Below are 72,089 nucleotides of genomic sequence, written 5' to 3'. Positions count from 1 at the left end.
GCAAATGTGTATGGTTTGCCGATTAGAAATTGCATAGAGATATAATTGGATATTCTTAAGTATCTTTATCTAATTGGTTAATTAAAAAAAAACAGTTCATAAAATGACTTCAATTTTGATCCTAAAAAAAAAAAAAAAAAAAAGACTTCTATTTTGATGGGTAAGTGGAGATTAAGTCGTACAAAGAAATTCGTTCTCTCTCTCTCTACTCATGAAAAAAGTATTTATTTTTCTCATTACAAATACTAATTTTGATGTGTATAGCCAAGAAGATCAAGAGAGAGAAACCTAATCCTATAAAGAAGTTTCATTAGTCAAAGAGTGGAACTTGTGAAAACTAACGAAATGGATTCAAGTAAGTCTTATACTTAATTATGTATTTGTGAAGATTTGAAATTGACATAGTTGTTAATGAAATAATAACTTAACAAACAATTTACATAAGTCATCTTAAAATTGGAGTCCAAATCTTTTGTCCCACTTTTCTTACGCTACTTTATACTCCACCAATAAAAACTTACCACATGTTCACCTAATTAATTAAATACTATCATTATTGACTTATTAATACTGTTATTATTAATTAATAATAATATTTAATTAATTAAGTGAACACCTGATAAATTTTTATTAATAGAGTATATAGTGAAGTAGGAAAAGTGAGACGATTGAACTCCTAAAATTGTATCCATGTGGGCATCATGGCAGTTCACATAGGTTAATGAATGAAACATTATGGTAGTTCATAGAGAGTGCAGGGACGCTATGCCAAACGCCTACTTCCTCCCTAATGGCCAAAGGTCAAATGTGATGGGAACATTCAATGCGAAAAGATGTGACTGTAAATGACCCTACCGCACTGAACGTACCATTGACAGTCAGGGGAATAGTGTATTATCGTTAGGGAATTAATGCAGTTTACTAAGGCTAATACACCTTGTTAATTTCAGCCTTACAAGTGTAGGCACTATTTCAAAGGTTAAGTTCATAACATGTCAAAGATGTTCAAATCAAAGGTGTACTCCTGTTACAACTGTAAAGGACATAGGAGGAGGGAACATATATGCATGCCTCGGAATGTTGACCTATGATGCCCCGAACACTACCAGTTGTCCTTAAAAGGGTAACAGCGAAGTCCTAGAAAGCTATACCTTGTATCCTTCTTAGTATTCATCAAATAAAATCCTTCTCGGAGTAGGGACAATCAGTCCTTGCACCACCATGGTTTTTCTTCCCATTTTCTTTGTGGTTTTTCACGTAAATCTGCTCTTATCTTTATTTGCACCTTATTACCCAACCCCTCAGTAGTAAAATATCATTTTTATACTTTGATAATAGTATTTTAAGATGTACAAAAGTTATAGTTTAAAGATTACAAATTTTTGTCCTTAAAAATCTTATTTGCATACAAAGTTCTGTAACATATTCACAAACAATACAAACTACAAATCATGTGTCTCAAAATATACATATGTATATTCTCAAACTCAAAATAAATCAACACAAAGTCACAGTTCTCACTAGGATATGCAACCTCAACAAAAAATCCAGGTCTACCACACCCAAGGCTTACTGTGCCAAGTGCTTTGAACCTTGAACCAAATTAAAGGTGAACGTGTTAGCGTTCTAATCATCCTAACCTTACAAATTCAATTAGATAAATTACCATAAAAGTTTAACTACTACATTCACTTAAACTTTTTCTATTAACATCATCACATATTCAAGTGTTACTCTAACTCATGCATTAGTGTTAAAAACATATTAATAACAAGAAATGAAACTCATAATCTCATATAAACAATTACCGCAACCATATCATTAAAACAAATTCATGGTTAATACTACCCTCACACCCATATATGCCATAGTCATTTCAAGATGCAAGGAAATCCTCTTTCAGTAAATTAACCCCTCTTCCACATAAATAAAAAACCCATATATGATTGCGCAAGAAACCCGATTCACATGGCCATCAAACAATACATCGATTTCACGTCTTCAAATTTAAAACCTCTTATCAAGTCTCAAATGCCCCAAAAAGCTCAATAATGTTACTCCCAAAACAAAACCCACAACATCAAAGAGCAATTCAAACAAGATAGGATACATATCCATAGATATTAGAAAGTGAGTCATGAAGATTTTACCTTAGATTATTATTGGGAATGAGCACAAATCATAGAAGAGAGTATATTGTGGCTAGAGGGATGATCTAGTAGTAGTTGACTTTGAGAGATGAAAATGGAAGAGGGATTTGGGTGAGAGAGACAGTGTGGTGGAGAGGGGCTGGTGACACAAGAGAAAGATAAAGAGGGAGAGAGAGAGAGAGAACTAAAAGCTATGAAAATTTAGAATTATATTATTTGTTGAGATCTATAAATTTTATGCATCTCTTTGAATGGGGGGTGCCTTAGGTCAATTTGGTTCACCTTTTAATTTCCTTCTTCTTGGTTTTACCAAATCACTAATCACTTAAATGTCTTTATGTTGAAAATTATTTTCTTGGAAATATTCATGAAAGTCCTCCAAAAATAGTTAAGACTTATCCATATTGATTATAAATAAACTCCAATTTAGATATTATTCTCATTAAAAAATTTGTTTTTAAAAAAAAATTTGGGGTGTTACATTAGTATTCTCAATTTCAAGCCATTAGGTATTTAATTTTCTATTTTTTTTTTAATTTATGATATATGGTAGTAACTATGACTTTATTTACAATAAGATATAATTAGTACGTAAGTTTTTTTTTTTTTTTTGGTGTGGCTATAATGGAACAATGTTTAACCATAACAATAAACATAAAACCTGGTATATTTAGAGCATGTTAACAGGGATTTTTGTATGAGATTTTCAAGTAGTTTCCACTTCCATATTCACATTAATTCATTTCTTATTTGAGTAATTCCAAATAATAATAAAAAACATATAAATTCAAATTAATTAAGTTAAATAAAGAAATTACCATATTTTATATCAGTAAATTTTATTAAAATTAATCATTTTAAGCATAAAAATTAGTTATAAGTATATGCCCTTTTTTTTAAATTTTATTTATTTATAATAATGAAAGTACAGACAATTATAAGCTGTTTTTTTAGTGGAAATAGTGGATGATATGAATCGTTATTATTTCAAATGATTCTTTTAATTATAGTTTTGTTTGTATTGTGTTTTAAATTTTAAACATAACTTAATGCTTAATTACTCAGCCGATGTATGAAATCTAAAAGGCTACTTACTCTTTTTTCTAATTAATAAAAAGGTACTTAAGTTACTTGGTGCCATATAATCATGAAAAACCATTAATGCTTCTTAAAGAACCATTTATACTAGTGCTTAACAAATATTTTATTTCCTTTTTAACCTCCATAAGAAAATTGGATTCAATGTAACTTAAAGTATTATTAAATAATATTTTTCATTATCCTGTCACAAGTACAATGTACAATGTAACCGGATTGTTATTTGTGACAATTTTTTATTATCCTACAATAGTTTGACCATTTTTAAATTTTGGGGCTATTTTGGTAATTTTGATTATTAGGTAAATTCCGCGCCGGGGGGGGGGGGGGGGGGGTTGGAGTTTACCCATAATTGGGTTGGGTTTGGATTATAAATAATTAATCAAATAGGAAATAGTATACCCAACAATTATGTGCATCCCAAATCCAACCATTTGACACCCCTATTCTTATCACAAGAATGATGCAACTGACCTCTCATATATCAAACTACCATTTTCAATTTTTAGTTTTTATTATCCAATCGTAATGACACTTCAGCTAATCTCTCATGTACCAGATAGCTAGTCATTTTCATTAGGTGTTCTTTTCAATAACAATGATGAAATTGAAGACAACAACAAGTGAGGAGAAGAGATATTTGATTGGAAGTAAAACTCAACCAAAACTTTGTTCATGTATGTTGCAAATATATATTAAAATTCTAAAATTTTAAGCAATCATATATCTATTTTTTTAGAAGAAAGCAATCATACATTTGATTTGTTAAAATTATAATCTTATTGATATTACATGTATATTAAATTCTATATTTTATGAATATGTATATTTTGATATTCTTTATTGTCACTACATAACTTTGTGTAATATATTATAAAATATGTCAAAACATAAATAAACATATAATTAAACTTATTTAGTGTATGTTTATAAATAATTTTATGTTTATATACATTAATATTCACATCCTATTTTGTCCACAACTATGTATGAGTAGTTTATTTATTTATTTTTAAGTTTATTTTGGGAAATATATATGTAGTATTTTTCTATCTATGTGTTTCAACCAATCACAAGACACCATGTGCTATTTAGTGGGACCCAATGTAATTATTGAAAGGCCAATGAAAATATTTCAAGTGTCATTGAATAGAAATTGCAAAGAATACTTAAGGGCCAATCACATGTTGGCACATGTTTTTTTTTTTTTTTTTTTTTGATAGGAAAATTGCAACTTCCATTGAATAATCAGTTCAAGTTCAGAACATCATGGCGAAGAGATTGCTCAATAAAGCAAGGGTTCTCTTCTAACCAAGCAATAAAATCAATAATACCAGACGCATGCTTTGCTAACAAATGCGCTGGTCTATTACATTGTCTACGGACATGTGAATAATCCACCTGTCTTACAAAACCACTCAAGACTTTGATACCTGCTATCACTGCTGCCACTGAAGAGGGAGGTGAGGTGTTACCACATAGTGCATTTACCACTGTTAGAGAGTCCCCTTCAATGATAATGTCCTGTACACCGATATCCCTTGCGAACTGAACTCCTGCTTCAAAAGCCTTTGCCTCAGTTTCCAACGGCCCCAATGGTGCATTAATCCGCTTGCTCAGTGCTGCGATTACCTGCCCATTACAGTCCCGAATTAAGACCCCAACTTCGACTGCCTTCTGTGCTTTGAAGACCGCTCCATCCACGTTCACTTTATATCTATCTGGCGGTGGAGGTGTCCATCTCTCTACATGAACTTCTGGAACCGTGGCTGGTTTATCAAGGGCCACATAATACTCCTTCAGATAACGTGAAGTCCACTGCACCAGTTCACCACCCGATTTCTTTTTTCCTCCATTACGCACCTCGTTTCTATTACTCCAGATTGCCCATGCTATTGCTGCAACCAACGCTATCTTGGACTCCTCATACTTTCCTTCCATAATCATGTGCCACATTAAATCAAAACATGAGCGGATCTTATCTCCAGCTATACCGAAATGGATCTTTGTACAGCTCCATACTTCTCTGGCTCTCGGGCAACTCCAAAATAAGTGTCCTGTTGTCTCAGGTTCTTCATGGCAGTCAATGCAGCAATCTTCTTGCAGAATCTTCCTTCGTACCAAGTTTGTCTTTGTAGGTAGGCTATCTCGACATGCCCTCCAAATAAAATGCCGAATCTTATGTGGTGCTTGTATCCTCCATAGTAGCTTCCAAAATTTCTTAGTTTGGCTCTCATCTGAGCTTGAGCCGTAATTGGGAGACCGGGAGAGGTTCATTGCTAGCTTATATGCGCTCCTAACAGTGAATAAGCCATTTGCACTTTCTGGCCATATAATTCTATCATCCGGTGGCTGTATGCTCAACGGTATGCTTTTGATACACTCTGCCTCATGTGGGAAAAACAGAGCATCAATCACTTGTGCTTTCCACTGTGTAGACTCCTGGTCAATCAACTCACACACCTTTGTATCTGCACTCAAGAATAATCTGGGAGATACTACTTTGTACGTTGATGTAGATGGTAGCCACTTATCACTCCATACCCGAATGGATGTCCCCTTCCCTACACTCCATCGACTTCCTTCTTTTACCAAATACTGAGCCTCCATGATACTCCTCCACACATAAGATGGATTTGTACCAATTGAAGCATTTATAAAATCTGTACGAGGGAAATACCGTGCTTTAAACAGCCTATATAGTAAAGAATCCTGCATTGTTTGAAGTCTCCACCCTTGTTTAGCAAGTAGAGCAAGGTTGAATTGTTTTAGTTGTCGAAAACCCATTCCACCGGCTGCCTTGGGTTCACATAATTTATCCCAACTAAGCCACGCCATCTTCCTCTCATTTTGTCTCTGACCCCACCAAAAATTTCGAATCAGGCTAGTCAATTCGTCACATAGAGAGTCGGGTATTTTAAAACAATTCATTGTGTAAGTAGGTATAGCTTGAGCTACAGCCTTAATCAACACTTCTTTTCCTGCTTTTGACAAGAGTTTCTCCTTCCACCCTGCTAATTTCTTGCACAGCCTTTCTTTGATTTCCTTAAAATAATTTCTTTTATTTCTTCCCACAAGAGACGGTAATCCCAAGTACTTCTCATGTTGCTTAATGACTTGTGCCCCAAATCGATTCTTGATTTCTTCCTTCACCTCATCCGCAGTGTTTCTACTAAAAAACAATGATGTTTTTGCTCTATTCAGTTGCTGCCCGGATGCCTTCTCATAGACTGCAAGGATTTTTTGTAAGGTGTTGCACTCTTCAATTGTGGCCTTACAAAAAATAATGCTGTCGTCTGCAAAGAAAAGGTGTGAGATTTTTGGTCCACCTCTGCAAATACTCAACCCCTCCATCTCTCCATTATCCACCGCTTTCTGAATTAGAGCTGATAGAGCTTCTGCACATAAAAGGAATAAATAAGGTGATAAGGGGTCTCCTTGTCGTAGACCCCTTGTAGGAATAATATGCCCTTTTGGAGTACCATTTATTCTTACAGAGTATGACACTGATGAAATACATCTCATTATCAGAGTCCTCCATTTTTCCTCAAAACCCAATTTTGTCATAATCCTTTCAAGACACACCCATTCTACTCTATCATACGCCTTACTCATATCTAATTTAAGAGCCATCTCCCCTTTCTTGCCACCCTTTTTATGATGAATGTGATGCATGGACTCAAAAGCTACTAACACATTATCGGTGATCAACCGTCCATGCACAAATGCACTTTGGGTATCACTAATAATGGATGGTAGTATCTTCTTCAACCTATTAGCTATTACTTTGGATGTAATTCTAAAAACCACATTACAAAGACTAATAGGTTTATAATCAGTCACACATTTGGGCTCTTTAATTTTTGGAATAAGGACTATATGAGTTTCATTAAAATTAGGGGGTGCTACACCATTATTCAAAAAATCAAGAATGGTTTTTGTGACTACCTCACCAATATCCGACCAAAAATGCTGATAAAACAAAGGAGGCATACCATCCAGTCCAGGAGCCTTTAGAGGGTGCATTTGTTTGAGTGCTATCCTTACTTCATTCTCCGTAAAATCCCTTGCAAGCTTCCGGTTCATGGCTGGTGTCACCTTTGGTTGAATAGCATCCAGCACCTCATTAAACTCATTCGGCTCACTTGTTGTGAAAAGCTCTTTATAGTAGTCCACCACCATCTCTCCCATTCGGTCTTCATCATCTTGCCCATGTTGGCACATGTTGATATTTAATTTAAATGACATATGCAAACAACTTAAATGTTGCCATGTGTTATTTTAAATTAATACACTTTGGCTAATCAAATAATGTCATGAGTCCCTTGGAGAATAAGACATAAAATCCCTCCATTTAAATTATGACATGTGTCACTGCCCATAGCCATTCACGTGTCTTCAAATCTCGTATAAATAGAGACCCTCCTTTCTCTTATGGAGGGGATTCAAAAACATTCAGATGTTTGGAAGTTCTGCCGGAATCAAACTCCAAAGCCTCCAAGAATATCAAGAACTTCAACCTTCAAATCTCAAGAACATTCAAAGCGAAATCATTCAAGTCATTCTTCTAGATCCCAAAGTTCATTGGAATCAAGTTCAAAAGCCCCCATAAACACCAAGAGACTACAAATTAGTGAATCTCTAAAGATTCAAGCCTCTAAAATCCAAAATAACTTCCACTACAAATTTTCAAAGACAAGGAACATTCGAAGAACATTCAGAGCTTCCAGAAACTTCAAAGACTTATATCCATTAATCTTCATCAGATTCAAGTTCTAAAGTTCCGAAGAACTTTCACCACAAATCTTCGAAGATCAAGAACATTTAAAGAAACCATGAATAATACAAAGAACGCGAAGAACAAGAAATATCTAACAAGCACACAGTTAGAGATTCATCACTATTTCATTCCAAAGATCTTTCAATCTACTTTCCATTCCAAGTGGAGGACATCTTGTGTTCGAGCCAAGACTATATCAACATAATTGAAGACTTTTCTAAGGAGATTGAATCAATGGATTATTTTATTGTATAAGAATCTAAATATAGAGAATTGTAACTACAAATTCATCAACACAAATTTACACTTGTAAAACATATTAAATTGTTTGTTTTCCAAACTTGAGATTTTGTGTTTACATTTTCGTTTGGGAAATAAAAGGGAATATTGAGAATTTTTGTGTGGAATTGATAGCTAGAATTTGTGACCCACAAATACTAAACTTTAGGTATTGTTAATTGATCATTTTAGGAAAATTTTGATATTACTTTCAAGAGAAATATAAAAAGATGTTAAAAAAAGTAATTATATTTTTTGGCAAATTACAACTTATCTACCTACGGTTTGGCTAAAATTTTAGTTGTCTACATATGGTTTGAAAATTAACACTTTACTCATCTGAGATTAGCTCAGTTAGAGTTCTGTAACCCACATCTATTAAAAACATGTTTAAATATGTAGTTTTGTTACACTTTTATGTTGCTCTCCTCTAGAAACACAAAAAACATAAACATACAATATCAAAAAAAATCCAACAGAATGCTTGCATCATGAGATTTCAAATTACAAGTAAACAACCTAAATTTAGGTCAAACTTCAAGTGGGTAAAGTCAATTTTCAAACCACAGGTAGACAACTTAAATTTCGGTTAAACCATAGGTCGATAAGTTATAATTTACCCCTTTTTTACAAAGTTTTGGTTACAAACTTAATTGTAGTTGTGGGGTCCAATAATTTGTGGCCCTGGCCCATGTTTACATTGGGGCCCAAGGCCCGAGCCGAGGAGGGTATTTGCCGAGGAAGAATGGGGAGAGGCCGAAGTGTCAAGTGGAACAGCCGAGGATAATCCTGTCCTCGGCACTCCAGGACTTCAAGGGTAAGAGCAACGTCTCGATGATGGCTACCCCCAAAAGGCCCCCTGAAGGAAATGCGAGTAAAAGGGGACCCACATGTGGATCAGGGTAAATACATCCCCTCCACATTAAATGCACCCGCCAGCGTCCTGACCATGTTAATGAGAAAAGACGCCTGGACAGGGTGACTTCGATCATCGCAACTAACAGAAAGCAAGGAAGGACAGCTAATAGGACGAGTACAGAAGTAGGCACCTGCCTGATCAACAAGTAGAGGGCTAAGATCTACCAAGAAAGGCTATATAATATGAATGTTAATGCACCAAGAGGGGGGCTAGGAAAAATGGCCAAAAACCAGAGCCTCCCAGCCCGCCCCTAGGAGAGCGACTCCTGGAGCGAACACGATTTAATTATGTATGAACACCACGAAAAACTCACTGTCTAGTGACCAAGGCCTAACCTTTCAAACCCACGCTCTATAAATGATATTGTTTTGGCCTTTTTACGTACGAACCTAACATTATTCTGAGTCGTTACAAATCGTGTCTCTACAACTGGCACCGTCTGTGGAAAAGGCTTGTGTCTTGGCACTGGTGGTGGGTTGATACAATCCTTCACATCATTCTCAGTAGCCGAATATAGTGTTTTAGAATAAAGTCCCACTAGGGGCTACGTTTCTTCACTAGAGGTTGCGCTTTGTAGCGTTAGCAGCGCGGATGGTTCTAGGGGCTTGGCCGAGGAGCTAATCCTCTTAAACCAAGGTCCCACGCCATAGTTGAGGGGATAATTCCCCCAACTACTTATCAAAATCAAGTTTTGGATAGAACCAAAGTATTGTATGGTTCTCGGACTCAAACCTATGGGGAAACCAACTACTTAAATATCAAGTTTTGAACAGAACTAAGGTATTGCATGGTCCTCGGACTCAAACCTATGGGGAAACCAACTACTTAAATATCAAGTTTTGGACAGAACCAAGGTATTGTATGGTTCTCGGACTCAAATCTATGGGGAAACCAACTACTTAAAAATCAAGTTTTTGACAGAACCAAGGTATTGCATGGTCCTCAGACTCAAACCTATGGGGAAACCAACTACTTATAAATATCAAGTTTTGGACAGAACCAAGGTATTGTATGGTCCTCGGACTTAAACCTATGGGAAAACCAACTACTTAAAAATCAAGTTTTGGATAGAACCAAGGTATTGCATGGTCCTTGGACTCAAACCTATGGGGAAACAAACTACTTAAATATCAAGTTTTGGAAAGAACCAAGGTATTGCATGGTCCTCGGACTCAAACCTATGGGGAAACCAACTATTTAAATATCAAGTTTTGGACAAAACCAAGGTATTGTATGGTCCTCGGACTCAAATCCATGGGGAAACCAACTACTTAAAAATCAAGTTTTGGACAGAACCAAGGTATTGCATGGTCCTCAAACTCAAACCTATGGGGAAACCAACTACTTATAAATATCAAGTTTTGGACAGAACCAAGGTATTGCATGATCCTCGGACTCAAACCTATGGGGAAACCAACTACTTATAAATATCAAGTTTTTGACAGAATCAAGGTATTGCATGATCCTCGAACTCAAACCTATGGGGAAACCAACTACTTATAAATATCAAGTTTTGAACAGAACCAAGGTATTGCATGGTCCTCGGACTCAAACCTATGGGGAAACCAACTACTTATCAAAATCAAGTTTTGGACAGAACCAAGGTATTGCATGGTCATCGAACTCAAACCTATGAGGAAACCAACTACTTATCAAAATCAAGTTTTGGACAGAACCAAAGTATTGCATGGTCCTCGAACTCAAACTTATGGGGAAACCAACTACTTATCAAAATCAAGTTTTAGACAGAACTAAGGTATTGCGTGGTCCTCAGACTCAGACCTTTGGGAAAGTCAGCTACTTAAGAAGAATTCTAAGTCACACAGTCCTCGAACCAAATACTAGAAAAGGTTAAGACTTGGAAAATTATTAGGAAGATGGCGAAACGCCTTATTATTCAACGACCTGCAGGTGCTGTTCATTTTTTGTTATATATCCTCTGATGATTGTTTCTTACACGGCATCGAGCATTCCGCCGTCATCTCGTTCGAGTTTAGGGTATACAACCCATTTTTAGGTCAGTCTTATTGTACACGATACCTCCAATACGTTCATAATAACATCTTTTTCTTGTAAGGATTTTTACTCTAAGAATCATTTGTTCAAAGCAACATTCTTACGACGGCTAGCTTCAATAAGCACAGAGCAAGGTCTTTTTATTAGCTGGGGTTTCGGTCCTAAGCATCATTCAGAGTATGAAAATAATAAAAATCAATCACAGGGTAGTACGTCTATTCACGACACAACCATTTCAAAAAGAGGAGATACAACATATGTAATAAAGAAATAACGACTTTTATTAATATAAAGAGGTATTACAGCGTACAATGAAGGCTTAAACAAGCCTATATAGAAAACGAATTACAAAAGTAATAAAAAAAACAAAACAAACAAACAATTAGAAGTCTTTTTAAGCTCTGCTCTGAAGTCTTTCCAAACTCTGCCCCAGTAGCACCCATATTGAGAGGAGGACCTCCCTTGGTGGAATAGGAGAAGAAGAGAAAGAAGGAAAAGTACCAGGATGGATCTGGTGATGGGAAAGAAGAAGAAGGAGAGGCAAAAGAAAACACCAGTGAATGAAGAGAAGAAGAAGCAGTGATACATGGTCCCTGCGTCAGTCCTGACTCCTAACACGCTGGTGCCATGTTAGCTATGCTCATAAGAGAGCGGCTGGTACTGATAATGGGTGACCCCAGCTCAGTCACGCCAAAAGTTTGATGCGACCAGCCCCTGTTTTGGATTTTGGCTGAAAGGAGGATGAGAAGTATCTTGAATCTCTGCCATCCCTGCCCTGACCGAGCCATTTTGAGCTTCACAAGAATGCAGTATTTTTAGGAAAGGAATGGTCTCTTCATTCCCGCTCCTATCATGGATGAATCACAATTCAAAGTGTAAGCGAGCGGATAAGGGAAACTCTGGGGGAGGTTAAAGATTTTCAGACTTTAAAAGGATTGAAAGGTCTCTATGTAAGGGAGGTAACCTATTGCTTTCCTTCTTATATGAAGGGCAAAACGGGAGGCATTCAATCTGTCTAAATTTCCAAGAAAATCGGTAAACGAGAATATACCCATTCCACTTCCCCACGCTGTCAATAACCGTCGAATTTAAATGGTCTCGTAAAGGGAAATCATTAAAGGCGAGTTTCGGATAATGAAGCGGCAGGAACGCATCATGAATGAGTTCAAAGGAATGTCTCGTAGTCCGGTATGTTTTCTGGATAGATGAAGAGACACCCACATTGATGAAGGGCAGATCTAAGCAGACCGCAATAAAGGCGTGGCATTACCAAAACCCTCCTCTCCGACCAAGAGGTCGGACAACAGGATTTCGAGGGGCTATTGTGGGGTCCAATAATTTGTGACCCTGACCCATGTTTACATTGGGGCCCAAGGCCTGAGCCGAGAAGGATATTTGCCGAGGATGAATGGGGAGAGGCCGAAGTGTCAAGTGGAACAGTCGAGGATGACCCTATCCTCGGCACTCCAGGACTTCAAGGGTAAGAGCAACGTCTCGATGATGGCTGCCCCAAAAAAGCCTCCTGAAGGAAATGCGAGTAAAAGGGGACCCACATGAGGGTACGGTGTGAAACTGGATCAGGGTAAATACGTCCCCTCCACATTAAATACACCCACCAACGTCTTGACCATGTTAATGAGAAAAGACGCCTGGACAGGGTGACTTCAATTATCGCAACTAACAGAAAGTAAGGAAGGACAGCTGATGGGACGAGTACAGAAGTAGGCACCTGCCTGATCAATAAGTGGAGAGCTAAGATCCACCAAGAAAGGCTATATAATATGAAGGTTAATGCACCAAGAAGGGGGCTGGGAAAAATGGCCAAAAACCAGAGCCTCCAAACCCGCCCCTAGGAGAGCGACTCCTGGAGCGAACACGATCTAATTATGTATGAACACCACGAAAAACCCATTGTCTGGTGACCAAGGCCTAGCCTTTCAAACCCACTCTCTATAAATGATATTGTTTGGGCTTTTTTACGTGCGAATCCAACATTATTCTAGGTCGTTACAAATCGTGTCCTTACAGTAATCAATGACTATAATTTCACTCAATATCTTTTTACTTAATGGGAATTTTGTTATATCCATCATTGGATTACATTTTCATTCTCAAATTTTTCAAGCTTGCAAATATTCCCAAAAAAAAAAAAGTACTAGTTATATCATTAATCAAATGTTTAAATTTTAAGTTTTTGTAGTCTAAAATTATCCATAAAAAAATAAGTTTATAAATCAAATAGTAAATAATATCGGATTGATATAAAATTGGACATACATATTAAAAACATAAGAAACATATAATTAAACAGTTAGATTTTCAAAATATATAACTCTATTAATGTTTCTAGTGGGAGTTGTAGTCATTAGATAGATTTACGTTTTCAGCAAAATTATTTCTCAAAAAAAAAGAAAAGTTTTCAGCAAAATTATGTTCTCATTTATTTTTTCCAATAAAAGATTTATAAAAATCCCTCTTATAAATTCGTTGGGCTCATTCCATCTTTGAAGATTGAGCCGAAGCTGCTGTAAGCCATAGCCATTCCAAGCCGCAGCCTAATTACAATCACCAAACAAACGTACAACAAATTACACCCACACACACACACACACACACAAAGCAATATCGAAGACAAAGGCCCAACAATACCCATCCACTTCATTTTGGGGAATGTCAGTCAACATGGAAGCGCCTTCATTGAAGTGGCAGAGACATCTCGAGTTGTGTGGCAGTCGCTTGGATATCTTGGTGCTTTAAAGGGATTCTTCATACATTACAAATCAAAATCTGAAATCAATTCTTTAGATGCGTCTACCTCTACTGTCTACACACACACAGTTTTATCACAATGAAGGGGCTTGCCAATGGCGGCACTAACTAGCCACATCATGTGACATGACTCATGTCATGAGGCCTACAAATTTCATCTAATCTACCGGAGATCTCTATAATCTCATCTCATCTGTTGGTGAACAATACATTGTTCATCTTTGGAGTGGTAAGAGCTATTGCAATGGCTCCTTGCGGGGATTCTATGCAGATAGAAGCTTTTGGTGGAGTCTGTTAATGTCGGATCACAAAGCATCCCAACTTGGTTTCTCTTTTGGGATTCCACGTAGGGCCAAGGGGTGAAAATATTCTTGTTCCTCCATTTTATAGGAGTGACAATTTTGGCTTATTTCATTACGGAAACAAGTTTGTTTACTTCTTTTTTTTCTATAATATGCCAGAAAGGAAAAGAACAATCAATCCAACAAGTTTGTTTAGTTGAAAACAAGCTCTTACTTTTGCCATAGTAAAACAACAACATATAATCAAAAACTTTATCTATAATTCAATATGTTATTTTTGTTTATTTGATTTTTTTGGAGATTTAAGAATTTGATATCAAGCCTCAAAGCCTTCAAGAACGACCAATAATCAATGCTTGATATTCGGTTACATTGTTAGAACAAAGTTTGCTTAATGAGAATAAGTATAGAAGTATTCGCCGTTGTGGAGAAACAAACACAACACCTACCCCTACCCCTTTTCAACGTGCAGCCCCATCACAAAACATCATCCATAGCGGCATTACTTCAATGTAAAACACTTCTTCATCCAAGAAATCATCAGAAAACTCTCAATCAAACAAAACTGGGTGATCAGATAAGAAATCTACCAATGCTTGTGCTTTGATAGCTTTTAATGGAACGTATGCAAGGTCATATTGTTGTAGCAACCGCTTATCGAGCTATTCAACCGAAAACCACTGGCCTAGAAAGGACATATTTAATCAAGTTTGTCTTTGCTATCAAATGGACCATGTATGCTTGCATGTAGTACTTCAATTTGTCTATGGTAAAGAAAAAAGAGCAAGATGGCTTCAATTTTGGATTGGTTAACCTCAATACAGCGATGTCTTACGATGAAACCTTGAAATTTCCCAAATGTTATGCCAAAAGCACATTTAAAGGGGTTTATTTTATGTTAATACTTCCTTAGATAGTTAAGCATAGATTAGATTTGTGAGAATGTCTTCCCTCCTTTTTGTTTTAACCACTAGATTATCAACATAATACAACAAATGAATTCTCACAAGTGTATCCTAAACTTGAAATTACATTGAGTTACCAATTCAACCTACCATTCCCGTTTGACGCCTACCAGTTTCCCACCTACCATTCCAATTCAGTGTCAAACATTCTCTCATCTACCATTCCCACCGAAAATTCTCATCCACCATTCTCATTTAACATACCTGTTTACTATTCTTCATCTCTTTAATATAAATAGAAGGTTCGGATTATTGAAGCTCATCAATAAAATCACACCAAATCATGAAATGAAAATCTGCTTCTTTCAAATTTTTAAATCCTCCTTCTCATAACCATTTCTTACTATAGGTTCATCATTCCCAACACCTAGCAACCACTATTGCTTAATAATCAGCTTGAACCCAACCTTTACATGGTTCAATCTCAAAATTTAGTGGTCTACACATGGGTTGATCAAGAAGAGTTAATTTTTGGTCCAAGAATCCAAACAACCAATATAGTGAAAAATTCATTACTAAAATAATGCTCAACCATGATTGTTTAGCTCTCATTTAATCCATTATGAAGGATAATCGAATAATCAATGCCAACATGAAGAAATACTCTAGTTTTAAATTCATCAAACTGGTAGCAACTTTGTAGTTCGAAACTTGTCTAGCAGAACTAAACAACTTTGATCGTGTTTTGGCTATGATCGTGTTTTGGCTATGAGCTTTTGATAATGATATCTCCTCAGCTGATTTAATAAAATTATATTCAGGTATTAATTAAAAAAAAAAAAAAAAATAGAACACCAATACCAACCAAAAAACAACTGCCAATGCAGATTACAAAAGATAGTGACGATAGTCCCCCCTTTCAAAAACTCTTTCAATATCAAAAGTTTTCATCTCGGAATCGCTAAACATATTGGAAATGAAAAAAATGAAAAAAAGATTTGTGCTAACAATTAAATAATTGACAGAAGCGCAATTTTAAGTAACAAATGTGTATTATACTGAAACTTATGATCTCAAATTCTCGATTGCTTGATCGTGCTATCAGGTCCATTGCAATTTGAGAACCTGACCTTACTAACACCTCAAACACGAGTGTAACTTAATTGGAAAAAAAAAATCTTTGACACTTATCAAATATCAATAATTTGAGGTGATAAATCCAAAAATAGAAAGAGAGCGAGATAAGACATTGGGGAATTAATATCAAAGTACTATATATAGAACATAATGTAGCATCCGAAGGCAATTTTTTTTTTTATGGAAACACACACGCTTACAACGAAGGCAAGTGGCAGTTAAGAGCCCGAAGGCAATAACCACGCATTAAACGCCACACTAAAAAGTAGAAAGTATCATCGGTACACATGACCTCAACTTCAACATTTCCAGCTCATTAGATCCATTTCTAATTACAGTAATATTCTGATTGACAAAGCAAAATAAGAAAATTTGTACTTCATATCAGCCATGTTGTTTGAAGTTAAGGGCACCTGTTCCCGCCTCCAGTTTGGTGAAGCATTGCGTCAATCTCATCACCATCCTCCATCTCAAGCTAATCCATGACAAAGTTATATGCATAAAACAAAGAAAGAAAACACCAAAACAATGAATAGGAGGCAAAAAAAATTATAAATTCTCAAATAAAATCACTGGCATGACCATAAATCTCTAGAACACTTCGAATGAGTACATTTGGATGTATTTTGTTAATTGATTATTTGTTGAAGTACTCTAGAGAGAAAGTCGGCAAAAATGTTTTTTTCCTTTTTTTTTTTGGGCGTGGGGCCTGCCATAAAAAGTTCACAAAATCCCAAAAAGCAATTTTTTTTTTTTTTTTTTTGCTGTTGCCAAATGCAATCAGACTGAATCAACTCAAAATACTAATCCATAATTGTCATGAAATGCCTCAACCATAAAAACAAAGGAATAATGCAGTCAGGCCATGTTATAATAGAATTCAATATACTTCCAATTGTTGAAAACCAATTATGAAGATAAAAAAACTGCAGAACGCGATTGCTATAAATTCAACACCTTCCAAAAATATTTCCTTGAAATAAAAAAGTAAGACTATGGAAACTGTGGACCATCTCCTTCTTTGTCCTACAGCAATTTCTTTGTTAGTGCATATGCTTCAAATTTTTTGGGATTCATTGGGTCATGCCAAATTCCGTAGCTAGTTTATTATTTTGTTGGTAGCAATGGGATGGGAAACATAATTCAGATATCTGGAATTTGGTCCTGGGATGTTTGATGTGGATCATTTGGATGGAATGGAATCACTCCTTCAAGAATACTGAGAAATCATTGGTTCAGTTGCAAGATTTGTGCTAGTGGACTCTCTTTGATTGGTCTAGGTGTTGGGGCCTCTTGAATTGTTCTTCTATCATGGAGTTTACTTCTTCTCTTAGAATGGAATCTTTATTTATATGTTTCTATGTTTCTTTGCTTTTCATCTTTTCTCTGTTCACCATCGTGAAAACCTTGTATTCATGTTTCTTTTTCTTTTTAATAATTGACTAAAATTTGCAAGTATGCAAAATTTTTGGAAATAATTAAATTCTACCTCATCTGGGGTCTGTTCTCCCCGGAGTCTTCGCCCATCAAACAAGAATGCAATGGAGTTCAACTCCACAGACTGACGTTCACAGTATGCAGTCATGAGTTTCCGAAGCTGGGTGCTTCGTTTGATCCTAAAGAACACCTCATTTCCATCCTACAATCAAACAAGACCCACAGGGATTAAAAAATGGGACGAAACTGGAAAAGGAGGCAGCACACTTTGTTGATGCAAACAGGAAGTAATATTAAAAAGCTAAAAAAGGCAACTCTAACAAAAGCAAAATTTAAAGCGATATGGCAAGAAGGATACTAATCCTACAGTTAATATAACTAGAAATTTATATTGAAAAGTATACAATGGAATGTGCACATAGGCACCCATGGATAAAATAAGAAAGAAGAGATCATTGTTTGTTCAAGAAGTGACAATTTTGAGTCCCAAGAATGCAACCAACCAATATGGTGGAACAATCCAATACTAAATTCAGCTCAACTACGGTTGTTTAGCCTTTAGCACTCATTTAATACAAGGACTAAAGATAAGCAATGCAAACATTAAAATTCACTAGTCTTAATAAAAATTCTTGAAACATTTTGCAAATTGGTAATTTAAATTTTGTCCACCAGACCAAAACAGTTTCAATTTGATTCCACATCCAGCTATTTCCAAGTAAATAAGCGTTCTTTATAGTAGCTAAAAGTACCAAACCAATCATATATGATTTACACCAACTATTAATTCAGTCTAGTAAGTGCCAGCTACAGACACAGTGAGAACATGTATAGTAAATTCCAGAGAAGGTCTGGATTGGGGATTCTCAAACTGGGATCGGTTGAGAGGTGGGTGACCCTAATCTATTTGATCAGGGCCAAGTACACCTTCCGAGTATTCAAACAACATAGTTCTATTAAATAAAGTAGACCCAGCTCATTCTTGAACTATAAGAAATGCATTTGTTAAAAGATTTTAACAAATGCAAAAACTCAACTAAGAATAAATGACTTCAAGTCATTGATGACTTTCATTTACAAAGTTACTTCATTTAGAATTTACAAACATTTCCAAAATGAAGATACAATGCACATAATAATAATATAAGCTAAATATTATTCACTTTTAGAAAACAAAGTATAGAATACATTACTACCGATTCCACATGGCACAAAGTGGAAACAGCAATTTTGGGGCATTGATTCTTCCACACTTGTTAGTGAACATCATTTGTACGCATCACCCGCGTAATAAATGTGCCCGTCATGAGTGTACATCATGATCGTGATTATAGACGTTGTGGATACGGAGTGTACTAATACTAACATGTATAACATAGCTCACACAGTTTAACATCATTGCAAACAACAATTCTATATAGCATGGCACAAAGTGGAAACAGCAATTTTAGGGCATTGATTCTTCCACACTTGTTAGTGAACATCATTTGTACGCATCACCCGCGTAATAAATGTGCCCGTCATGAGTGTACATCATGATCGTGATTATAGATGTTGTGGATACGGAGTGTACTAATACTAACATGTATAACATAGCTCACACAGTTTAACATCATTGCAAACAACAATTCTATATAGTGCCAACTGCCAATACACCATATTAAAACCACATAACACCATATAATATAGCTAAATTTTTCACATAACACCAAGTGTATACAAAGGTTTTTTAATTTTGCTCAAACATACATGAAACATACTTAACATAGTGCCAACAAACCATTTTTCACCACAAAATAACACCATAACATTGCATGATGACACAAACCCAGAAAAATTAAACCAAAACAACGAACACCCAGATGAAAAAATTCAATTCCCAAGAAAAAAAATGATATAAAACCTGGCCTTTGACTTTGAGATTAATGTGTGCAGACTGATCCATAGGTTTCTTGTCTTCCTCTTGTCCTCCTGTACCAGCACCAGTACCGCCACCTCCTACCGTTGCAGACATCTTCACAATTCTCACTCTTTTAAATCACTCAAAACTTTCTCTCAATCTGTCAATCTCAGAATCCCTTTGTGGGTTTTGCTTTTTGGTTCTCTCTCTCTCTCTCCCAGCCAACACATATAGAAAAAAAAAAACAAAAAAATCTCTGCACGCACAAAGAAAAGAGACTCCGAATCAGAGAGCACGACCTACTAAGCGTTACACGCACGCTACTATATTTTTTCTCACTCGCGGGAATGGCATTATCGTAATTTTAAAGTTAGTTAATTACGAGGTCGTCCTTGTTTTGATGACGTGGCGTTTGTGTTTGAGCGAGTAAAACATTTTATGTTTTTTTTTTTTATGTTTTTGTTTTGGAATAAACTGAAATTAAGAAAGGTTTGGATTCCGGTGGGGGATAGACTATAGAGGAATCCATTGAAAAGGTGCCGTGGGGAATGGACGGTTGAAATTGAGTGAGAGAGGAATCGGACGGGTGAGAATGTGTGGATGAGGGTAACTCAGTGGTCATCTTTCGTTGGATTCTGGGTCAGTTTTTGTTTTGGTAAATGGGGTTTTTGATTGGTGAGTACGATGTGTACTTTATTTTTTAAAAATGAGGTTTTTATGATTTTTTGACTTTTGAAGGGATTGGATTCTTCCTTATCCAATACCAGTTGTCACTCTAATTGAATAGTCATACTCATATCACATGTGACTTATGAGCTAGCTTAAAAGTTGGGATGGGCTTGACACCGGTTCAACCCGTTTGAAGATGCAATTTATGGTTATTAGATCAAATAACACTGAAAACTGTGAACCATGAAAATTGTGGAAGTAACAAAATAACGTGTTTGGTAAGAGATTTCATTTAGAGGTATTTAAGTTATGTATTTCATTTTAGGATGTTTAGAAATTTATTTTATTTTATTTTTGAGAAACAGAAAAATTTTCAAATAACATTACTTAATGGTACTTTTGTATTTTTTTTTTTTTTTTTTTTTGATAAGAATAGTACTTTTGTAAATATTTAGAAAAATTAGAAATTCCACTTGATAAGACTTAACATCATTACATCTTTCTATCTCTCTTTTTCTCTCACACATCTCATCTTTTTCTTTTCTTTTTTTATTTTTTATTTTTTATTCTTTCTCTCTTTTCCTCTATTCTCTCTCACGTGGACTCCTCTAATAAATATTAATAAAATAATTGTCTTTGTTAGAAAGTTACCACTTTTTTAAAAAAGGAAAAAAAAAATTTATATATATATATATATACACACACACACACATATACTTAAAATATGTTGTTTGAAACATGGTACCAAAAACATTTTTTGCATTATAAGTATTTTAAACACATTTTCACAACATCTTTTAAATTACAATTTTTACATTATTTTGAACAACAATACTTGAGAGTTACTATCAAAATAATTCTGAAAATCTCTATTTTATTTCATTTTTTATTCCCTCCAATTTAGGGCAGTAAATGGGGGATATTTGGCATTTAGCCTGATTTTGCAAACAATTTTCTTAGTTGACAAGTTTTGCCAACATATTTGTTAAGTAGCATTTCGAATCTTTGAGATCGAAATCAGGCGAAAATGGGTAACTAGCAATAAAAAACCAACTATATAGTTAGTAGGTCCAATTTGGAAACTATATCATTTACTAACAACTCAAGCCTTAGAGGCTCGATTTTGGGCTTGTAAATCGAGCCTTTGAGGCTCGGTTTGCATGTTCTAATTGGGTCTGAGTTGGCATTTTTTTCATGTGGCATCTACTTATAAATCGAGTCTCTAAGACTCGATTTACATTTACAGCAAAAAAAAAAAAGATTTTGCCTTTACAGCTTCTCAACTCAACATCCAACAAAACCACAGCAACAACAACAATCCTAACAAAGAAAACCACACCACAACAACTAACAACCACCACAACAACCAACAAAACCATAGCAACAACAACAATCCTAACAAAGAAAACCACCAAGAGAACAAAGAGAAAAAAAAAAAAAAAAAAAAAAAAAAAAAAAACCCAGAAACAAGTCGCCCTGTGACCCAGGCTGTGCGAGCCTACGCCACGCGACCTAGGCTGCACAAGCCTATGCCGCGTGACCCAGGCCATGCCAGCCCCAGACCGCGCTGGTGAGGTGAGCTATGAGCTTTCTCCAGATTCTTTCTCTCTTTTCTCTAATCTGGGTTCTCTCTTTTGTTCTGGTTTTTTTTTTTTTTTTCCTTCCTTCTCTGGGTTCTTCTCTGATATGTTCTGGGTTTTTCTTTTATATTTATAAGGTTGGAGAGACTCGATTTCCATGTGTTCACCACGTGAAAAAATATGTCACATTGGACCACATCAGACTATAAAAATCGAATCTCAAATACTTGATTTTTAGGACAAAATGAAGTCTCTTAAACTCGAGTTGTTAGTAAATAATATAGTTTCAAAACTGACCTACAAACTAAATAGTTAAGATTTTATGGCCATTTGGCCATTTTCGCCTCGAAATCACATAAGGAACTTAAGACTCAAGTTTCTTCAAAGAAAACCAAGAGAAAAACTCGAACTTTCCACTAATCCTTCTTCTTCTCTCCAAATCTAATATTTCTTCTTCTCATTAGATTAAGCCCAAATCAAGTCTTGGAGGACGAAGCTGATCCTCTCTGAATTTACAAATCTAATCATTTGGTGCTTCTCTGTAGGTGTTCTCTCTCTCTCTCTCTTCTTCTTTGCTTGTTCTTTTTTTTTTTTTTTTTTTTTCTTCTTCTTCTTCTTCTCCTTCTCTGCTCTCTAATTCTCTTTCTTCTTCTTTACTAGGTTTGTCATGTTGTTGTTTATATAGAACTCAAGTCTTCAAGACTCAAGATGTATGTTTGGCTTTCTTGTCAATTAACAAAATTTTTGGTAAAATCAAGCTAAATACCAAAAATATCCTTGTAAATGAGACGAGCTAAGTATTAAAAGTTCAAACTAGTTCATTTTTTTATTATTTTTTTTATCAGAAAATGAATTTGAGCTTATCACCAAACAAGATTTTATGTTCAAAATTGTTTACAATCTACTTAATTAACTTATTATTTTCTAAATATATATTGTAAATAATTTTTTTTTTAACAGCGAATAAATTATTTATATCATCAATAAGATAAAAATAATAATTTAATATCATATGAACATATTGACAATCTTATACAATGCAATTTCAAGTCTATATGAGTATATGAGTATATTTTTAGATTTTCTCTCCAAACTAGTTTGTAGTATAATTTATACAAACTAGTTTGGAGAGGAACTCTACAAACTCCTCATATATCTCTTCTTCTTTTTTGTGAATTTTGAAAATCTAACTGTTGAATTTCATGTTCCTTATGTTCTTAACATGTATATCAAATTTCGTTCAAATTAGATATTATTTATTATTCGATCAATAAACTTATTTTTTTATACACAATTTTAAATCATAAAAATTTGAAATTTCAATCCTTGTTTAAAGAGATAGCAATTGATATTTGATCTTCTTGAAATTTTACATGCATAAAGAATATAATAAAAACATACAATCTAATGAGTAGATTATCAAAATTCACATTCAATATAGAGATATATGAGGAGTTTATATAGTTTCTCTCCAAACCAAGTTTATACAATTTCTCTCCAAATTAGTTTGGAGAGAATCTTTGTTCTATTCTATATCGTTAAATCGAGTCTTTATGTTCACGAACACAATATTTTGTTTGAGCTTGACTTGTTTAATAATTGAATCTAAAATTAATACTTGAACTTGGTTTGTTCTCTAAACAAATGTTCATAGAAAAGCTTTTTTTAAATAAAACTCAAACTATTCATAAATAGTTTAGTTCATTTCTAGTCCTACCCTCCATTAGAGTAAAGAGTATGATGTTTCTCTTCTTATTATTGAGAAATGGGGGGAAAAAAAGCATGTACAAAACATCAAGTGATTAGAGTTTTTTGAATTGTTAGAGATATAGATCAGAGAGAAAAGAAAGCAATTGAAAGATAAGGTTATGTATTGAAAATGCTTTTTATTTTTGTTTTCAAAAACTTATTTTTCAGATTAAAAAAAAAAAATTTATTGTTTTTCAAATTCAAAGGTTTGAAAACAAAGCACAGTACACAGTTTTCTAACTATAAAATAAATAATAAATAATAAAATTTTGGTGACTATGGTTGTACTTGCTCATTAATTTTTTTTTAATAAAAAGTAACGACAATAACTATGACTCATTTAATCGAATTTTTTGGCAGGACAATGGTTACGAGCAACTAGCAAATGTTATGATGCTCAGTGTCTTGTTCAATTTGGTGTAGTATTGGTGTGAAGTTATACTTATTATATCCATGAACACCATGTGCAGCAAATTTCTGTTTCACTCTGACATTTTACTGAATTCCAGGAAATTTTACGCACTATTTTAATGAATTAAATTATGATATAAACATAACACATCATATTACATTATCAGAGTTAGATTTAGCAACTTTTGAACAACCTTTAGGTTTTTTTTTTTTTTTTTTTTTTTTGAGGGAAAAAAACTTCAATTCACAAAAGAAAAACATTTACATCAAAGAATAAAACCTCAAACGCAAGAGGAGGATCTTCAATCCAAATTACATCATCAAAGATAGGTTTAACAAGCTTAGTTAAAGAGTGTGCCATTGAATTGCCAGATCTCCTGACATATGAGAAGGAGCCTTTGCGAAGACCAACCACCAACGTCTTTATTTCTTGCAAAAAATATGCCCAAGTCGTGAATAGTCCATATTCAGCATAGAGAGTTTTGCTCCTAACATTAATATTATCCCCCTCAATGATGAGATCATGGAATCCAGCTTTAATTGGTGTTAAAATCATTAGCTTTTTATCCATAAAAATGTGGGATTCTTTTTAAATCTTGTTTGTGTCTGAAGACAATAAATTCAAACATTCCTACTAGTCACCATTTCTAAACTCCAATCAAAGGTTTCTTTAGCTTTGGCATTTTTATGCCTTTTCTGAGCCCTTTTCTATGCAAAACAAATGAAAATATAGGTGAACTACTAGGACATCAACATTCCAGTTATGTATGAAATACAAAAACTCAAGCCAAAAATAGCAGAAGGCAAGTAAAACCAACCAACAAATTATATGCGTCATAGGAAGCAAACCCCGTACAACATACTCCATATAGCAGGAAAGCAGAAGCATGGTAGCCACGCAAATGACCTCAACTTTAAATTTATTGTTCTTTTTAAACATACAATTTTAAGTGCTTAAACAAGTTCCAAACATTTTTTTCAACTAATTACACATCCTTTGATAGTGATTCTTCACAGCATGAGTGGTACAAAAATACAACAAAAAAACCTTAATCCCAAGACTTTGGAATTGGTTATAAATCTTAACAATACTGCACTCTCCTACCAAAAAACAAAAAGAAAACATTTGCTCCTAACACTGATACTACATCCCATTGACATATGATAATGAAAATAATAGATGAGTAACATGAGTTTCCCTTTTTCTTGGAGTTTTAGCACACTAATTTACAATGTGTCCTTTGATAGTGATTCTTCACAGCATGAGGGGTACAAAAATACAACAACAAAACCTTTGTCGTAATGAACCTAACACTATGTTTAGTTAATATAATATAATAAAGTGAAAACCAAATACAATCCAGAAGATAATCATTGGATTCAGCATCAAATTAGGACACAGATAAATATCATCCATCATGATTCAAACTCGCTAAAATTTCTGCTCCCAAAATGAAACTCCATCCAAAATCTTGGACTCAAAACCATCAACAGATTAAAATCAGAGAAATAAACGAAAATAAGAAACCGTAATTGAAATGGAAAATTGAAAATTGAAAAAGAGAGAGAGAGGTGAAGATCCAGTCGAGGATGGGGAGAACGACGTCATATTGAAAAGGCCAAACCCCTTACCTCCAAACGTACCAAAACCGTTTTGGTTTTGTTGAGAGAGAAATTTCATGGGGTTTATTTATGCCATGAAATTTCTCTCTAATTGAGAGAAATCTAGGGTTCGAATTTCTCTCTGAGAGAGAGAGAGAGAGAGAGAGAGAGAGAGAAATTCCATGGGGTTTATGCCAAAACCATTTTGGTTTTGTTGGAGTGTAAAAAAAAAAAAAAAAGTGAACCCATGATTTCTTGCTTTTCAAATTTTGAAAATATAAATCGTGCATTCCATGTTTCGAAATTATATTTCAATTTCAATTAAAACTGTGAAATTATGTTTTAAAAACATTATTTCACAATTTTTATGTTTTAATTAAAGAAAGAGGGTACCATGAAATGTGAAGTAATAATTGTGTACTGAGGTAAGCAGCTTGTATAGAGAAAGAGCCATTTTTGGAATAGGCCCACATGAGATATCATTAGCTTGAGGAATATAAGAGAAGGGTGTGGCCTTAATGGTGCCAAGAACACTTGCTGGGAGCTCAAAGGAGATGCTTGAAGGCAGCCAACCATGGTTTTCATCAAAACATTGTCTAACGGTCAACACTTCTTCTCCACAGTTCAGGGGACCAACAATAAGCTCCCTTAATCTCCCATTAGGTAACCAAAAATCCATCCACATATTCACAGAATCACCATTCCTAACAGTCCATCTCAAGCCTTTAACATAGATTGGCCCTCCCTTTTTGCAAGCTACCCAAATCCGAGAGCAGGGCAATTTTCTTCCTTCTTCAGTCAATCTACTGGGGCAGAGGTATTTTGCTAACAACATATTTGCCCAAGGCTTCCCTTCCTCATGAGCAAGCCTCCAACAAAGTTTGGCTAGAATGACTTCATTCCTATGCTTCATTGAATAAAGCCCCAAACCTCCCAACTCTTTGGGCAGTGTAACAGTACTCCACTTAACCATATGCATTCTTCTTCTTTCCTCAGTTGACCCCCAGATGAAATCCCTCATCATTTTATTAAAGGAATCACACACTTTAGCTGGGAGGTTGTAGCACTGCATGTAATACTCTGCAATGGGGGCAACAACAGATTTGGCAAGCACTAATCTTCCCACTTTAGACAGCAATCTAGACTTCCACCCAGCTAGCTTACTTTGGACCTTATCAAGAACAAGTTAAACCCCCTGAACCTGGAAACTTTGTCATTTAAATGGGTTTGGAAGTCTGAAACACTCCCAAAGATTCAATTTCTTAGATGGCTTTGTCTCCATGATAGTCTACCCACGGCTCACGTGCTGGGTTCAAGAGGTTTAATCCTTAATCCTTTGTGCAAGTTGTGTAATAAACATTATGAAACCATAGAACACTTGTTTAGAGGCTGTGAGGCTGCTTGCCCAATTGCAGAAGCTGTATGGAATATAGGGAATCTGTCGCTATTGGATGGCCAGATGGAGGATTTTACTGACCTTGCTGTGCAGATTATGAATTCAAATTCTTCAATTCAGAGGCAGTGGGATCTTTCTTATGTATAGCTAGGGCACCGTGGAAAAACATGAACAGCATAGTTCATGAGGATGGAAGTGGTTTACCACAGCAGATACATAGTGAAGTGAAAGTGTTATTGTGTGGATTATGTCCTATGATAACGCAGGCCCAACCTTTCAGTATCAATCAGGGATGTTCTTGGAAGCCCCCTCCCTTGGATTGGTAAAAGGTAAACATTGATGGTGCTTTATATGAACATGATCAATATTCTGGTATTGTACTGGTATCATTGTTCGACTCCAAAGGAGATTTCATGGTAGCTATGTTCACAAGCTTGTTCACAAACACATTATTACATTTGAGGACGGCTTGTTTAATAGCCAAGCTTAAACTTATGCTCGAGCTTGGCTCATTCGCCAAATAAAGTAACATTTTTTTCGATAGACACAGGGAAAAAAAAAAATTTGAGCTGAGCCAGAGCTGTTAGTAAACAGGTTGGTTCATTTATAGCCCTAGGTGGTTGATGAAAGTTCAAACTAATGAACTTGACAAACTATATTTATAAATAACATTATCAACTTTGTCCATTATTAAGCTATGAAGTCGTTTCTCAAAAAAAAAAAAGAGAGCTATGAAGTCATTTCAATGAATTAGCAGGATTCATTATTAGAGTCACTATATTGACATCCTATGCAACACATGACATAATTGGCAGTGTTTCACTCTAAGCTACAAAGTTATTTATTTATGAGGCCTTAAAATAGCATTGTGCATCTGATCAAGGAAGATCTGTGATTCAATCAGACAAAACCACAGCATAGATTTAGAAGAAGTTTTTTTATCAAATAAATGAAATCCCCCAAAAAAAAAACATAGTGAAGAATAGCTAGATCATATGATTCATACCATATCAAACTCAAAAGTTAAAGCTGCTGATTTCACAGCACAAGGAAATATTAGGACCAGTTCCATCCCCCCAGGCGATACCTTGTCTCCAGAAGGTGAAACATACATCTTCTCTACAACATTAGCAATAGCTTGAGGTTGCCCATCATCAAAAACTCGTAAAGTATGATAATAGACCTTAATATACCAAGGCACAACTTGAAAAATGTCTACTTGCAACTTACAACTGTCTTCACCAATATTAGCACCTGGGAACCCCTCCTCTAAATCTGTGGATATAAAAGACATTGCAATAGTGCCCCTTTGATTCCCACTACCCATTAAGAACCTAGTAGAGTGTAATGGTGCTCGTGGACACGACCAAACTACAGGAAACTTCCATGTAAGGCCCAACTCAAATGGCTCATAGGCACTGTACCTCTCAACTGAATATTCATAAAGAACAGATGAGCCCTTCCTATGCAAGCTATTTACTTCTTTAAACACCTTTTCCGGCCTAACAAACAATTCAAAACCAGGCTTATCCTTCAACCCTCCAGAGCCTACACAGTCAGGCCCAGTTATCACATTATCCTTCTGCAGATTCTCAAGCTCAGTGACTAAGCCTCTCTCAAGTTGAAGGTAAACATTGCTGGACTTTGGGAGAACACATCTTCCTGTGACTTTCCTCCCAAAAATTAAGTTCAAATACCAGCTCACTCAAAATTTCAAGGAACCAGTTCACTTTTAACATTGTAGTCACATTGATCTTTCACGTCATTGACAAACCTAAAATCATGATGCCTTGAAGTCCTTTTGAAGAAGAGAACTCCACAGATTCCCCAAGCACCAACAGAACATCCGACTCTCATTTCTAAACATAACCAGGAATTTTCAGAGTCATCCTCATTTTTGTTAATTGCTATTGAGCACTTTTGGGAAACAGGAGCTTCATTGAGTTCAAGATCGGCAATGTAGCTAAATGCATCAAAAATCTTAGGCTAGGTGTGTGAAGGAATTGTTCTAAAAAATTTGTTGTATGAAAGTTCATGTAACCAAGAAAAGACAAATTAGATATGCCTTGTACAATTTTGCCAAAAATACTGTTTATTTAGAAATTAGGGATTTTCAACAATATCATATGACTTTGAGACAAGTTCAAGAAACGAAATCCTATAAGACCTCGATAGAAACTGATACAAACAAGTTACTTGAAAGGTCTATGCTCCTTTCAAATATGGAATATTAAAAGACTCTTAGAAAGTGCTAGAGAAAAGAAGAAACCGTTAGGATTAGGTTCTTTTGAGCACCTTTGTATATGTCCAAAGGCTATTATTGGCAAAAATCCTATACCAAAAGAAAAGCAAATTGCCACATTTTTGGATGAGCATCATTTCTCCTATCTAGCCTAGATCAAGGAGCCTACAATGTGTGTAGTCAATGAAAAAGGTACGGTTATGAACAAGCTATTGTTGTTCAGCACAAGGGCTCAAGCTTATATGAGGGAGCCAGTGAGTTGTGAATTACATATGAAGGTTTATTGTTCGACTTTAATACGGTTCAAAGCTAGCCAATGCATCTGGCAATGATGCAGTTATCCTAATAGACATTTATCCAATACATCTAAAATTATCAAGCCAATCTCTTTTCATGTTTTGGCAAAAATATGAGGATATTGGTCTAGAAAAATAATCAGAGCTCAATCAATGAGTTCGAAATTTAGCAATACCTTGTATACATTGCAATCAAATTTTTTCTCAGGCAGCATCTGCAATTCTAACTGTGAGATGTCAAAATGCTTAAGATTTCTATGTTTGGTAACCATGCAGGAAATGTTGGATCAATTTGACAAGAACTCACAGTGATAGCATTGAGTTTAAAAGTAGGAGCCCCATTGGAGCTTACATTCATCACAAAAGAGTGAGAAGACAATCTAAATTCTTTTAATTTTGACTTCAGCAAAATGCATTTTGGACACATTTCCTACAACTGTGCTCCTACTTTTGGATTGTAATAAACTAAATGTAAAATCATGTTTAGTTTGTCCATGGACTATAAGTTTGCTGATGGGGATTGCTGTCACTAGGTCGGTGTTGTCTGCCACAACCTCACTGCTCATGTCCAGAAGCTTCCCTCCTATTTGGGATGATTCTATTTCTGACGAACAAAACGGACAAAATTGGGCTCAAGAAGAAGCCTATGAGCGGTTAATGTTTGGTGATAAGCTAAATCCTTCTCTTCTTGATTTGAAGCATTTGAATTACTTTAACCTCAGCTTCAATAATTTCCCTGCTTCTCCTATTCCCTCATTTCTCGGTTCAATGAAGAGTTTAACATCTCTTTTATGCGGGATTTTTGACACTCATACCTCATCAACTTGGAAATCTCTCCAAATTGCTCTATCTCAATCTTGAATGTCCTTGGGTTGATTTATATATGAATAGCCTTCAATAGCTTTCTGGTCTTCCTTTGCTACAACATCTCGATATGAGTGGTGTAGATCTTAGCAAAGCCTCTGATTGGCTACAACTCACAAACATACTCCCTTCCTTGTCAGAGATGCGATTGTCATTTTCCCAACTTCCTTTCATTCCACCAACACCCACTGTTAACTTTTCATCTCTCCTCACCCTCAATCTTTCTGGGAACCCATTTGGAAACACCTTGAGCCTATCATGGATCTTTGGTCTTCGTAATCTTGTTTCTCTTGATCTATCTTACAATCACTTTCAAGGTCCAATCCCTGTTGATTACCAAAACATGACTTCTCTTAGGGCACCTCGATCTCTCTGGAAACAATTTCAACTCTCCAATTCCCAATCGGTTGTATAGTTTTAGTCGTCTTGAGTTTCTCAACCTTGCCGATAGTTATTTGCACGGTACAATCTCCAGTGCCATTGGAAACCTAACATTTGCCATTAGTATTGACTTGTTAGAAAATGAACTTGGAGGAAAGTTGCCAAGATCGTTGGATAATCTCTGTAACTTAAGGGAAATCAAATTGTCATGGAACAAATGGAGTCAAGAGACATCTGAAATCTTAGAAAGTTTATCAGGATGTCTTTCAGATAGACTAGAGATCTTAGACTTAAAGTCATTCTCATCTTCATGGTCATTTGACGGATGAACTTGGGGTATTTAAAAATCTTGTCAAACTTTCTTTTTAGGATAATTCAATTTCGGGTCCAATTCCAATGTCTTTAGCAAATCTTCCATCTTTGACATACCTAGATTTTTCAAACAATCATATCAATGGAACTTTCCCTCAGAATTTTGGACAATTGAAAAATCTAGTCGAACTGGTTCTTTAGAATAATTCAATCTCTGGTCCACTTCCGGTTTCTTTTGGAAATCTCTCATCTTTGACATACTTGAATCTTGGGAATAATCAATTGGAAGGAACCTTCCCTCAAAATTTTGGACAGCTTTCAAAACTTGCGACTTTATATATTATTCTAATATGTTGAAAGGTGTCGTGTCTGAAGTTCATTTTTCCAATTTAACCAGTTTGAGGACACTTTCTGCATCTGGAAACCAATTGACTTTAAAAGCAAGTCAAAATTGGATTCCTCCTTTTCAGCTTGAGTCTTTATCCTTGCCATCATGGAATTTAGGGCCAAAATTTCCCCAATGGCTTTGCTCACAAAGGCATCTCCTTCATTTTGGAACTTGTCTTCTCAGTTCCAAATTTTAAATCTCTTCCACAATCTAATCCATGGAGAAATTCCCATGATTTTGTCTGCTTCAATGATTGATTTAAGTTCAAACCATTTCAAAGGTCCCCTACCTTATATATCCTCTGATGTGTATGTGCTAGATCTTTCTAACAATTCATTCTCTAGATCCATTTCTCACTTTTTGTATTTTAGAATGAATGAGCAAAAATACCTAGGATATCTCAATCTTGACAAAAATCATTTATCAAGAATAATACCTGATTGTTTGATGAAATGGAACTACTTGGGGGTCTTGAGTTTGGGGAACAACAATTTTAGTGGCAGTATTCCACCATCCATGGGGGAAATTTTGGCCTTAAATTCCATGATTGCAAGGATAAAAACTCAAGCTGAAAATGAGGAATCCAATTTTGACTTGCTTTTAGAGTCAATTGGTTTCTAGATGCATAAAGTATCCTCAAAGTGGTTAAATTGAAGAAATGAACTTCAGACACCACACCTTTCAACATATTAGAACCAATATATAAAGTCTCAAGTTTGGGAAGCTGTCCAAAATTTTGAGGGAGAGTTCCATTGAATTGATTATTCCTAAGATCCAAGTATGTCAAAGATTGAAGATTTTCAAAAGACACTGGAAGTGGACCCGAAATTGAATTATTCCAAAAATCAAGACTGGCTAGATTTTTCTATTGTCCAAAAATTTGAGGGAGAGTTCCGTTGAATAGATTGTTTGAAAAATCCAGGTATGTCAAAGATGAAAGATTTGCTAAAGACACAGGAATTGGGCCCAAAATTGAATTATACTGGAAAGAAAGTTTGACTAGATTTTTAAATACCCCAAGTTCATCCGTCAAATGACCATGAAGTTGAGAATTACTTAAGTCTAAGATCTCTAGTCAATATGGAAGACACCTTGATAATCTTTCTAAGATTTCAAATATCTCTTGACTCCATTTGTTGTATGACAATTTGATTTCCCTTAAGTTACAGAGATTACCCAACGATCTTGACAACTTTCCTCTAAGTTCATTTCTTGATAAGTCAATACTAATGGCAGATATTAGGTTTCCAATGGCACTGGAGATTGTACCCTGCAAATTACTGAAGCGAAGGTTAAGAAACTCAAGACGACTAAAACTATACAACTAATTGGGAATTGAAGAGTTGAAATTGTTCAAAGATAGATCGAGGGGACTAAGAGAAGTAATGTTTTGGAGATCAACAGGGATTAGACTTTGAAAGTAATTGTCAGATAGATCAAGAGAAACAGGATTACAAAGACCAAAAATCCATGATAGGATCAAAGTGTTTTCAAATTGGTTCCCTAAAAGATCGAGGGTGAGGAGAGATGAAAAGTTAACAGTGAGTGTTGGTGGAATGAGACAAAGTTGGCAAGCTATCAATCGTAGCTTTGACAAGGAAGAGAGTGTGTTTGTGAGTTGTAGCCAATCAGAGGCCTTACTAAGATTAACATAACTCATATCGAGATGTTGTAGCAAAGGAAGACCAGAAAGCCATTGAAAGTTATTCACATTTAAATCATTAGATCCATAGCCTTCAAGATTAAGATAGAGCAAATTGGAGAGATTTCCAAGTTGATGAGGTATGAGTCCCACAGATCCCGCATTAGAGAGATTAAGAGATGTTAAACTCTTCATTGAACCAAGAAATTCGAGAATAGGAGAAGCTGAGAAATTATTGAAGCTGAGGTCAAAGTAATTCAAATGCTTCAAATTAAGCAAAGAAAGATTTAGCTTACCACCAAACCTTGACCGCCAATAAGCTTCATATTTAGCATCATTTTGTTCTTGACTCATTGAATCATCCCAAATAGGAGGGAAGCTTCTGAGATGGAGTTGATGTATGTGAGCAGTGAGGTTGTGGCAGACAACACCAAGCCAGTGACAGCAATCCCCATCAACAGTCCAAGAGGAGAGCCAGTTTGAAGGATCAATAAGGTCTTGCTTGAAGTTGAGAAGAAGCGACATACCCAGGTCCCATTAGCTTCGCCGGAGTCTGGGTCTCTTCCCTCAACCTCAGATTAGTCCCCTCCACTTCAGAAAACCCAGAAATGTACCCCCCATCGTGCTCGTCGACACCGCCGTAGTCATCGACAACCCAGAAACCACCTTCGCACTCGCTGGCAACGCTGCTGACACCGCCAGCAACCCAGAAACCACCGTCGCCCTTGCCGGCGAAGTTGCTGACACCGCCGGCGACCTAGAACCCACCGTCGCCCTCACCGGCACTACTGACACAACCGACGACCCAGAACCCACCGTCGCCCTTGCCGACGACGCTGCTAACACCACCGGCAACCCAAAAATCACCATCGCCCTCGCCGGCGCCGCTGCTAACACCGACAGCCCAACAACTAAACTCACATGACTGTTAGCTTCGCCGGAGTCTGGGTCTCTCCCCTTGTACCCACGTTGCCTGATCATCGAGTGGCTCTTTTAAAAATCCAGGTTTGACCAAAGTGCCCTTAAAAGATTCCACGGGCTGGGCTTTGGCAAGCCCATCAAATTGGATTATAAGTTCAGGCCCGCTTCTATTTCTGACGAACAAAACGGACAAAATTGGGCTCAAGAAGAAGCCTATGAGCGGTTAATGTTTGGTGATAAGCTAAATCCTTATCTGCTTGATTTGAAGCATTTGAATTACTTTGACCTCAGCTTCAATAATTTCTATGCTTCTCCCATTCCCTCATTTCTCGGTTCAATGAAGAGTTTAACATCTCTTACTCTCTCTTATGCGGGATTTGTGGCACTCATACCTCATCAACTTGGAAATCTCTCCAAATTGCTCTATCTCAATCTCGAATGTCCTTGGGTTGATTTATATGTGAATAACCTTCAATGGCTTTCTGGTCTTCCTTTGTTACAACATCCCGATATGAGTGGTGTAGATCTTAGCAAAGCCTCCGATTGGCTACAACTCACAAACACACTCCCTTCCTTGTTTGACTTGCGCTTGTCATCTTCCCAACTTCCTTCCATTCCACCGACACCCACTGTTAACTTTTCATCTCTCCTCACCCTCGATCTTTCAAAGAACCAATTTGAAAACACTTTGATCCCATCATGGATCTTTGGTCTTCGTAATCTTGTTTCTCTTGATCTATCTTTCAATAACTTTCAAGGTCCAATCCCTATTGATCTCCACAACATGACTTCTCTTAAGCACCTCCATCTATCTGGAAACTATTTCCACCATAGACTTCCCAATTAGTTGTATAGTTTTAGTCGTCTTGACTTTCTCAACCTTGGCGTCAATAGTTTGCAAGGTACAATCTCCAGTGCCATTGGAAACCTAACATCTGCAATTAGTATTGACTTGTCAAAAAATGAACTTGGAGGAAAGTTGCCAAGATTGTTGGGTAATCTCTGTAACTTAAGGGAAATCAAATTGTCATCCAACGAATGGAGTCAAGAGATATCTGAAATCTTAGAAAGTTTATCAGTGTGTCTTTTAGATAGACTAGAGATCTTAGACTTAAGTATTTCTCAGGATAGAGATCTTTTAGGGTGTTGTTCCCAATCCACTTATCATGCCAGAAACAGATACTGGTGTCTTCACTCGCGACGAAGGATAGATGCTTAGAGAAACTCTCCCACCCTTCATGAATGCTTCTCCAAAGGCCACATCCATGAGTCCTCCTATACACTTTCGTACACCACCCCCCTTAACACCCACCATATTTTGTGGAGATAACTCTCCACCAAAGATGGGTAACTTCATGCCCTTAACGCCACAACTATTTCCCTAATAAAGGTTGATTAAACGACGCCACACTAAAGGAAGTCCCCAACGGCATAGTACTAGACTTATGACTGTATCACAATATTGTGTACATTTAATAAAAATTTATAGAAAAAATAAGAATAAGAAAAACCTTAAAATCAAGATCCAAGGTAGTTTTTATTTATTTCTTTAAAATTGTAGGAAAATTTTCTCCTATTTGGCAAGGGAGGAGAAAATTTTATCCGTCAAATGACCATGAAGTTGAGAAATACTTATGTCTATGATCTCTAGTCTACCTGAAAAGACACATTGATAAACTTTCTAAAATTTCAGATATCTCTTGACTCCATTCGTTGGATGACAATTTGATTTCCCTTAAGTTACAGAGATTACCCAACAATCTTGGCAACTTTCCTCCAAGTTCATTTTTTGACAAGTCAATACTAATTGCAGATGTTAGGTTTCCAATGGCACTGGAGATTGTACCCTGCAAACTATTGATGCCAAGGTTGAAAAACTCAAGACGACTAAAACCATACAACCAATTGGGAAGTCTATGGTGGAAATAGTTTCTAGATAGATGGAGGTGCTTAAGAGAAGCCATGTTGTGGATATCAACAGGGATTGGACCTTGAAAGTTATTGAAAGATAGATCAAGAGAAATAAGATTACGAAGACCAAAGATCCATGATGGGATCAAGTGTTTTCAAATTGGTTCCTTGAAAGATCGAGGGTGAGGAGTGATGAAAAGTTAACAGTGGACGTCGGTGGAATGAAAGGAAGTTGGGAAGATGACAAGCGCAAGTCAAACAAGGAAGGGAGTGTGTTTATGAGTTGTAGCCAATCAAAGGCTTTGCTAAGATCTACACCACTCATATTGAGATGTTGTAGCAAAGGAAGACTAGAAAGCCATTGAAGGTTATTCACATATAAATCAACCCAAGGACATTCGAGATTAAGATAGAGCAAATTGGAGAGATTTCCAAGTTGATGAGGTATGAGTCCCACAAATACCGCATAAGAGAGATTAAGAGATGTTAAACTCTTCATTGAACCGAGAAATGAGGGAATAGGAGAACCAGAGAAATTATTGAAGCTGAGGTCAAAGTAATTCAAATGCTTCAAATCAAGCAGAGAAGGATTTAGCTAACCACCAAACATTGACCGCTCATAGGCTTCTTCTTGAGCCCAATTTTGTCCGTTTTGTTCGTCAGAAATAGAATCATCCCAAACAGGAGGGAAGCTTCTGAGATGGAGTTGTTGGACGTGAGCAGTGAAGTTGTGGCAGACAACACCGACCCAGTCACAGCAATCCCCATCAACAGTCTAAGAGGAGAATCAATTTAATGGATCAATAAGGTCTTGCTTGAAGGTGAGAAGGGCGCATCGCTTGGTATCGAAAAACTTTAAATATATATTGCAAAAACCTTAACAACAATGGTAGAAAAGAAGCATGGGAAACGAAAATATAAAGGGGGGGAAAATATTTCAACAAAAAATTAAAAACAACATAAATGAAATGACAGAACTTTATTTTTTTGGCAACACATAAATGTATGTTCTTCACCACCAAATCGATTTCAATTTGAGAGAAATCATATATAAATCTACTCTAATTTTCAAAACCCTAGAAAAGGTAATTGAATAAAAAACAAAAAAAGGGGGGAAAAAACATGCCTACCTTTTGAATTATCTTCTGAATCGCCTGTTTTTGCGGAGGACGAACTAAGTTTTTCAGTTTTCCCTGTTGCAGAAGACAAACAGAGCCTTTTTTTTTCCCGCTTCCTTTTGGAATTTCTTTTTGCGTATGCTTCTTGATCTGGAACACATTTGCTGGAGGCGCTGAGGGGTGTGGCGGCGTGCAGATCAGTAGGAGAGCTATGGCAGCAGCGTGAAGGGAATCTATGGCAGCATGGATCTGGGTCTCACCTCTAAACTCTCTCCATTCCTCTCTCTCTCTCTCTCTCTCTCTCGACTTTTTTTTTTTTTTTTTTGTTTAATCTAAGATCGGTTTGTAAAAGGGTTAACAGGTTTTTCTATTTTTTTTGGGTTGGGTTGGGCTCGGGGCTGTTCTAACTAGGGGGACTGGAGAGTGAGAGACATAATGGGAAAAATAATATCTCTCTTTTATATTTGTATTTTCTCCTTAGTTTTCTTCCCATTTTAGAGGAAGCAAATGTGTGACTCAGGAGGTAAAAACCATCCCATGCCCATATCAGTATCAATTTAATATAGATTTTAGTGCGAAGAAGGAATTGGAAAAGTAATTCCCTAGAAAAGTAATTACCGAGAGAAATAATTTTTTGTCAACAAAGTAATTACATAAATTATTAAATTTCAGAAAAACAATAAAATAAACGAGTAGAATAAAAGTCATGCAAAGTCATGAGAGATGGAGACTTCGGAATACCATGTTGTCATTCCCATAGTTGCTATTATTGATGCTTGGAGAGTTGTGGCTGCGGCTCATGAACCATTGTCCCCTATGTTAGACAAAAGAAACATAGAGTAGGGGAAAAAAAGGTATACATTGTCAGATCAGTCACAAACTTAAAGAGAAAGACAATTTGAAAATAAAACAAATGGACCACATTGCAATGAACTTTGATAGCAAAATTTTACCAATGCAATGAAGTAGTGAAGGATTGAAATGTACAACCAACAGACCCAAACTTTGTATTTCAAATTTCATAAGCTCATTTTGCTTTTAGTATGACTTCCAAAGTATCCCAGTTCCTTGTACACATGAAAGATATATATATATATATATATATATATATATCTCAGTGTGTGTCTACCTTATAATATAGCAAGCTGTTGAAGTCACCGGCACGGAATTTTCAAGTTAATTTGTTCTTAATTTCAGAGCAATTGGATTGACAGGGGACTTTGTGAAACTAGGGGACACATTACAATATACTTGCAATTGAACCAAATATTAAATTAATGTTTTCTTAAAGGTAAGATGCCAATGAGCTCTAGCTCAATTGGCACTTCCTTCCCTTGAAAGTGTCAGGTGGAGGGTGAAGTCGTGCACAAGAAACATTGGGTGCATGTGTAACATACCAATCAAAAAATGAAATAAAATAAAGTTTATTTAAGGCAGGATAACAGTGGAGTGGGGGCTCTAGTTTTTAAGTAAACTAGCTTTTAAAACCCAAACATACAACTGGTTATTAACCCAAAACAAAACAACCAATTGCACCATGACCATGACCATTTGGAAAGAATCTGTCTAAAAATTCTAAAACTCAAGAACAAAAATCACCATAACAGCAAATAAAATTACTTAAAGAACCATTCAAGACAAAAACATTTGGCTTACTCATCCCTCTTTTGAATAATTAAGACGTTAGGGGATTGGACAAAGTCTGCAAATTAGGTTTACACATATATATTGTGCAGCATCTTTTAATGGTAGAGGAAGATTATAATTTTTATTTTTATTTTTTTTGATAAGTAAGAAAAAAAGAGGAAAATTATAATATTAAACTTAGATTTGGATTACATGACAATAGTTAGCAACATTCTAGTTAGAAATAACCAATAAGTCAAATAACCACCAGACATCATTGATACCATAACAATTCTAAACCAATCTACTAATCAATTAAATAGATACACAAATTTAATTAAGGAAAAAACCATATACAAAACACAGCCACAACAGAATTATAACTGAAAGCAACAATTTAAGAATAACAACACAGATAATAACTGTACAAATTATTCAAAACCTATCAACAACATATAAATTATCAAAGAGCACTAACAAAGCATTAAGCAACTTCTCAAATTCCATAGTGGAGGAATTTATGAGCACCAAATAGTGGAAGAATGACTCATCTCAACTAAATCAAGAACCTGCAACAATGGTTTATTGATAAGTAAGAATCCGCAACAATGGTTGAAGCAGGGGAGTCCCAGATCAGCTAACATCACAGTTGGCTTAAAAAAAGCTATTAAAATCACCCAATTAGGTAGTGCATGCTTCATTTTCGTGCAATTTCTTACTAAAGCTAAAACAAATTTTAGAGACAATCTTTTTCCTAATAATTTTGTGCAAGATTATAAATAGACAAAGAGTGAGACCATGATATTTTAATGAGACGACTTGTAACCATACCCAGAATCAATACTTTTACTGCCTTCATTGTTGCAATAAATTCCATGAAGCCTCAAGAACGTAGTAGTATGAATTCTTGAATCGAAATTTTCCACTATTATTGTATGTATAAACATGACCACACCTTCTCCTTTTAATCTTTCTTATAGGCATTTCATCAAACACATTGAAACATAGACCCGACAATGATTGAGAACATCATCCAACAAACCGCTTTGCTTGGCAGCAATCTATAGTACAAGAGACATCAGCACAAACCACTTAATACTACAATATATTAAGCATATTTTTTAACCAATAGAAAAGGGGTGCTGCATGACGTGCTTGACATACTCCAGCATTTTGTCAAACATTTTGAGGGTCTCATTGCAAAAGTTACTGATTTTGACTCATTCTTCCAAACATAGATTGAAAAGGAAAAATTACAAAGACAGGGATCATAATATATTAAAACACTGACCTCTGTAAAGACTGGAAGTTAAGTTAACGTGTGAGTTAGTAAGAAGGAAAAACCTTCATAACCAAACCAAATATAAAATATCCAAGCAATAAAAGAAAAGAAAAAACAATTTTAAACAAAACAAGCCCTCTTATGAATGAAAGTGTATGCAGCCAACTACAGCAACAATAGTAGAGACCAATTTGCACACTAAAAATAAGTAAAAAAATTTATTAAAAAAATCAATTACAAGAACAAAGTAATTAACCCAACGAAGAAAGTTATTGACAATTGTTTTTGTTGAAAGTAAGTAATTTAGTCTACTGAGAGAAATAAGTTTTTTTTGACAAAGTAATTACACAAATTATTAAATTTCAGAAAAACAATAAATAAATGGGTAGAATAAAAGTCATGCAAACACATGAGAGATAGAGAATTTAGAATACCTTGTTGTCATTGCCATTGCAGCTATTGTTGATGCTTGGAGAGGTTGTGACTATGGCTCATGAACAATTGTCCCCCATTCAGGCAATGCATGGTTTGAACAATAGATACCCATATGTAGACCAAAGAAATGTAGAGTAGGAAAAAAAAAGTAAACAATGTCACATCAGTCACATTCAAAGAAAAAGACAATTTGAAAATCAAACAAATGGACCACAATACAATGAACTTTCATAGGAAATTTTATCAATGCAATGAAGTAGCAAAGGATTGCAATGTAAAACCACTATCCCTAACTTTGTATTTCAAATTTCTAAGCCCATGTCTGGTATCCAATCACTTTGCTTTTGGTCTAACTACAAAGTATCTCAGTTCCCTGTACACGTCAAAGATATATATATAGATATATATATATATATATACTAGTAAAAAATTTATTGAACAATCAACAAATAAAAAGACTTCGTATAGGGGTCTACCTCATAATCCAGTAACCTGTTGAAGTCACCGGCAAGGAAGCTTAAAGTTAGGAAACCATAACAAACAAATTTATGTCATCGATAACTTCTCGAGCTGGAAAATAGCATCAAAATAATTCATGAAGTTAACAAACTATGACGGAGTTTAAAATTCCAAGTTCACTTAAAGACAGAGTCAGGGCCATAGTCATATATTCAACATTTTCTCTCATAAGGGTGAATGTGATACTGGCCTGTAAAAGTTTTACAAATTAAAAGCCTACTTATTAGATAATGGACAAGTCAAGACGTTACAGTGAAGTCAATGCAATGGTAACAAGTAGAAGACAATTTTATCCATAAAACTAATAAAAAAACTAACTAAAGGGATTCAATGAAACAAACATTTGAAGGTCTACATGCACTATACAGCAAAATATGTTACACACTTGCCCTACATTATAATACAAGTTTGAACAATATAAAGCAAACCATAAAATAAGTGAACAAGAAATATGGTATAGTTTATTCCAAAGAAAAAAGTTAGGAAAAACGACATTTGAGAGAATATATGAGTTTTAGATTATTTTGTGCTAGCTTAGAATAGGAACCAAAAGTTTTTCTTGATATTTGGAATAGGGTGAATGCTGGACCACTCTTTGCTGAAGTACATGACCACTATTTTGGAAACGAAGGATATCCAAAACCTGAGAAGTATATGAACAACAAATTTAGTAAATAGCAAACTAGGTGAGAGGCAGATATGAATGAAAGAACTCACAAAGTTCAATGAAACAAGGGCACTGGAACCAAGTGCTACCTGTGGCTTACAACATTGATAAAATGATATCAACACATGAAAACTAAATATATCAGAATATTAAGATGGATTATATTCTAAGTAAAAAAATTAGAAAATGTCGTAGGAAAAGTGAGAGGGAAGAGTGGACAATTCGCAAGAATGATATATACTTATTGGATTAAATTAGTGCTTCATATGTTAGAAGAGAAGAGAGGATTTGAGAAAACTTAGCAATCTTATAAACTTCCATTATCTTAGGACTAGATAAAAATTCCCTAAATTTATTAAAATTTTCCTTCAGCTGCACATAATAGACATGTCCCAAGTGACAGCACATTGAAACAACAAATTTATTGGCTTATAAGATAGCCAAAAATATATATATATTAGAACCATCAACACCTTCGGTGCTGCCGGAAATTTAATTTAAACTGACTTCATGAACCAGTAAAACTGACCTCCCAATCCAACATGAAAACAAATATCAGCAAAGACCTTCACTCACCCAATTTCTCATTCCTAAAAAACTCAACTCCATTTTCCCACAATAACATTACTCTTATAAACATAGCAATTATGACCCGGCCCAAAATCAATAAAATGTATTGCCAAGAACTTATCGACGAACTATTACAGTATAAAGTCAAGAAATACAAGGCGAGGCTATTTGACACCAATAAGTGAAGGTTTCAAGAATGAGCAGGTGGGCTTCAGGCTCTAATAGTAATGAATCCAATATTTAATAGGTAATAATTTGATGAAAGAAAATAGGCTAGTAATCAGACAGTTGAAAAGAAAAAAAGGCAACAGCTAACAATCAAATAAAATTTAATTACTACACTTTTAGCAACTTTTTAAGTGTTTCTGATAATTTGCAGAGGCAAAAAGTTAAGTAGAACCAGGCCAAATGGCAGCAATCACAAAACTTTTAATCATATTGAGGATGATGATGATGATGATGATAATGAGGATTTTGGTGTGCTTGGGAGTGGCGGTGACTCCAGAGCTCTCCAGCCACTAACTTTGAGAGCCATCCTGCGCCTGAGCAGCAGAGACCTTGAACGAGTTGGCCTTCCAGATTTTGTTTATATACTTTATCGTTTCCAATTATTTGGGCCTTTGGGGATTCGGCTTGCTTTGTCAAGGGCCTCAAGGCCCATGGGCTGTGGCCATGGGACCCTTTTCTTTTGGTGTAGTGATTTTTTTTTTTTTAATAGTTACAATGTGAAAGGTGGATTTAAGCTTAAGACTTTTTTTTATTAAAAAAATAAAAAAATTAAAAAAAAAAACCCTTAAGACTTTCCGTTAGAAACACCATGACATGGGGTTTTAGCAAGTTACATTCCCACTGTTTCCTTCAGTAACATTCTGTTCTCAAACATTTTAAAAATAAAGTACGCATTTCAAAATGAACCATATTTTGTATGGCAATAATCAACAAAACTACTATAACTGAAAACATTGGCACCCACATCGTCACCATTAAACAAGACCACACTAGTATTAAGGACATAATGTTTAAAGTATACCTTGTACAATACATAACCAGGAATTTTCAAAGACAAACCAAATATGCCCTAAGCAATTTCGCAGAAGAGAACAAATGTATTTACAAGATTTACTCAACTAGACCCATTAAGTAAGTAGGAATCTAGAGCCCCTTTTCAATATACTAAAAGACAATGAAAAGTTTAAAACTTTTAGAAAGCTTCTGTAAACTTTCAACAGCAAAATCATAACCTAATTCTTATTTTTTAATAATAAAGGATTATCTTTGAAAAGGAGTATGACACTAGCTCTACGAAATTTCCACCGTCTTTTTGTCTGAAAGCTCTGACTAGATCTAATTCATTGCAATTGAAAAAAAAAAAAAACCCACCAAGAATAGAAATCCAAAACGCCAACTGAGAAACATCCCAGATGGGTTTCACTGTAAAAAACCAAAATTATAGAATTTCAGAGATCTGAATCGGATCCCAACAAACTGAGAGACTAAAAAGAGTAAAAAAAACATAAAGATCGAACAAATAGAAGAAAGAAGTTGTTTTATAAAGTAAATGCAATACCTTTGTGACCAGCTCTATATGGAACACGTAAGCCCTTTCTGTTTCTCACTTCAGAACAGACAATATCCACCAAGTCTCACTGCACCCAAAAATCCAACAAATTCAAAAACAAAAACAAACAAACAAAAAATCCGAAAGAAACTTCTGCGGTTCAAAATGAAATTAATCCGAACCTTTTTTCCATTAGATTTAAATCAAAAAAAAAATCCGAAAAAAACTTTTGTGATTTGAAATGAAAATCAAATACGAGTTGAAGAACAATCTGGAGAGGAAGAGAATGACCGAAGTGGGAAAGGGGAGAACGGCTGCTGTGGAAGTGAGAGACAAATGCTGAAAAATAGGGTTAGTAAGGTTATAAAGCAAACCCAAAACGACGTAGTTTTGGTAATAAGAAGAGGAAAAATAAAAAGGCCCCTTACGGTGGGTCGAACCTGGGCTGACTGGTTGGAATGCGCGTATCCTTGCCGCTTGGATACACACAACATTTTTGACTTCATTTGTACAAATTAATATTTAATATGCAATTTAGAGATATTAACAAAATGCTCTTACCATGGTTTGAACCTAGGCAAAATATTATCACATGCGTATCTCCCTACTAAACTAGTGTAATTTTACAAAAATATTCACCTACATAAATATTTTATAAAGAGTAATATTTAATATTTTATAAACTTCGCCTATATGCGACTAACTACATTTATTTTTCCCATCAAAAAAAGAAAAAAAAACCTATGTTTACTTAAAAAATAATAATAATATGATTAATTGGATAGTCAAATTGAGAAAATATATATAGCCATATAAGTATACAACATATGTTCATCACATGTCACTCTTAGATTTGAAATCTAACTATTGGATTTGAAGAGTGTAATGAAAGGTTCATTCTAGTAAATTATCGTCATAATTAAATGGTTGGATTTAGAGAAAAGCACGGTCAAAGTTTAGTCAAAAGTTAGTCAAACCTGGTCAAACTTAATACATGGTCCCAATACCATTAGACTTGGTGAAATTCATATTTAAATCTTGATCATTAGGATTGAAAAGTATGATGACATATTGATGTTGGTGAAATTTGAGACCAATTGGATGGTCAGATTGAGAGAATATATATAGCCATATAGGCACACAACACGTCCATCACATGCCATACTTAGCTTTGAAATCTAACTGTTGGACTTGAAAAGTGTAATGAAAGGTTCATTCTGGTAAATTATGGTCACAATTAAACGATTAGATTTAGAGAAAGACGCGGTCAAAGTTTAGTTAAAATTGATCAAACCCGATCAAACTTAATAGATGGTCCCAATACCACTAGACTTTGTGAAATTCATATTCAAATCTTGATCATTAGGATTGAAGAGTATGGTGACATATTGGTGTAATTTATCATTTGATCTTTAAACTCATCTTTTATGCTTTATTTTAAACTATAAAAACTTAAATTTAAACAATTGATTGATGACGTAACTATTAATCTTTGATCACCTTGAAATTTTATAAGCATAAAAAATATATTAAGATAATATAATGTAACAATAGATTTGTCAAAATTCACATCAAATTAAGAAATATAGAGTTGGATTCAAATTACATTTAATGTAACTCTAAAAAATGTTATACCGACCAGTAATTTATTGTTGAATTCATATTTTGAAAATCCAACCGTTTGATCACATTTTCTATATATTCTTAACATGCATGCCAATGTTCATGCCAATCGGGTGTAATTTACCATTTGATTTTTAAACTTATCTTTTATACGTTATTTTAAAAGTACAAAAACTTGAATTTAAACAATTAGTTGATGACATGACTATTAATATTTGACCACCTTGAAATTTGGAAAGTATGAAAAATATATGAAGATAATGTAATCTAATAGTAGATTTGTCAAAATCCACATCAAATTAAGAAATATAGGGTTGAATTCAAGTTACACCTGATGTAACTCTAAAAAATGTTACACCAACCAATAACTAATTGTTGAATTCATATTTTGAAAATATAACCATTGGATTATATTTTTTATATATTCTTAACATGCATGCCAATTTTCATGCCATTCGGATGTAATTTACCATTTGATCTTTAAACTCATTTTTAATTTACCATTTGATCTTTAAACTCATCTTTTATACGTTATTTTAAAGTACAAAAATTTGAATTTAAACAATTGATTGATGACATGACTATTAATCTTTGATCACTTTCAAATTTTGTAAGCATGAAAAATATATGAAGATAATGTAATCTAACGGTAAATTTGTCAAAATTCACATCGAATTAAGAAATATAGGGTTGGGTTCAAGTTACATTTGATACAACTTTAAAAAATGTTACACCAACCAATAACTTATTATTGAATTCATATTTTGAAAATCTAACCGTTGATTACATGTTCTATATGTTCTTAACATTGTAACACCCGCCTCACTTAAATTTAATTTTATTGCTTCTAAAGTGAAATTGATAAATTATTTAATTTATTTTCAAGGTGATATTATTTTATATTATGATATCTACAAAAAATAAATAAATAAAAGATGTAATGTGAGAGTTATTTTGTGGATTATTCATATTAAACTTCTAGTCTCCGTATCAGTTAAGGAAAATGACAAGAGACTAAAACCTATTTGGATTAGGAGTTTAAGTGTTATTGGAATTCTTTAGAGTTCTAGCCCATCTAAACAACCTTGATTTGAGTTTAATTGGGAATTAAAGTCTTGGAAGCTTATTTAAGTTTTAGTGGGTTGTAAACTCTAGCCCAAGTAGGAGTGTTATTTAAGAGTACTAATTGGAGTCAGATTGATCTTCCTAGACTGAATTGGAGTGTTATTTTAGAGGTTTATATACTGGGTCTTTTAAGTCAATCACGTGAAAGGGAGAGTGGTTGGTGTATAAAAGATTAAGAGAAGAGAATTAGGGTTTCTCAAAATTGAAGGGATAGAAGGCCGTGGAACTGCTAGGGGCAGCCAGCAAATTCGTTATACTGAGGTAAACATCAATATATGCACGCCTTAATGATAACATATTTGATTAAGGAACCTTCATCTCTTGGCTGCTTGAAAATATTGGAATGATACTAACAGTTGCATGGGAATTGAAGTCATCAGGGAAGTGTATTTTAAACTTGGATTATTTTATTTGATTTTGAAATATATCCTCATATATGTACGTGGAGTAGCATCACATCCTACATAGGTTAAGCTAGCGGATGTTTTGTTGTTGGGTTTTACGTAGATGGGTAGTGGTGCTAGCTTCATAACTTTTGTAATCTATATAATTGTTTCAAGTTTCTAAATTATTGTCATTGCATGATATAGGTTACTAGGTCCTACAAGTAGAAATAAATTTGTAAACCTATAGCATCCTTTCTATGTCTTACGGGTAGGAATCTTATTGGATGCCATGTATATGTAAGGTGGGATAATATGATCTATAAGCATAAAATTATTAGGAGGTGTCCCTTACATCCTTATGGTATACGTCAAGGCGGATTAGTTATATAATTATGTTACTCCTTTGCTTTTAGGTGTGGAGGAAAAGCTCATTTGATTTTGGATCTAGACTACGAGTATTAGCAACTAGAGGTAAGTGGACCTCAGGACATAACGTCTCTCAGGACGTTTATATCTATATATATTTATGGTAAAAATATATTTATATATACATAATTGCAAAAGTGAAGTTTCCAAAAACTTATACTATTATCAATGCTTTGTACACATTCCTGAATTTTATTATTTCTTAAGTGTTACCTTGAAATTGTATGTGTTAAGAATGACTCAAAACTATATTTTTGAGAAATGATTTGTTATAAGATATATGATTGGTATTGACAATGTTGTAATAAAATAAGAGTGTTTTCAAATAGTCAGCTAGACAGTTTGCAACCTTTGCCAACACAGGGTTAAGTGTTGGTCTTCGGCCGATGTAGTGTTATTGTGGTGTGGTGTAGTGTTATCGTTTGCTCTTTGGAGCCAATGTTGCCTCTTTGAGGTTAGTGTTATAGTTCCCTATGGGAATCACCCACCGAATGTTTAGCAGCTTATGTCTTTGTCTGGTTAATGTTTAATGTTTTCCACATCAAACTATTGTTTTATTGTTATTGGCTGTTACAAGTGGAAAGATTGTTTATTACTATATTAAATTGTTTCTACCTATCTAGTGTATTTTGGCCAATTAAAGTGGTTACTATTTTATTTATTGATTTCAATATTATAGTAAATGTTTTGTAAAGACTATATTTTGTTAATGATACTACTGTTTTGTTTTGAAAGACATCCTCATGTTATGTAGTCTCTTATTGGGCTTCTAGGTCACCCCCCTTTCTCCACCCTTTCAGATTAGAGCAGTGGAATATTTTTTGGTGGTAGATCATTGGAGACATAGATTGAAGACTTCTTTTGGAACTATGTTAGTTGATGGATTGTTTAGTATATTTTCTTAGGATAGTAATTTTGGCATTTGTGGAACTCTTTGAGATTGTATTTGGAGACTTTATTGTTAAAGTTTTTGTTATATGGATTTCATAGGAAAGATTTTGATTATTTGAAGTTTATTTGTGGATATTTAATTACGCTCTGTTCCATTATATTATTGTTGAGTATTTCTAAGACAGGTTGTGCATCTAAATCTTTGGTATGGGTTTGGGGTGTTACAAACATGCATGCCAATTTTTTATTCCAATGGGGTGTAATTTACCATTTGATCTTTAAACATATTTTATGCATTATTTTAAAGTATAAAAACTTGAATTTAAACAATTGATTGATGACATGACTATTAATCTTTGATCACCTTCAAATTTTGTAAGTATGAAAAATATACGAAGATAATGCAATCTAGCGATAAATTTGTCAAAATTCACATCGAATTAAGAAATATAGGGTTGGGTTCAAGTTACACCTAATGTAACTTTAAAAAATGTTACACCAACCAATAATTTATTATTGAATTCATATTTTGAAAATCCAACCGTTGGATTACATGTTCTATATATTCTTAATATACATGCCAATTTTCATACCAATCGGGTGTAATTTACCATTTGATCTTTAAACATATTTTATGCGTTATTTTAAAGTACAAAAACTTGAATTTAAACAATTGATTAATGACGTGACTATTAATCTTTGATCATCTTCAAATTTTATAAGTATGAAAAATATATGAAGATAATGTAATATAACGATAGATTTGTCAAAATTTACATCGAATTAAGAAATATAGAGTTGGGTTCAAGTTACACCTGATATAACTCTAAAAAATATTACACCAACCAATAATTTATTATTGAATTCATATTTTGAAAATCGAACCGTTGGATTACATGTTCCATATGTTCTTAACATGCATGCCAATTTTCATGCTAATCGGGTGTAATTTACCATTTGATTTTTAAACTCATATTTTATGCGTTATTTTAAAATACAAAAACTTGAATTTAAACAATTAATTAATGACATGACTATTAATCTTTGATCACCTTGAAATTTTGTAAGCATGAAAAATATGCGAAGATAATGCAATCTAACAGTAAATTTGTCAAAATTCACACTGAATTAAGAAATATAGGGTTGGGTTCAAGTTACACCTGATGTAACTTTAAAAAATGTTACACCAACCAATAACTTATTATTGAATTCATATTTTGAAAATCCAACCGTTAGATTACATGTCCTATATGTTCTTAACATGCATACCAATTTTCATGCAAATCGGGTGTAATTTACCAATTGATTTTTAAACTCATCTTTTTTTTTTTTTTTTTGACCAAAGGCGATAAAAACTCATCTTTTATGCGTTGTTTTAAAGTACAAAAACTTGAATTTAAACAATTAATTGATGACATGACTATTAATCTTTGATCACCTTGAAATTTCGTAAGCATGAAAAATATACGAATATAATGTAATTTAACGGTAGATTTGTCAAAATTCACATCGAATTAAGAAATATAGGGTTGGGTTCAAGTTACACCTGATGTAACTTTAAAAAATGTTACACCAACCAATACCTTATTATTGAATTCATATTTTGAAAATCCAACCGTTGGATTACATGCTTTATATGTTCTTAACATGCATGCCAATTTTTATGCCAATCGGATGTAATTCACCATTTGATCTTTAATTAGGAAGGTGAAAAAAATAGAGAAAAATTTTGGGGTTAGGATATTTAAAGGTCTATTGTGGCGGTCCAACCCGCCGCTATAGCTTTGTTACCACCGCTAAAACAGGTCTATTGCTGCAGTTTTATGTCCTGCCACTATAGGACGCCGCAAAAAATCCTACCTATAACAGCAGTCACAAAAAATGCCGCAATAGATCTCATGTATAGCGGCAGGCCAAAAACATGCCGTAATAAGCAACATATAGCAGCAATTTTCGCACCCGCTGCAATCGCTCGTTTTTCTTGTAGTGTAGAAGCTTTTTATTAAATGTTTATGTAGCCTTTGTCTTCTCATTAATGAGTTTTCCATGTAAGAAAAAAAACATCTTACTTATGGATTGTCTTAGATATCTTCTAATTGATGTTTGTTTGTACTCATAAAATTTAATTGAAGGGTTCATTAAATTTGCACAACCAAGAAATAAAATATAAAAATTGAGGCTTACAGTTGGTTAAGGACTTATTTTTTTTTATATTTCTATCTCAATGCTTTCTTGAAATGTCTTTTAAAAAAAAATTGGACAAAGAGTTTGAGAATTTGAGCATTCTTTAATTGATGGATTTTTTTAATGGATTAATGGATGGTTTTGGGCTCATATATTTAATTTATAATTATTATTATGAATACTCAAAATTATTCCAAATGTCATTATTTGGAACCTTATAGTTGATTGATGACTTGTTTTTATATTTCCATCTCCATGCTTCATGGGAAATATCCTTAAAAATAATTGAACAAAGAGTTTGAGGCTTTGAGCATTCTTTAATTGATGGTTTATTTATTTATTTATTTGTTGAACAGATTCATTAATGATTTAGGACGTATGTGTATATATATATCTGTGTGTGTGTGTGTAAAAAAGACTGTTGGTGTTATAGTAATTTGAAATGGAGTACCAAATTGGTTGTCAGAGTCTCTCTCTTGTCTTTCCCCTAATTCTGGATTTTCAATGCCAAATTTCTGTAAAACTTAGCACTTAGGGTACCGAAATCTCCCCATCTTCTCAATCGCTTAAATATTTGTTCTTTTTTTTTTTTTGAGAAATACTCATAAACTCAAATTTTAATAATATTTTGTTAAAAGACTCACAAAATTGAAGAAAAATAACCAAAATTTTGACTTCCTTATTCAAAAACCCAAATTAGATCAAATGCCTCCAAAGTCCCAACCATAATAAGGTTGGTATGTTGCCACCATTGTGATCAAAATCAAAACACAAAATGATAATTCTAAACTCATGATTGTTCAAATAATAATAAGTCTATTTATATACTTTTTTTTTGTTTTAAAAATTACAAATTTATAATCCAAAGACTTTGAACTTCTAAAGTCTTAAAAGAGAGTTTGAAGATTTCGTTTTTCTTTTCCGAAGTTTTTGGAGTCTCCTTTACGCTAGACAGAACTTTCAATTTAGAAAATTTTTTTCTTAAATTACCTAATTTTCAACACCAAACTTTTTCTTTTTGATGGAATTCCACAAAATGTTTTCCACAAAATTTTTTCTTATAGTACCTAATTTTCTACACCAAACTTTTTCTTTTTGAGGGAATTCCACACTACACATTGAATACACTCAATAACATTTTTCTCCATCTAGTTTTTCCAAGAAAGTATTGTTCAAGAAAATTAAAAATCGTGGGAGCCTTAGAATCTTGACAAACAATTATTGTGTGAAGAATTCAACATTCATGGAATGGAATGGGAGATATTGAAATATAATACCCTCTAATACCGTATCCAACGTCAAACATTTAATCTAGCTTTTACTTACTAATTGAAAAGTATTTGAAAAAAATAAATTTCTTTGGAGATTAAGAAAATAATTCTCAAGATATTCACCATACACATGGAGAAGCTTTAGCAACCAACTCGATCTTCCACAGCCTGGGCTTCTTTCTTACATACTAGTTGCAAGTAATTCATCAAATATCCTCGGATTTTGTTACAAAGAACATTTAATTTGCACTATTACGTAGAATCTTATCGTCTTTTGTTTGACACTTTACAAAGTGATCACTGCTCACTAAGAGACTCCAAATAGAGCTACCACGATTGCTAGATGAACACTAAGATCACCTATTTGTGTGGAAAAGCACGTGTCAGTTATCTATTAGTAGTTTAAAGAGTTTGTTAGTTCCTGTTTAGAGTATAAAATAGGAATAACACTCATTGTAATCTTATCTGAGTTTACTACAATTTCCATATATTAAAATTCCTAGAGTATACAAATTCATGCTTTGAATTGAATTTTAAAATGGAAGTGTTTATTTGAATTTTAACCTTTACAAAACAGCTCCATATCTATATATTTCCATTTAATTAAATAAATAAATAAATAATTAATTACTGTGGAGATAATCCATACTTTCTTATTTTGATTACCCATTAGTTACCACCTATGCTATGATCCAAGGACAAATTGGTCCATTAACAATAATCAAAATACGGGTGTGACTTACCTCTAGTACTTTTTTAACTGGACATTTCCTTTTATTTTAAATATACAATGACAAGTGGTAGTAAATTTTAATCCCCATCTTTTATTCATTTAGTAAGTGATGTGACAATCTCTCATTAAAATAAAAAGAGATTACTTTTAAGAAAGTATTGGAGGTAAGCCAAACCCTAAAAATACACCCCACCCACGTTTTGGATTTTTCTTTTTTTGGGAGGAAATCCGCGTTTTGGACTAAAACTCTCACTTAGGCCATCAAAAGGAGAGCCCATTTAGACATGAAAATATAAGATCCTATTTAAAAGCTTCTCTCTTTAAAAACAAAACTTGTTCCTTTTTCTCATACTAAAAAAGTAAAAATACTTGTACATTGCTCATTTTAATTTAGATTTTTAGACTTGCTCCCCAAAACAAAAGAGTGTATCTTTCTTGGAGGAAACTTTAAACACGTTCCCTAAAAAACACCTATTCTTATCTTAATCAGATCGTCTTCTACCTTTAACCAAAACTCTAAATTTCAAAACCCTAAAAGACATAGTAATATTACAAAAATTTTCTCCATCCAATGATATGATAAGCCAAGAATAATAGGTATATACTATAAGGATGGCGAGTAGTGTAGCCAAGTCAAATCATAGATACCATGTCCCTGCTTTGGGAGAATGTATTTTTCCATCTTTAATAAGATGACTCTAACAAAGGAGGGGAGACTATGAGAGACCTTTTTTTTTTTTTTTTTTAAGAGAAATATTTTAGAAATGATAATAAAATATGTACAAATAAATAAATTATAAATATAAAAAGTATATAGAAATTCTATTCCATATGAGTAAAATGTTATTAAATAAGAAATATATATACTCAAGATATGTTAGGGTGGAGTGACCAAAAAAAAAAAAAATATATATATATATATATATATCTTGTCAGAAAATCAAACCTATAAAAAAAAGTTATTTTTATAGAATAATTAATGTCTAGTTTGAAGTAGGGTACTATGTTTGCAATCCGCTAGTATTGATGATTGAAGAGCCATATAAGAATTAAGAAGCCTCATTAGCTGGAGCCATAAATTTAGCAATTTAATATCACAAAAGCTACTTTATCTATTTTACCACCTTACTTTAACACCACAAATACTAATGCAAGGTTATGCTTAAAATCCATTGTAATATTCTAGTATGATAGTGTCTTAACTTCTATTGGCTTTTCCCACCTAAAGTCATGTGTACTTTTTGCTTTAACAAAGACAATAATTTCATCATTAGTAGCTAATGGAGTGATTAGACATCAATTCATGAAACTAAAGTTGATAGTTTGAATCTCTCTTTTCCCATTCTCTTTAAGGCCAAAACTTATTTTTATTGACAAAAAAAAAAAAAAAAAAAGCTTTGCTTCTCAACAAAAGAAGATTGTCTTATCCAAGTTTACCAAAAAGATTGACTTATCCAAACCATTCAAACTTTCCAATCACTTTCTAATCCTTGTTCTTAGAAGTTAGAGCGTAGATTCGAGAAAGCAACATAGACATTTTCTCACTACATGTCTGACACGTTTGCTTAGTCTTTTTTAGAAAAAGATAATTCTAAATTCGTGGTTCGTTTTATTTTTTGTCCAGAGTCTTTAGTCTCCCTTATATAAGCTGGGCAAAACTTTTTGACTTTGAAAAATTGTTTCCTAGTACCAATTTCTTCTTTCCACACTAACGTTGCGATAAAGATAAAGCTTGTGTCGGTGTGGCTCTAGAATCTTGACAAACAATGAGAAGAAATCAACATTCATTTAATGGGAATACAGGACATCGAAATCTAATACCGTATGCATTGGGTTTTCTTTCTTTGCAAATGGGTGAAGTTTTGATGGGGGTACTGAAAGTCTAGATATGTGAGTCCCCAAGTCAAAGAAAAAAAAATCAGTTAAAATGAACTTTATCATAGTATGCCTTTTGTATTGAGTCCCTGAAGAGTTGCTAAAGAATACATTGCAATCCAAAATTTTACCAGTGAATAAAATTTCTATCTTTCTCTTTAAAAAAAGAAAAATCATCATAGTGCCTACACTGTTTCAACAGTATGCCTTGTGTGTGTACAGTTATATACAACAGTTTGTATGAAATGAACACTACTCATTGAAGTCACAATTTCAACGCAAAATGTATGTGTATGGTTGTGTACAACCGGTGTGAAATAAATATTGGTTATTGGACCTACACTTTGAAGTCATGATTTCAGTGCAAAGTGTGTGTATAATTGTGTGCAATAGTTTGTGTGAAATAAACATTACTTATTGAAGTCACGATTTTAATGCTTGTCTCTTAACATATAAAATTTGTCAACTGAAAAATATTCAAATATTGCAATAAAATTCCTGTTCCATGTTCGTAGAGTATACTTCATAACACGCAATAAGCATTTTCTGTGTAACACATCAACCAAAGAGTAAGACTGATCTTTTGCGTGTTGTATGTCTTTCTTAGTTCCCACACCTGCCGTGAAGAGAATAGAGTCAAGGCTTAGTAGATGGCCAACAAGTCAACAAGTCAATGAAGTAGTATATGTTCTGGGCAAACAAGTCAACGAGTCAATGAAGGGCATTTCAAGCAACCTTTTGAGCATTTTAAACACACTTATGCACATTTTCATACACTTTTTTCACCTACACGTTTTTTAAAAACACTCAAACAATATTACTCAAACTCCTCCACCAAACACCCCCTAGTCTCCTAAGTCTTCCACAGTTCTACCATAAGAAGTTGTGTTTATTTGTTTATAGTTGAAAAAATGTTTAATACTTTTTTTTGGTAAAAAAATAAAAACAAAAAGTTTATTAATAACAAAAAAGGTTTTACTTTAAAAGTCTTCTGCCATAAAAAAGCAAGTCTTTCTTTTTAGACCTAATAATTGCATGAGTAATGTATTCATATTAATCTTCGGTCTTCCTCTATAAAACTAGTTTATCTTAGTTAGCCGGAGCATTCAAACTTTCCAATCAACTTTTGATCCTTGACTTTAGAGCATTCGTAGCAGATGTTGCAAAAAGTATGCCATTTTACCGCATCAAAGACCTATTTTATTATTTTACCACATCATTTTACAACATCCCATTTATCAGATGTTTTATCATTTAATTCTATACATTAAAATAATATATTATCTCATTCCTATTATCATCAACAACAGCCACACCATCAACGGCACAACCAGCAGCCACCAATATCCATTGCTGCAACAACACCTCTACTGTAAACCAACCACCACAATTACTCACCAATATCAGATCAACCCAAATTGTAGCAAAAAAAAAAAAACCCACAACAAGAGAGAGGCAGAGTGAAAGGCGGACAGAGAGAAAAGGGAAGAGGGTGAGATCGACGGCGGCCTCTGGGTGAGATCACCTGCCAAACCCAAACCTATCATCAGCTAAACCCATCTCCATTGAGCCTAACGCCGTAGCGACGTTCTTGAAGGCGATGGTTGGCGATGGTCGACGATGGTCTCCACAGACCGTGGGTCTATGATGGTTTATGGTTTTGGTTTGTGGTTGTGGTCTCAAGTAATGGATCTGTGGGTTGAGTTTGATTTGCAGTGGGGGGTGGTTGTGGATTCTGATGGAGTGGTGGGTTCCGATGGAGTGGTGGATTCTGATGGTTGTGGGTTAAGATATGGTGGTGCCGTGGTGGGTTTGCTGGGTTTTTTTGGATTTGGGTTTTGTTGTTGAGGTGGTGGTTATGGTTGGCTGAGGGGGAGGATGACGATGATTGGCTGCCGCCGCCGCCTTCTTTTGTGCCGCCTTCTTTTGTGCCGCCTTCTTTTGCGCCACTTTCTTCTTGCTTGCGTCCAATTGTGAGAAGAAGAAGAACGGGTTGGGAACTTGGGAGAATGTAGATTCCAAAAAGCAATATAAACATTTTCTCACAGCACATCTAACACGTTTGCTTAGTCTTCCACTACAAACAAAAAAGAAGAACAAGAAGTCTTCCACTAACAACAGGGTAAAATTTATAAGCCACTCTCATGTGCACACGCAAAATATAACAATAGCATATTTGTTATTATGTATTGATCTATTAGGGATTTGTTTACGTGTTAATAACTCATTTTATAATTTTTTTTTCATTTACGAGTCACATAAAAGATCTTAGTAGTTAGATAAACTCAAGTATAGCTCATGCAAATTACGATAATCTAGTTAATATGGACTTGTAATATTTTAAAAAATATGAACTTATATGCACTTGAAATTCGGAGTTTAACTTAAAAAAAATATTAAACTTTGAAATTTATAATATAATTATTTTATATTTTATTATTTATACACAAATTTTATTAGTAAAGAATAATTACTACATTAGAAATTAGAACTTTGTGCTTTATCATCTTTTATCAAGTCAAAGGCAGCAATAATTAATATTCATTTTATTAAATTTGTGCTTTTTTATTTATCCTTTTTTCATCCTTTATTTTTCTTTTGTAGGTTTTAAGTGTTAACAGACATTGAGATAATATGAATGATTTTATTTTTCTTTTATAAATGAAGTTTGCATGTAAAAGAAATAATAATCCAATAGTTATTATATAAATGATAAAGAAATACATAAAAGAAAATTCATGAAACAGAAGAAGAACATAATAGGAAAAAAAAATTAAGACGGGAACAAAAAGAAACTTATTCTTGAGTTCTATTCCTCAGAATCTTGGCATGTAGGCATATCATTCATTGGATGTGTTGAACTTAATAAAATACAGCTTCAAAATGCAAGAGCACAATAATAAATTTATTATCAAGCTGGTCTTTTTTTATTATTTATTATTTATTTTTTTATTTTAAATTCTTTCCAACTAAAAGCTTGTCTTTTGGCATATAAAATTGGTGTAGTTTTTTTGAGAAACAAATTTGTCTAGTTGAATACGTTCACATCCTTCAATCAATCCTTCTTCCATCTTTGTAGAGTATAGTTCAGAAAAAGGCAATATTAAAATTTTCTCACGAAACATCAACATGTTTTCCAAAAAAGAAGTCTTCCACTATCCAAAGCTAGTCTCCTAAAGTCTTCCACTATAATTTTTTTTTTCTTAATAAAAAGAGTTTTTTAATTTTTTTAATTTTAGCTAACTAAATTGATTGGGAGTGTGCTTCATGAAACAAAACTAGTGACTTCGGCTGTGTTTGTTTCATGTAACTGATTTTCCGGAAAATACTTATTTTCCGGAAAGGAAAATATTTTTAAGTGTTTGGTTGCATTTCAGAAAATGTTGTGAAAAATATTTTCTGGTGTTTGGTTGTATGGTTGAAAATGCTATTTTCCTACAAATTTTTCACACGGTAATTCAACTCACGGCAGCAAACTCCGGCAATCAAAAGCCACAACCACCAAAACACCACCACCACACCACCACAACAACACCAAAAATCAAAATCACACAGAACACCAAAACACAAATAAAACCAAGAAAAAAAAATCATATTCCGGTCAAATTGAGAGAAGAAGGAAGAGAGGGAGGACGATCGGTTTTGGGGTGCGACCATCGCGATTGGGGACGACGAATCGGTGCTGCGACTGCGGCGATCGGGGACGACGAATCTGGGTTCGCGATTGGGGACGACGAAGGGTGCGATTCGAACGGCGATCGGGGACGACGAAGGGTGCGATTCGAATGGCGATTGGGGACGACGAAGGGTGCGATTCGAACGGCGATCGGCGCGAAGGCGATGTCGAACGGCTCTGGGCTCTGGGTTCGTTCGCTTTCTGGGTCTGGATTGTTCTCTCTCTCTCTCGCTGCGTTTGTTCGCCTTTTGTGTTTTGTTGCGTTTTGGCTGAGTGTGTTTCTCTCTTTTGCGCGTGCTACAGAAACGGTTTGAAGGTAAAACAAGTATGTAAAATGATTTCCGGGTCAACAAGTGTAAATTTTGGTCAAACGGAAATGATTTTCCGAAAAATCTATTTTCCGTCGCTGCCAAACGCGTGAGTTTTACGAAAAATCATTTTCGGAAATGATTTTCAGTCGATTCAAACACAGCCTTCGAATCTCTATTTTTCCCTTCTCTTGACTATAGTGTGGATTTGTTGGGTTGATGTTTTATTCATTTAAATGGGGCCAGTTTAAAAATCTGGTGGGCTTTATTTGCCTATTAGGTTGAATTTATTGAGGATTTGATTTTGGATTTAGGCTGCGTTTGAATCGACTTCAAACGATTTTCGGAAATCAATTTCCGGAAAATGGAGTTTTTGGCTGTGACGGAAAATATTATTTTCCGGAAATCCTTTTCCTGTTGACCGAAATTTGAAGCCTTGACCACGGAAATTAGAATCTGCCTTCATTTTCACTTCATTTCATTTCCGGAAAAAGAGAGAGAGAGAGAGAGAAGAGAGAGCCCAGATCAGAGAGAGAGAGGGACGATCGCGCCGACGAGCGGCGCGGTGGACGATCGCGATCGTCGATCGAGCGACGCGATCGACGATCGCGATCGACGAGCACAGACGAGCGCGCTCGTCTCTCGTCGATCGACGATCGCGATGGACGAGCGGCGCTCGTCGATCGACGATCGCGATGGACGAGCGCGCTCGTCGATCGACGAGCGCCGCTCGTCGGACGCTCGTCGGACGAGCGTTTCGCCGGATTTGATGTATTTTCTGGTAAACTGATTAAACGAACCAAACACCAAAATTAATTTTCCGTAAAATGAATTTTGTGACAGCCAAACACATGAAAACGTTTTCCTTTCCGGAAAATAGCATTTCCGGAAAATAGCATATTTTCCGGAAATGATTTTACGCGAACCAAACACAGCCTTAATTCATTGGGCCATTTATTTAAGGGTTGGTATTTTTCGATTTCAACCTTTTGCTAAATGAAGATAGGCTAGTGTAAAGTTTTAGTGTGTGGGCTTGAGTCTCGGATTGGGCTTAGGTTAATGGCCTGGCTGGACTTCAGGTTGTATGTTGACTGAATTTCATTAGTTTTGTTCAAGTTGGCATATTTTTGGTGGGATGTTGCCGCTCAATTCATTAGATCTTAATTGAAGACCCATTGCCATTATACCATGCAATTCGTTATATTTCCTAAAAATTCGTTTACTGTTAAATCAATTAGCTTCAAGTCTTTGTAGTTCTGCAATGGTTGAGGTATGACCCCAAAGATGCAAATTGTTGTGCATACAATTTGCATTCTATATTTATCATGCAATAAGTGAAAGGAAAATAGGTCTTGAAAAAGAGTTGGTCGTAGTATTTAACAAGGGCAATGGTTTGATGTACATGGCAGCCAATGGAGTGATTAGACGTCAATTCAATGATACTTGAGTCGATCAAAACATGGGATTGGTCCTTATATAAATCTTGACTTGGAAATGTCTAGATAATAATAGTCATGTATTGAAGCCCAGATAAAACCTAGCATGCTTGCTGATGATGACCCCAAGAAAAAGTATGAATCTAATGTTAACATTGCTTCATACAATCTATTTAGCTTAAAATATTGAAACCCAATAATAATGATTAAGCTCCCATCAAAATACATACAACACAACATCAAATATTTACTCATCTTTTCCTTTCCTCGTTTTTCTCGGCAACCTAACATAGGGTTTGCGTTATATCCTATACAATCGGGTTCAATTTAACAAGGTTAAATTTTCACTGGAACAAGACAATATTTTAAATATATATGTGTAAGGACCAGTTTCTGCTTTGACTCCAAAACAAGATTGGACTCAGGCCCAACAAGCCCAAATAATAAATTTGTAGAGCGTGGGAGAAAGAGATAGCTTGAATTTAGGAGAAAAGTAACGATTGTGAATGTTTAGGAAGAATAATTATTCGGATAGGATATAAAAATCATCCTCGGCTTAGCCAGAATAGTATGATCAAGAGTATGGAGTTTTTCCTTTTGGTGTTGTATGTCTTAAACTTTCTTTCTCTCTCTTTTTTCCAGTCCCCTTCTCTTTGGGTACCTTTTCATGTTATATACCATGATTTTCGTACCACTCTCACCGTACACGTGTAAATTAGGTTTTAGGAGCTTCTCCCTGTCCCATCTCACACCTTCTTGAACCTTCTACCACTAGCTGTAAGGCTGCTTGTTTACTGTTCAAGCATCACCTTCACAGTAATGCGGCTAGAGAATTAGCTGGGAAGCATTTAATGTGGAGGTAACAGCTTTTACAAATATTTTTTATCATTCGTCTTTCTCCCTTATCCAGCATTTGACCCTCCCCCTGTCATAAAATACCCTTAAAACATTATATTAAGGGGATTGAGATGTTTCTAGCCACCTCGGATAGAAGTTATGAGGTGAACGTTCTCCTCGGATATGCTTATTTTTGTCATAAATACCCTTTAACTCTTCCTGTAATACAATTTTTATCTTCTCCTTAATTGATCGTCCTCGGACATGTCCGCATCCTCGGACTGGGTTATTAGGCCACAGGCCTAGCCTATCCAACTTGAATAGTACTTCCAGAGGCAATTGGTCCCCACAATATGAATTAAGATTAAAAAAAGAAAAGAACCCTATAGACCATATTGGCTATGCTTGTTCCAAAATTTTCTAGGGAACCAAACAAGGCATAGACTGCTGACCCTTTTGGAAGAAGATTTTGAAAGGAGTGAGTTAACCTGTGGAATAAAAAGATAGAGATCCCCCATGTAGTCTTCTTCTTCTTTTGGTTCCTCAGCTCCATTGGTGTCAGCTTGGCTCAATTCCCCCATGGTTGAGAGTTTGGCTACAGTGAGGCTTTGAGTCTGAGGACTCAGTAAATGGGCCAATATTGGGCTTTGGAAAAAATCCTTGAACCCAAAGAGACTCATGCTTTTAAGTAGTCCAACTTGGTAAGCCCAATAAAGGAATGCATGGGCATGTGTTGGTATTATATTTCATAACCACAATAGAATTTGCCGACATGGCTGCCAAGTCATCAAGAAATGGCGATGGAGAAACTTGGAAGCCCAGATGAAACCATATATGAAGACTTTTACCAAGGTTTTGTCTAACAATGAGTGCAACTATGCTGTCTATAATTTGATTTCATCATTGATATGAGAATTGCCAGAAAAGAACCTTTGTTTTTTTTCATTGCATGGTAATTCTAATTTTCCTCAAATAAGTCTATATGCATAGTAGTAAACTTACTGTGGGGCCCGGCCCAAAAATAATGGGCTATTCCAAATTCAGGCCCGACCGAGGAGCGTCCTGTCCGAAGAGAAGCCACATGTGAAGCATTATTCAATCCCAATAACGGCAAGGTAACCTGTCCGAGGAGTAACTCCTCCTCGGACGTCACGAAGTCCAGACGAGGAACTCTCCCCAGCCAACTCAGTTCATCCTCCCAACATATAAAATGAATAAAATCCAAAATATCTCACGGGAAGCTACCACCACATTAAATGCGCCCCAACCACCCACTTGGCCGCATTAATGAGGAAAGGACCCCTGAACAATACCACCTTGGCCTCTGCAACTCACAAAGAGAGTGATGAGGGCGACTGATGGGACAGGTGCTCAAGTAGATGCTTAGATGATCAACAAGTGTAAGGTTGAGATGAGAGGAGGAGAACTATATAATGTAGTGGAGTCCCTCAAAGAAGAGGACGGGAAAACGGTATCAGAAACTGAAGAAATAGAATCAAACGTGAGAGATCCATTCTTGTGTTCTTATTTTTCTGCAACAATATTGTCCATGTATCAGACCTAATAGGCTTACTGAGGCTAAGTTCTTTAACCCATCCTCTACAAATATTTATTGTGGGTTGCGCTTTGGGCCAAGGCCTGATCAATAGAATTTGGGCCAGGAAAATCGTGCAACTACAATTGGCGCCGTCTGTGGGAAGAACTAGGGCATCAGCTAGCACAACGGTCGAGCATGGCAGAACTAGGTCCGCACCAGGAGAATCCCCACCAGGCTAACTCCCAACAGACACAACCCATCGAATCCCAGAGGCAAAATAACTCCGTCAACCCAGGCCACAGGGGAAGTCGTGAGGGAAGTGCGCATACTATCCGGACAAGCCAGAGTCACACTCAGATAGGTAGTCACGTGTCCCAGAGGCGAAATAGTCACCAGGCCATGCAGCTAGAGATAGATGATCTGAAGAGGAAGCTACGACGGGTACAGCGAAAACGATCTCCTTCAGACTCAGACGAGTCCTCTAATGCGGAGGATGCGAGTTACCGACGGAGGTCAAGGACCCCCCCAAGTGAAACCTTTTCCTACGAAAAGGAGCCACGCCCTGTGCGGAAATTTGAGAGCACATCCAGCAAGGGTTCGGGAAACGATGCCATGAAGAAGGCGTTGGACCAGGTTTCAAGGTCCCCCTTCACGTACAGAATTGAAGGGGCTAAGCTGCCTCGACGGTTCAACCAACCGGCATTCGCCATCTATAACGGTCGAACAGACCCGGTAGAGCATGTGAGTCAATTTAACCAAAAGATGGCGATCTACTCGCAAAATGAAGCCCTTATGTGTAAAATCTTCCCGTCCAGCTTGGGATCAATGGCGATGAGTTGGTTTAACGGCCTGAAGACAAATTCTGTAAGCTCATACAAGCAGCTCACTCAGGATTTTTGCTCCCGCTATATCACCAACACCAGAGTCCCTAGACCCCTCAGTTCGCTATTGTCCTTATCCATGTACGAGGGAGAGACTCTGAAAGCATATTCGGATAGATACTGGGAAGTGTATAACGACCTGGATGACAACCATGATGCTGTCGCTATCAACACATTCAAAAGCGGGCTCCCCATCGACCATGGCTTAAGGAAGTCCCTCACTGGTAAACCGGTTGCCAACGTTGATCAGTTGAGGGACAGGATCGACAAATACAAAAGGGTGGAGGAAGATCAGCTGCAAGGGAGGGGAAAGGAGAAGGTTATCCCCCCCAATGCAACTGATTTCAAGTCAGAACGACACAACCCTGGTCAGCCGAGGAGGGATTTTTCGCGACAGGCTGGGCAGAGCAACCCGCAAACAGTGAATGCCGTATTCAGAGAGCCAGTACAACAGGTATTGGAAAAAGTAAGGAATGAGCCCTATTTCAGGTGGCCGGGGAAGATGGCTGGAGACCCTTCCAAACGTAACCAGAACCTGTACTGCCACTATCATCAGGACAACGGGCATACTACCGAGGACTGCAGGAATCTATGGAATCACCTAGATCAGTTGGTCCGAGAAGGAAAGTTGCGCCACCTGCTGCACCCATCGAGTGGCCATCCCGGCTAAGCAACACAAGAGTCTCGAAAGGACGTGTCCTTAAGACCCCCCACCGGGACGATACATGTCATTTTCGCTGCACCAGGAAGAACGGGGCCACCCATCCCCAGGGTGTTGGCTGTGGATCGGCTCCTCTCCAAGGGCAAGCAAAGGGAACCCAAAAGGTCAAAAAAGGGAAGCTCTTTGATACTGGGATTTTCGGATGAGGATAAGAGAGGAACTATTCAACCTCACGATGACGCCTTGGTGGTCACGCTGAGGATTGGGGGCTTCGACGTGAAAAGGGTGTTGGTGGATTCGGGAAGTGCAGTAGAGATAATGTACCCCGATCTATACAAGGGGCTGAACCTGAAGCCGAAAGATTTGACAGCTTACGATTCTCCCCTTCTCAGTTTTGAGGGAAGGATTGTTACGCCAAAAGGGCAAATCCGACTACTCGTGCAGACTGGGGCGGAGATAGTGGAGGTAAGTTTTATTGTGGTCAACGCTTATTCACCTTACACCGCAATAGTTGCAAGGCCGTGGATCCATGCCCTAGAGGCTGTGACCTCCACACTTCACCAAAAAGTAAAATACCCATCCAGAGGACAAGTAGAAGAGATCCGAGGAGATCAGGCCGTATCCAGGCAGTGTATGGTGGTCGCCATCTTACATCGGCCCCATGCCGAGTCCTCGGCCCCTGAAAGTTTATAGCAATCAGCCGCCTCGGCAGAGCAAGACGATGGACTAGCCGAGGAGATAAGGTGTGAAAGTTTAGATAAAATCGCTGTCAACGACGACTCGGAGAAGTTCTTTCTGGTCGGCTCTGAATTGCCCTCTCAAGAAAAGGAGGAACTGGTCAGATTTCTTAGAGAAAATGTCGACGTGTTCGCATGGGATGCCTACGACGCCCCGGGCGTTGATCCTAGCCTTATTTGTCACCACCTGAACGTCAACCCCTCTTCCACTCCGAAGAAGCAGCCACCCCGACGCCCTTCAAAGGAACATGCTAGTGCCGTAAAAGACGAAGTGGCAAAACTGAAAAGAGCGGGGGCTATTAAAGAGGTCTTTTACCCGGAATGGTTAGCAAACACTGTGGTGGTAAAGAAGAAGACAGGGAAATGGAGGGTCTGCGTGGACTTCACGGACCTGAACAAGGCGTGCCCAAAGGACCCATTCCCCCTACCCCGAATTGATCGATTGGTGGATGCAACCGTGGGGCACCCTCGAATGAGCTTCCTGGACGCCTTCCAGGGCTATCATCAGATACCCCTTGCGCTAGAGGACCAAGAGAAAACGGCTTTCATGACGCCCATCGGAAATTATCATTATAAGGTGATGCCGTTTGGGCTAAAGAACGCAGGCTCAACCTACCAAAGGATGATGACTCGGATGTTTGAACCACAATTGGGCAAGATCATTGAGGTTTATATAGACGATATGGTTGTTAAGAGTAAAAGGGTGTCCGAGCACGTGAAGGACCTCGGAACAATCTTCACTACATTAAAGGAGCACCGGTTGCGGCTGAACGCCTCCAAATGTTCATTCGGGGTCGGGTCTGGGAAATTCCTAGGGTATATGGTCACCCACAGGGGAATAGAAGTAAGCCCCGACCAAATCAAAGCCATTAACAGCCTACAGGCTTCTCGGAATCCGAAGGAAGTACAGAAGCTCACTGGCATGATTGCGGCGTTGAACCGGTTCATATCGCGATCGGCGGATCGATGTCGGCCTTTCTACCTCCTAATAAACAAGTGGAAAGAGTTCGAATGGTCGGAGGATTGCGTTCAGGCTTTCCAGCAGCTTAAAGACTACCTGTCCCGACCACCCATCATGTCCAGCCCTGAGGCAGATGAGGTGCTGTTTGCCTACATCGTTGTAGCTCCCCACGCTGTAAGCCTGGTACTGATACGGGATGATAATGGGGTGCAGCGACCGGTGTACTATGTGAGTAAATCACTATATGAGGCCGAGGTGCGATACCTACCTTTAGAAAAGGCAATTCTGGCGATAGTGCGTGCAACCCGAAAACTTCCTCATTACTTTCAGGCGCACACGGTCATCGTTCTAACTCAGCTTCCCCTTCGAGCAGTGCTTCGAAGCGCTGACTACACCGGAAGGATCGCCATGTGGAGTGCGCTTTTGGGGGCCTTTGATATTAAATATATGCCCAGATCCTCCATCAAAGGACAGGTCCTCGCAGACTTGGTAGCGGAGTTTGCTGAGCCCTCTATAGAAACAATAACCGAGAAGAAAGACATAGATGGAAAGTCGGTTGGTGCGATTTCAACAGGGAGGAACACGCATTGGAAGGTCTACGTAGATGGCGCAGCTAACCAGAGAGGATCAGGAGTTGGGATAGTTTTAATATCCCCAGACGGTGCTGCCATTGAAAAATCATTGAGGCTCGGATTCTCGGCTACGAACAATGAAGCCGAATACGAAGCCTTACTTCAAGGGATGACGATGGTTCAAAGATTGGGCGGAAGAATAATAGAAGCGTTCTCGGACTCCAGACTGGTAGTCGGACAAGTGATGGGTGAGCTGGAAGCTCGAGATACTAGGATGTAAGAGTATCTGGGACAAGTCAAGCGGCTGCAGACGAATTTTGAGTCCTTCAATCTGACATACATTTCCAGGAGTGTAAACACCCATGCAGACTCGTTGGCCACTCTCACCACATCCTCGGCACATAATCTGCCACGAGTGATCCTGGTTGAAGATCTAGCCCAGGCAAGTCCCATCAGCAGAAGCCCGGGCAGAGTCCATCAGATCAGAAAGAGTCACAGCTGGATGGATCCCATAAAGAACTACCTTCAAAACGACGTCTTACCGGAGGAAAAATTGGAAGCCGAGAAGATACGTAGGAATGCTTCTCGGTTCTGGCTGTCAGAGGACCACAAACTATATCGGCGCTCTTACTCTGGACCGTACCTACTCTGCGTACATCCAGAAGAATCCGAATCTATACTTGAGGAGTTACACGAGGGGATTTGTGGAAGTCATACCGGAGGGAGGTCGCTGGAGCACAGGGCACTTACCCAAGGGTATTGGTGGCCGAACATGCAGAGAGAGGCCCAAGAATACGCTAAGAAGTGCGATCAGTGCCAAAGATTCGCCCCGAATATCCACCAACCCGGAGGAGTTCTCAACCCCCTCTCTAGCCCATGGCCATTCGCACAATGGGGCCTTGATATAGTTGGACCCTTCCCCAAAGCTGCGGGGAACAAGCGGTATGTAATAGTCGGAACTGATTACTTCACTAAATGGGGGGAAGTTGAACCCTTGGCCAACATTAGGGACGTGAACGCCCAAAAATTCATCTGGAAGAACATCATCACCCGCTTCGGGACTCCGCGTACACTCATTTCCGATAATGGTCTGCAGTTCGACAGTAAGAACTTTAGGGAGTATTGCCGCGAGTTTGGAATCATCAGCCGATATTCCACCCCCGCCTACCCTCAGGGAAATGGGCAGGTCGAAGCCGTGAACAAGGTCATAGTGAACGGACTGAAGAAGAGACTGGACGAGGCAAAGAGGAGATGGGTAGAAGAACTCCCCCACGTCTTATGGACTTATCGGACGACGCCGCGACGATCGACCGGTGAGACCCCCTTCTCGATGACTTATGGGGCTGAGGCCGTGCTCCCGATCGAGAACAACTTTCCCACACTAAGGTCTAGATCGTTTACCCCAAACGATAACGACGAGTTATTGGAACGGAGTCTGGACCTAGCTGAAGAAAGAAGGGAAAAAGCGATGATTCACATGGCCTATTATCACCAGAAGCTGAGACAAGGATATGATGCTAACGTCAAACTGCGGCCTCTGGGTCCAGGTGATCTCGTGATGAGGAAGATTCTTGGCAGCGCAAAGAACCCCTCTTGGGGCAAGTTGGGGCCCAATTGGGAGGGGCCATACCGTGTCACATCCGTGGCCGGCATAGGCGCCTACTACCTAGAAGATTTAGATGAAAAAGCTGTACCTCGACCATGGAATGTAAATAATCTTAGAAGATATTATTATTAATGAGAATGGCTTAGCATACGTTTTCTTTCATGACTATCCGCTGCTCGCTGGTCTACGACAACTATTCATAGTTTTAAACAGAACCCAAGTCCTGCATGGCTCCTCGGACCACAGACTTGGGGGAAATTATTACTCATGACAATTTTTATAAGTTTTAAACAGAACCTAGTCCTGCATGGCTCCTCGGACCACAGACTTAGGGAAAATTAATACTTACGGCAACTATTCATAGTTTTAAACAGAACCCAAGTCCTGCATGGCTCCTCGGACCACAGACTTGGGGAAAATTATTACTCATGACAATTTTTATAAGTTTTAAACAGAACCTAGTCCTGCATGGCTCCTCGGACCACAGACTTGGGGGAAATTAATACTTACGGCAACTATTCATAGTTTTAAACAGAACCCAAGTCCTGCATGGCTCCTCGGACCACAAACTTGGGGGAAATTATTACTCATGACAATTTTTATAAGTTTTAAACAGAACCTAGTCCTGCATGGCTCCTCGGACCACAGACTTGGGGGAAATTAATACTTACGGCAACTATTCATAGTTTTAAACAGAACTCAAGTCCTGCATGGCTCCTCGGACCACAGACTTGGGGGAAATTATTACTCATGACAATTTTTATAAGTTTTAAACAGAACCTAGTCCTGCATGGCTCCTCGGACCACAGACTTGGGGGAAATTAATACTTACGGCAACTATTCAAAGTTTTAAACAGAACCCAAGTCCTGCATGGCTCCTCGGACCACAGACTTGGGGGAAATTATTACTCATGACAATTTTTATAAGTTTTAAACAGAACCTAGTCCTGCATGGCTCCTCGGACCACAGACTTAGGGGAAATTATTACTTATGATAGATTGTGGGATTATTACTTAAAGGAAATCATTTTAAGGCGTGCGCGCAGTCGGGCACCATCGCGACCCTCAAAGGCGCAGCGGCAAAAACCCATTTTATTTTTACCGTTTACCTGTATCTACATCGTTGCAAATGTTTAAAGAAGAGCGCTACTGACATACATCCATAGTAAGCAAAACGAACATTTTATATTAAAACTCCGAGTATATTAGAAAGAGAGGTCCTTACAAAAGAATGAAAAAATAGGACGACTCTCATTCATAAAAAAAAAAAATGGAAAGAATACAGAGATCAAAAGCCTAAAAGGCTAAGCCTTAGCAGGAGGATCTTCTTTCTGCTCGGGCTGAGGAGGAGGAACCTCGATGGTAGAGTCTGCGGCGGGATCCTTCGCCATATCAAGCACGAGGACGGCATCAGGCACCGCCAGGTCCTGCTCTGAAGCCACTTGGGCGCCATCAGGATTCTCTCGGATCTCCTGAGGATAGAAGATGTTCTGGGGCAGTCTTAGTGCCGAATCTGCAGGAACTCCTGCAGCATCGAGAGCATGAGCCCATGAAATACTGCAATAATCCCTGCACACCTCGGGGATCTCCTTGGATAGCCTGGCCTCCGTCTCTTCGGCCCCGAGCTGGCGAGCAGCATTCTTCTCAGCTTCTATAGCCTCTCGGATCAGCTGGGCCTCCTCTTTGACCCGCCGCAGCTCATCCTCGACTTTTTACAGAGCAGTCTTGAGGTCCTGCACTGCCTGTTTCTCGGTGGCGAGGTTAATCTGGGTCGTGAACAGCTCTTTGCACTGGTCCTCCGCCTGGGTCTCGGCACTCTTCAAACCAGCCTCAGCAAATTTGCGCTGATTCTCCGACGCCTTGAACTTGTCCATAAGTTCACCATGATCGTGCTTGAGGGACCCCAAGGTTTTCTCCATCTCCGCCCGAGCCTGGCTCTCGACCTCAGCTCGACTACTGTTACCGCGGCAAAATTCCTCAGCCACAAATACCTGCTGAGTAATCTACAAACGAAACAAGATTGCTTCAATCTAACAAGGTCAAATAAATTAATGCAACAGTAAAAGAATTACTTACCATCGCGAGATCCCTTTTAAGGGATAGGAAGATCTCGGGCTGAGAAAACCGCCTATAAGCCTCCATGTCCCGAGGAAGGAGTAGGGGTTGCTCTAAGGCTTCAGCCACGTACCCTACCCGGCCTCGGTTGTACTCTCGAACCGAAGCATTATAGGGGATGGCAACCCCATCTAGCTCCAACTTGGGGCTCCATATACGCGGAGTAGCGCGCACCTCAGCAATGTTCTCCTCGTCCCGTCTCTCCGAGGAGTTACCCCTTCTACTCCTTGGAGCACGAATGGTTTTTTGCTGTTTGGTCGGCTGGGTAACCACCTCACCCTCCTCAGGGGTGTCAACCGACCTCTTCTTCTTCAGGTCCGGATTAGCCTTAAGGCCAGGTTCCGAAGTGCCCTGAGGGACCACAGGAGGAAGGGTCTTGACCTGTGGTGGAGTCGGTCCCTTCGATGACTGTCCTTTCGATGACTGGCCTTTCCTTCGGGAGGCCATCAACTCCTTTAGAGTTTTTCCTTTTCTTGCCATGGGATCTGTCTCTTCGTCCGAAGTGTCGTCCGAGCAGATAACAATGGAAGGAACGCCAACTGCAGAATGCCGGTCCCGCTCTCCTTCAGGATCGGAAAGTTCCACCAAGGGGGTTTGCTGAACTTCCTCCTCGAAATAAAACTCGTCTATCTCTGCCTCAAGGGAAAGACGAGATGACTCAGCTTCCTCTTCAACCTGAACGGCCACGTCGGGCTCATTTGGCGGAGGTAGCTGCTCTACTAAGTAGGGATCCCTGACACCGGGCAACACAACTGGTGGCAGATCGTGATCAGCTAGGAACCCGTCCTTGGACACGTCAATCTTAGCCAACCTCGGACTGCCAGCCCTTATAGCGTGACCGATAGCCTGGAAAGAGTTGCTCAGAGGTTGATAGCCCAAAACCAGATGGGCCGCACGCAACTGTCCGTCCTCGGAAACGTAAATCTCCGACCTAAGAAGGTAATTCAACGCTTGCACGTTCACAAAGTTCAACCGAGGAGCGACGTGAATTTTATCTGCAAACAACCAGGAAAAGGGGGGGGTTAGTACATGAAATTTTCCAATTACAAAGAAAGCAAGAAAAATAACCCCTCAATACTAAATCTTTTCCCAAAAAGGACTGATCCTAAAAACGCCGCACCTGGGTTTCCTGCCCGAGTTGGACAATGAACACCGTCGAACCACTCCCCAGAAGCAATAAGGAAGTCATTCTTCACGGTCTTATTGGATATTGGGAGACAGGAGATCAACCTAATGTCCTCGTTCCGGGATTTAAGATAATACCCATCATCCCCGAGGCGGTGACATTCGTACAGATAAGCCATATCGTGCCAAGTAAGGCCTAGATTCATCCGCTCGTCTAAGACATCTATACAGCCTAGTATCTTGAACATATTTGGGGCACACTGATACGGCGTCAACCTATGGTTGAATAGGTATTCCTTTGTAATCCTACGCATGGGAAGTGTCATCCCTCCCTCTATGAAAGCAATCATGGGGATAACGACTTCTCCCTCACCTCTATCTGTCAATACTCCTTCAAGAGGACAGTACCGCAGCCCAACCCCTGGGGGAATGTGGTATTTAGCCCTAAAGGCCTCCATAACGGCTGGAGTTTTTACTAATTTCTCAAATCTACCCATCTGGACTGAACCGGGGAAACAAAAGTAAAGACTGAGAAGAAAAGTAGAGTCCGAGGAGGAAATTGAAACGGCGAGATGAACGAAATGTACTGGTACCTTCACAAAACGCTTGATGGGACGCCTGGAAATCTCTCTTGGACGAAACGCTTCACAGAAAACGGCTACGGCGGCGTAACGGACGTAAGTGTTCGTATATCTCTGGGATTCGATGGAGTTCTCTGGAGTCTTTTGAGGTTTACGAAATGCAGATAAAAAGAAGGAACTGAACCCCTCTGACGTCTTATATAGCCGGGAGGAGAGAGAAAAGATCACTCCTGCCTAAAAATACGAGAAGAAACGATGGCCGTTCGATCCACGCCACACCGTTGGATGAAGGGAACATAACGCCTCCAGAAGTTAATGGCCGCGTCTCGTAAATTGTAGCGCGTCAAAAGTAACGGTCCGCACGCGCACCTCAAGCTCTCCTTACTTCCTTCCTCTCACTAACATCAAAACCCCGCTTTTCTCCTCAGAAAGAGATAAAAACCGGAGTTTTGAGGGGCTATTGTAGGGCCCGGCCCAAAAATAATGGGCTATTCCAAATTCAGGCCCGACCGAGGAGCGTCCTGTTCGAAGAGAAGCCACATGTGAAGCATTATTCAATCCCAATAACGGCAAGGTAACCTGTCCGAAGAGTAACTCCTCCTCGGACGTCACGAAGTCCAGACGAGGAACTCTCCCCAGCCAACTCAGTTCATCCTCCCAATATATAAAATGAATAAAATCCAAAATATCTCCCGGGAAGCTACCACCACA

General features: G+C 36.8%; 3 protein-coding genes, 1 long non-coding RNA gene and 1 pseudogene across 4 annotated transcripts; 1 reads left to right on the top strand and 4 right to left on the bottom strand.

Moving 5' to 3' along the window:
• Positions 1 to 16,475: 16,475 nt before the first annotated feature.
• LOC115958982 (small ubiquitin-related modifier 1-like) lies at positions 16,476 to 19,932 on the bottom strand. Its single transcript, XM_031077263.1, has 3 exons — positions 19,696 to 19,932; positions 17,845 to 17,994; positions 16,476 to 16,830 (listed from the first exon to the last, which is right to left on the bottom strand). Exons 1-3 carry the CDS (start codon positions 19,804 to 19,806, stop codon positions 16,759 to 16,761), a joined length of 333 nt encoding a protein of 110 aa, XP_030933123.1. The 5' UTR covers positions 19,807 to 19,932; the 3' UTR covers positions 16,476 to 16,758.
• Positions 19,933 to 30,027: 10,095 nt separating this feature from the next.
• Positions 30,028 to 35,016, top strand: LOC115960076 (receptor-like protein EIX1). Its single transcript, XM_031078772.1, has 2 exons — positions 30,028 to 30,419; positions 34,497 to 35,016. The coding sequence occupies exons 1-2, from the start codon at positions 30,151 to 30,153 to the stop codon at positions 34,990 to 34,992; spliced, it is 765 nt and encodes a 254-aa protein (XP_030934632.1). The 5' UTR covers positions 30,028 to 30,150; the 3' UTR covers positions 34,993 to 35,016.
• Positions 30,438 to 33,816, bottom strand: LOC115960075 (receptor-like protein EIX1). The gene has a single exon (XM_031078771.1). The coding sequence runs from the start codon at positions 33,747 to 33,749 to the stop codon at positions 32,907 to 32,909; it is 843 nt and encodes a 280-aa protein (XP_030934631.1). The 5' UTR covers positions 33,750 to 33,816; the 3' UTR covers positions 30,438 to 32,906.
• A 760-nt stretch (positions 35,017 to 35,776) lies between the features above and the next one.
• On the bottom strand, positions 35,777 to 36,666 carry LOC115960074 (annotated as a pseudogene).
• A 4,880-nt stretch (positions 36,667 to 41,546) lies between these two features.
• LOC115960077 lies at positions 41,547 to 44,144 on the bottom strand. The gene is made up of 3 exons (XR_004085079.1): positions 44,014 to 44,144; positions 43,841 to 43,919; positions 41,547 to 41,679 (listed from the first exon to the last, which is right to left on the bottom strand). It is a non-coding gene; the product is annotated as an uncharacterized LOC115960077 (long non-coding RNA).
• Positions 44,145 to 72,089: the final 27,945 nt, after the last annotated feature.

Source organism: Quercus lobata, chromosome 9, assembly GCF_001633185.2.
Source record: "Quercus lobata isolate SW786 chromosome 9, ValleyOak3.0 Primary Assembly, whole genome shotgun sequence".
Lineage (NCBI taxonomy): Eukaryota > Viridiplantae > Streptophyta > Magnoliopsida > Fagales > Fagaceae > Quercus > Quercus lobata.
The sequence above is the reverse complement of the archived record's forward strand: the minus strand, read 5'-3'. Positions and strand labels throughout refer to the sequence as shown.

Excerpts from the sequence above, each read along its gene's own strand:
- LOC115960075 (XM_031078771.1), bottom strand. The coding sequence starts at position 33,749 with ATGTCGCTTCTTCTCAACTTCAAGCAAGACCTTATTGATCCTTCAAAC.
- LOC115958982 (XM_031077263.1), bottom strand. The coding sequence starts at position 19,806 with ATGTCTGCAACGGTAGGAGGTGGCGGTACTGGTGCTGGTACAGGAGGA. Across the intron at positions 17,995-19,695 it reads ATCTCAAAGTCAAAGGCCAG|GATGGAAATGAGGTGTTCTT; the intron begins GTTTTATATCAT and ends GTTTGATTGTAG. Across the intron at positions 16,831-17,844 it reads GAGAACAGACCCCAGATGAG|CTTGAGATGGAGGATGGTGA; the intron begins GTAGAATTTAAT and ends GTCATGGATTAG.
- LOC115960076 (XM_031078772.1), top strand. The coding sequence starts at position 30,151 with ATGGGGATTGCTGTCACTAGGTCGGTGTTGTCTGCCACAACCTCACTG. Across the intron at positions 30,420-34,496 it reads GGTTCAATGAAGAGTTTAAC|ATCTCTTACTCTCTCTTATG; the intron begins ATCTCTTTTATG and ends GAAGAGTTTAAC.